Source organism: Rosa rugosa, chromosome 2 (assembly GCF_958449725.1).
Source record: "Rosa rugosa chromosome 2, drRosRugo1.1, whole genome shotgun sequence".
Taxonomy (NCBI): Eukaryota; Viridiplantae; Streptophyta; class Magnoliopsida; order Rosales; family Rosaceae; genus Rosa; species Rosa rugosa.
In genome coordinates this window covers 63,304,778-63,374,365 of record NC_084821.1, presented here as the reverse complement: position 1 = coordinate 63,374,365, position 69,588 = coordinate 63,304,778, and the positions used below count along the sequence as shown (strand labels likewise).

Below are 69,588 nucleotides of genomic sequence, written 5' to 3'. Positions count from 1 at the left end.
CCTGCACAACATTCTGGGCTTCCAAAAGAGACGCTACATCATCATATATTCTGCCCAGTAGAGACAAATTAGCAGAATCATGCAATGAGAGTTGACGATGAACCTCCATAGCGTCAGTTTCCAGTATAACTGGACCAAAGTCGTGCTCCCCCGCAAACTCTAGCGCAGCTTTTCATGCCAAGATTTTAGCATGTTCTGGAGAAACCAAACCACTCAAGGGCCAAGCACCTCCACCTAACATCATCCCAGACTTGTTTCTAGTAGCATGATTGAAGGCACCATCCACATTGATCTTGACCAACCCCACTGGAGGAGCCCTCCACACTGCTCTGCGTGTAGTTTTGGGTTGGGAGAGCTTCAGGTTATGAAACCTAAACTCCTGCAGCCTAGAAACAATCCCCAAACTAACATCCCGGGCCTCACACTTCTTTTGGTTCCAACTCGATCATTTCTTTCCTTCCAAACTCCCCATAGAGAGAGCAAAAGTTCTCCAAATTGAGTTAACGACAATTCTTTAGCACACGGATTCAACCAGCTAATGACATCCCCAAGCATATTACTAGGGCTATAACATACTTGATGAAGCAAGGCATTCTTTTGCAACACCAACCTTGTATAGGGATAGTCCCTGCATAAATGAAGAGTTGTTTCATTATGAACTTCACATAACACATACACATGCGAGTCCAATACCACTCACTTCGATGCCAAGCTACCTAGTGAAGGAAGTATATCCAGGCACGCCCTCCAAACATGGATTTTAGCTTTGTTGGGAATGACCATTTTCCACAGTTTTTTCCAAAAACTCAAGCCAACTGGGAGCTGCAATGGATGATAGCTGGAAGAATTCAAGAAAGCAAACTTGTAGGCCTTCTTCACTGAGAAGTTTCCATCTTTCGATAGTTTCCAACAAAGCCGGTCGTTCACTGCTCTCCTACTCAAGGGAATTGCAGCAATCACAGCTGCTTCTTCTTCTGTGAATACCTCATGTAACAAGGGTAGGTTCCACCTACTAGTTTCACTTATCAATTCATTCACCTTTTGAAGCTCATCTTCAGCCAACCCCGAGGAGATAGGTAGCCCAAAAGGTAATGCCACCACCCAATTATAAGAAAAAATACCAATGTTCTCTCCGGTACCTACCTGCCAATAACAACTTCCTTTAAGCATTTCCCGAGTTGAAAAAATGCTTCTCCATGAATATGAGGGAGATGCATGAGGTATGGCCTCCCAAAAAGAAGTATCTGGAAAATATCTCGCTTTGTAAATCCTAGCAACAACAGAAGAAGGATGATTCAAGATCCTCCAAGCTTGTTTGGCTAGCATGGCAGAGTTAAAATTGGATAGAGTGCGAAAGCCTAACCCTCCATCTTCTTTCGGATTGCAAAGAGCATTCCAATTCTTCTAGTGTATTTTCCTTTTATCTAATGTGCTCACCCACCAAAACATTGCACACTACTGTTCCAGGTCCTCACAAAAACTTTTAGTAAGTTGAAAGACACTCATCGCATAATTAGGTAACGCTTGAGCCACCACCCTGATCAGAATATCTTTTCCTGCACCACTCAATAATTTGCCTTGCCATGAAGTTAATTTTTTTGACAATCTCTCCTTGATATACTAAAAGGTAGCTGTTTTCTTTCGACCTACGTAAGTGGGAAGACCTAAACATTTTGCATGTGAATCCACAACCTCCACTCCAAAAAATCTAGAGATGTCATCTTGTACCTCAACCGATACATTTCTGCTAAACACCACCGAACTCTTAGCAAAATTAACAACCTAACCGGAAGCTCTCCTATAAATATCATGTATAACACAACAAGACTACAAAGAAGCTTGTGCATAGAGCATAATATCATCTGCAAACAATAAATGATTTACCGAAGGTGCATTAGCACAGACCGCAATACCTGGTAGAGCGCCTGCTACCAACCTTTGCTGTAGTAAAGCTGAAAAACCTTCAGCTTCAGAAGAAAAAGATAGGGTGACAATGGATCACCTTGTCGTAATCCTCTAATAGGAGTCACATGCCCCCGTGGTCTCCCTCTGATCAAGAAAGAATACCGCACCATGCTCACACATGGCATAACCATAGAAATCCAGCTTCTTGCAAAACCAAAACGGACCATCACCTTCTCTAGGAAAATCCATTCCATCCTGTCATAAGCCTTGCTCAAATCCAGTTTCAAGGCTATATAACCATCATCCCCATCTCGCTTATTATGCTCGAAATGTGCAATCTCATTTACCACTAATATATTATCAATAATTAGCCTACCTAGGACAAAAGCACTTTGGAAAGGGGAAATCACCACTGGTAAAATTAGCTTCAACTTGTTAGCAATACTTCGAACATATCTTGTATATCACATTACAAAGCGAAATTGGTCTCAAATCTAACATAGGTTTTGGATTGCTCACTTTCGGAATAAGGTAAATATGAGTGAAATTAACTTGCTTCAACAATTGGCCTGTTTGAAGAAAGCTATGAACTGCTGCAAAAAATTCATCTCCAGTGTGCTCTTAATAGTGTTGGAAAAAAAGAGGAGGCATCCCATCAGGACCTAAGGATTTAGTAGGATACATCTGAAAAAGAGCAAAATGTACCTCCTCCTTGGTATACGTCGCACAAAGCTGAGCATTCATCTCTTGAGTAACACAAGGAGCAATAGCCTCCAGAGTTAAATTCATAGCATCAACATCAATTTCAGAGGCTTTAAACATTTTACTGATTTTAGAAAAATAAGTAGTGATCACATTTTGGACTAAATTCAGTTTAGTCCCTTGAACTTTAGGGCTAAAAAATTAGTTTGGTCCATCTTTTTTTTTTTAATCATGTTGGTCCCTGCACTTCTAATTTCCATCATCCGGGTCCAAAATTTGAATTTGGCTCGAAAGATGACGTCATGTGCTGAGTTGGAGCCGACATAGGAGCCCACTTTTCAGATTTTAAACACCCCAAGAAGGGGAAAATATTCATTTCTAATTTAATCTAATTTCTAATTTATTTATTTATTTTTTCTCTACATTTTCTCTCTCTTGCTTGTTAGCCAAATAGTCACCCTCAAGTATAAAGGGTATAAGTAATAGTATAGGGATTTAAGAAATGTTGTCTAACCCACGAGGATTGGATTTCTTTCACTAGTTAGGGTGTGAACCTAAGGAGAGTTAGAATATGCAAATGTACAATCACAAACCTAAATTCACAAGGAAATCTAGGCTCATGGTGAGTATGTGCAAGATGGAGTAGTGATTTGATTTTGGTTTTTGAAGATAGTTTTGAATTGAAAACAACTAGATGCTCAAATGTAAACTAAATTACTCTAAACTAAACTAGTGATCAAATGGATGAAAGTTAGGATTTAGATTGTCTACCACTAACCTCCCTTGCAAGTATTGATGCATTTCAATATGAATGATGCTAAATTAATTAACCAATTTCTCTCTTTATATCTCTCTCGGGTATGACAAGAGACATGCTCCTTTTGTGATACCAAGCAATCCTTCTCGGGTGTAGTACTTAACTACTTAAGTCATGCATTTAAATCTGGCTAGGTATCTAGTGCATTACCCTAAGTGCATAAAGTTTGGAGATGAAGAAATCATGCAAACCAACCAAGCTTATCTCTAAGTGATTGTAATTCACAACCCCTACATATACACCTAGTGTGCTTTCATGTTTTAACATTCAAATGTTACCAATCTCTAAACATTATATCATGACATAGCAAACACACATACTTAAAGTGGTAAAATCTAAGCATATGCATTAAACTCTTGAACTAGCATGTAGGCATGTTAAAGAAAATTACATAACATCATATTATAGCATCAATCCATACAAGATTGGCTATGGCTTTCAATCCTAGTCCAAACAAAGTAACTACTTACTCATATTCATACAAATTAACACCAAATCTAAAATACATCAATTTCATGGCGTTTTAAAACGCTTTCTCTAGTAGCCATAATAACTGATTGCCATCTTTTCCTATATATACAAATTCATGGCATTTCAGAAACTCTGTTAAAAAAAATTTCAGTGGCGTTTCGAACAACTTGGTGATAAAAGCCAAGCCCCTGTAGAATGTAGACAATTAATTAATTATATCAATGGTATGATCAACATGAGATATACCATGACAAGTCTGCCTTGAGTAGTTAGAGCCGCGGAACAACTCTCCAATTCAACAGCCAAATCAAGCCTCCGACAATTCTTTATCTTTTAATCTTTAAGAGCAAGTCCACCCGTAGTCAAGAAAAGGCAAAGTCGAGAAGTCAACAATTCGACCAGTCAAGCTACTATTCACTGCCACTGGACATGGGTTTGCACCCGTTGTTTTTCTTACCCGGTCAACACTGTTCACCTTTTCCTCTCCTACAGCATATATTAATTTCATGACCGTCGGATCTCAACATTAATTGAAACCAACGGCCCAGATTAAAGGACCGTTGGTTTCAAATTTTCCTCTCCTACAACAGCTGCATGCCACGTGTCCCACTCAGCACCACTCAGACATGGTTTGCCAGCTGCCTCTCCCTCATTCGTCCGTGTGCTCCACAAGCCCTCCTTCACGCATCTGCCGCTATTTCTTCTTTCTTGACGTCAGCCACGTTCTTCTCTGCTCTGATGTGGCAACTGGGCAAGGCGGGTCATGGTTTTAGTCACAGGCTTGACTAATTCTTTGGCCTCGGTCATGCAAAGCCATCTTTTGGCTGGTCATAATTGGGCCGGTGCAAGTTGAAAAAGACTGAAGCTGGGCAACAAAGGAATAAAGCTGAGCTGGTGCCCGGTCAAATAGAGACCGGTGGACTTGCTCTAAAAGAGTAAATGTATACTTTCTGAGCACTGCCGGATTCTTTTGTTTGTCGGAGAAGAAACAAATGCGTCGAACCCTATTACAACATTAATTAATCCCAACTCGTAGGATTTTTATTTGCAGGAATCTTTCCTGATATATGACTGACAGATCGAGGTCTCGAGGAGAGCTACTTGGGCTGGAATCTTCCAAAGCTATTGCTTAGCTACCTCGAATAGAGTTGACTAGTAGTGGATGCGAAATTCGAAATACATATAATACATACAAATACTAATTCATGCAGCCATGCACCAACCCTTATAGATGACATATATAAGTACGGGATTAATTAAAAGAGCAAGTGAATGCCTGATGTGGCCCTAGCTATCAGTGAGGGACGCTTCACGAATAGGGATGGCAATGGGGTGGGTTGGGGATGGGGATCACAATACCATCCCCATCCCCATGGTCATTCTCTATCCCCATCCCCGCTCCAATCCCTAATAAAAATATATTGGGGATTCCCCGACCCCATCCCCACTGGGGACTAAGCCTCCAAACCCGCCCCAAATCCTCAATAAGAATTTAATAACTAAAATAATTTTATCTCATATTGCCTTTTTTAAAATCAAAATCTACAACAAATAAATTTAAAAAATGATTAATTTCATAAATCATAATTCAGTGAGTGCAAAAGTCAAAACACCATTAAAGTAAAAGTGTAGCCATTAAAGTAAAATAGTAAATATATATATTTGTGATTTATATTACAAAAAATAAATTTAAACTTTAAAATATATATAAGTTAAATATATGTATGTTTAAGGAAAACTGAAATTGGGAGAGAATTGAGTCGTGCTTTCATTGATAATAGGGGCCTCTTTATATAGAGGATTACAAGCATAGAGATAGAGTTGTACATTGATACATTATCGTACATTGATTGAATATCTCCTAAGATTCTCTGAGAATATCTCTAATATAAACCCTATTTCAACTAGAGCAAGTAATCTCGAGTTTGGACCAGACACATATTTTGGATTTACTTGAACACTCCCCCTTGTGTCGCCCAAACGTGGTGCTCATCTCGTTGCCTCATTAAAAACCTTGCCGAGTAACAAAAACCCTGTGGGACAAAAATAACCTTGGTCGAAGGGGAAAAAAAGCACAACACACCCTTCACGTTTCGAGACCATACATGTAGACACCTCCTCTGATGTCTGCATCTCCCCCTGAGGACAATGGTCATGGGAGTTCGGATAACTTCCGCAAACGATGCTACCAACATGTTTCCCGAAAGTGGAATTTAGGCAATGACTTAGTGAGCAAGCCTGCCGCACTGTCCTCAAATTGAACCTAGTTCACTTTAATCTTGAGGAGAGTCTGTTGTTGCTGATTATACTTGGTGTGGTCGCTTTTGATGTAGCCTTGCTTCAAAACAAGAAGCATTATCCTATATGCTCGTAGGCTCATCTGTGGTAGACTTCAAACCACAATTATTCGAACATGCGTAACTATGGATCCAATCCATATGCATTCACGAATCACTTCATGAAGAGCAATAATCTCTGCATTGTTCTAAGATATAGCGACTAGGGTCTGTTCTGTAGACCTCCAAGATATCACGGTCTTTACCCATGGTGAACACTTAACTAGTTTGGGAATGACCTTTGTGTGGGTCAGAGAGATACCCAATATCAGCAAAACCTTCCAAAAACACATGTCGTTTCGGGATAGGGATAGAGGACGCAGGCCAGTGTTGGCGGCGTTCCTGGTGTGTGATGGGTCCGAATCCATCATCTCTCTGTAGGGATAGAACAAGTCCATATCAATCGTACATCTCAAGTACCGAAAAATATCCTTTACACCAATCCAATGGTATCGCGTTGGCGCAGAGCTATACCTTAGCTAACAAGTTCATGGCAAATGAGATGTCTGGTCTTGTGCATTGAGCTAAGTACAATAATGCGCCTACTGTACTTAACTAGGGCATTTCTGCCCCTAGCGCATCTTCGTCATCATCCTTCGAACGAAGAGGATCATTTTCAGGATCAAGACTACGGACGATCATGGGGGTGCTTGAAGGCTTGACCTTGTCAAAATGCCTAAGCATCTATCAACACGATGCTCAAGTTCCAAACCGAGACATAATCATGTTCTCCCAAAATCCTTCATCTCAAAATCGGATTTCAAGTGTTCAACGGTTTCCCTTAACTCTTTAAGGGCTTCAAGTTATGTGGCGGAGGCAGAAAATGGTTCAAGGTTTTGTATTCGGATTTAAGGTTTTAGCTTCTTGAATCAGGGTTTGACTATTTGTTTCAGGGTTAGGGCTTCGTGCTGATAACGTGTTTAAGGAAAACTGAAATTGGGAGAGAATTGAGTCGTGCTTTCATTGATAATAGGGGTCTCTTTATATAGAGGATTACAAGCATAGAGATAGAGTTGTACATAGAAACATAATCGTACATTGATTGGATATCTCCTAAGATTCTCCGAGAATATCTCTAATATAAACCCTATTTCAACTAGAGCAAGTAATCTTGAGTTTGGGTCAGACACATATTCTGGATTTACTTGAACAATGTATATATTATTGGGGCGGGTTTGGGGATGGGGATCACAATACCATCCCCGCCCCATCCCCAATCTTAGACAGCGGAGATTAGGGATCCCCATTCCCCATTTGTCCCCGAATTCTCCCCCCATTAGGGACGGGTATCCAATGAAACTCCGCCCCGCTGGGGATTTTTGCCATCCCTATTCACGAATCCTTTTACCGGGATTTCCAGCGAAGACATACAAATAGTAAATGGATTCACGGATTTCATAGATCAAATACTTATCTTATTTTGGTAGTACAACATAGACGTTAACTTCCGACCACCAAAAATGATCGGAAATAGGGTCTTTTCGTCGGAAATATGTTTTTTTCGATGAAAAAGTCATCGTTGGAAGTCGTTGAAAATGCCTTGATGGGAAATAAATTTCTTTCGACCAACCGTCGGAAATTCTTAGTCATTAATAATCTCTTGGTAGTAAAAGTTTGCTAGTATCTTAGTCCAAAACCAAACTTAATTTGTTTATGCTAAATCTAAAAAGAATTATAGATTAGGTAATTTTTTCCTAATTTTCTCTTTTCTATTTCCTTAAGAGTGTGTTTGGATGAGGGAAAAAATGATGGAATTTAATTGAAAGTGAGGATTTCATAATTCCTAAAAGCCAATTCTCTCGTTTGGCATTATCAGATTGGAAATTTTAAATTTCTCTGTGGAAAAAAATGAAGGAATTCGTTATTTAAATTTCTCACTTCAATTTCCACCAAAATAGGTGTCATTTACGAATTCATTTGCATTATTTAATTTTTATTTCCAAAACAAGACTTTTTTCTATTTTATCTTTTTATTTGTTTTAAACTTTCTTAATTTATTACACATTTCAAATCCTAAATAGATGCAACCAAACAATAGAAATTGCAATTAATGGAATTTTAGATTGATGGAGTTAAAGATTCCATCATTTATAAATTCCTACGGATTTTAAAATTTTCTCATCCAAACACACCGTAAGTTAATTTTAGAGTAACATCGATTTTTATTTTTCTGTTAATTTTAACAGAAAGGGTATACATTCTCAAAAAAAAAAAAAAACAGAAAGGAGATCGAGTTAGCTGAACTTTTTTTTTAGTTGTTGTTCCGCTCGAATTTCGTAAAGCTACCCATGAAAAATCAACTATGGGCAATGGGATATTCCAAAAATATGTATTATCATAACATTTCATTGGTCTGGACGTCTGGTATATATTTTTGATCTCGCATACTCATGATCATTTCAAATACAACATATTCCGTATATAAGTAGTTCAGTTTCAGATTATTATTATTTTTGCACAACTAGCACCAGCTAGCTTGCTGTTTTATTTAACCACATTATAGTTTAGAAAGTTTTTTTTTATTTTTAAAGTTTATGAATAGTCAAATTAAGGAGTTTTTTGGATAATTAAAAAAAAAAAAAAACACAATGCCTCCCCACGAGGGTGACATAGATGGACTAGATAAACAGGAATCAAGAAAGTCAATTCATGACAAGGTGGTTGGGCTTATATATGGTTAGGCATTGAACCCCTGTATCACAAAGCCAAATTAAGATTAGCTAGAACAACCAGAGAAGAAAAATAACATGGAAAGTCATGGAAGTTTAGAAAATCATACTTCAGCTTGGGGTTTGGCAAATTCCATCACCATTCAAATGACTCTGAGAGCTGCAGTTGAGCTCAATGTGTTCAACATCATTGCCAAATCAGGTCCCGGAGCTCATCTGACATCAAAAGAAATTGTTTCACAAATCCCCAACCCAAATCCAACTTTAGCAGGAGAGAATCTGGAGCGAATGCTCAAACTTTTGAGTGTTCATTCTCTTTTATCCACATCTGTAAGACCAAACCCTACTGATAAGACAAAGCAAGAAACAAGTTATGGGCTAACAAAGGAAGCACTTTGCCTAGTCCTGAATGAAGATGGAGTTTCTTTTGCTCCGGTCGTTGTGTTGGGCTCCGAAATGCTCGTTGCAAAGAGCTTCTCTATGCTCAAGTACAAGGTGCTTGAACCGGAGAGTTCTCCATTTCTCAAAGCCCATGGAGAGAGTTTTTATGACTACATGTCTAATAAGCCTGAGCTGTGCCAATTGTTTGACAAGGTGATGGAAGTAAATTCTTACCTATATTTTGATCATAAGGTGTTTGAGGTTTACAAAGGTTTCGAAGAGGTGAAGGAGCTGATGGATGTAGGAGGTGGTGATGGAACTGCGATTGCCAAGATAGTGTCTATGTATCCTCACATCCAGGGAATCAACTTCAATTTGCCAAGTGTTGTATCTAAAGCTCCTAAATTGCAAGGTCAGTATGTCAACATATTTAAGTGATTACATCGATCATCAACTCATATGCATCTCCACGTACTTTTCATTTACCGATTTCAGAAAGTTATATGTATATAATTACATTTACGATTATGCACGCGATATCTGTAGAATATTCTTTTATACATACTTATGAAGTTAAAAAATTTTAATCGTCAACCATATTATATGCTAAAACCATTAATTATGTGTATTTTTATATATAGGTGTGGAGCATGTAAGTGGAGATATGTTTGAGTTCATACCAAAGACGCAGTCAATCATGTTGATGGTTAGCTAGCTTGTTCATCCTTTTTATATAATGGAAAACTGATCATATTTCAAATTCTGGATCGAAAATTATTTAATATATCCAAAGTACTACCTGATAATTAGCGTATGCATGTTTATGTTTGTAGTTGGTACTCCATAATTGGGATGATGAACACTGTAAGAAGATATTGAGAAACTGTTGGGAGGCAATACCGGATTATGGGAAGGTAATAGTTGTTGAGCCATTTGTAATGCCTGAACTAGTTGAGGAGACCCCAGAAATGAAGCGCATACTTTACTATGACGTAATCATGATGACCTTGTTTCCTGGTGGTAAGGAGCGAACAACCGCTGAATTGGATATCCTGGCCAAATCCGTAGGTTTCGTTGAAACAAAGATCTTCCCCCTTCCTCGTGGGAGTCATGTTATTGAGTTTCTTAAGGGCGGGAGCGTGGGATTGTTGGATAAGTAATCCATCTCATTCCTTAACGTCCTCTTAGGGGGGTGTATTGTATTTGGATTTGTGCAGACTTTTTTTAAAGGACTAAAGTCTGTTTAGTCCCTGTACTATGCCTCTCTCATCGTTTCAGTCCCTGACATTCCAATTTAATCTGAAAAGTCCCTGATGTCTCAATTTCCGTCTAATAGGTCCTTTCCGCGGGAAATTAGGAATTGGCATTGGGTGAAATGTCCAATATACCCTCAGTTATTTCTTTTTTCTTTTTTTTCCTTTTTAGTTTATTTTTTAGGGAAATGATATAAAAGGTTATATTAGAGTGTGAAATGATAAAAAGATCACCTAGTTTCCCACTTGATAAAATGGTCTATTATAAATTGTTAATAATATTAATTTAGTCCTTATGAATAATGAGGTAATGTTAAGAAAGGTTAGTTTTCCATTTTTTTGATACCGATTCTACCCTTAAAGCTTTTTTTTTTTTTTTTTTTTTTGAGAGCCCTTAAAGCCTGATACACGTTTATAACTTTATATTGAAGAATCACATAGCTCAAATCTTCTTCGTTTTGATCAGAAATCTCAAATAGAGCTCCGATTAGAAATCCAAAAGATAGAAGACGATTATCTGATCAAAACCTAAAACCTTGGTTCGATTTTGATCGGAACTATTTTTTATCCCAACTCTCTCTGTCTCTCTCTCTCTCCAATGGCATGCTTCTTCTTCTTCTCTGTTTCTCTGCCCTCGCTTCGCATCCAGAGCAAGACGATGTTGTTTGGATTTGAAATCGATTTCGAACTTGGAAAATGTTGAAAATGGAGCACGCGGTCGTTCCCCTGAGGAGGTGCTGGAGCACGTGTTCTCGTTCCTGCAGTCGGACGGCGACCGAAGCTCGACCTCGCTGGTGTGCAAGTGGGGGTAGATTATCGAGCGGTGATCTGAAAATTCAGAGCTTTGGTTTTTGCATTATCGGTAATTTGTGAGTGCTTCTTATCCTTTCTTCAATCGCATCGAAAATTTTTGTTTTCGTTTTTACTATTCTCGTTGTTCCTTCGTGTTTTGTATGATTATTGGTAACTTCTCTGTGAAAGAGGAAAATGAAGCAACATGTTTGATCTGGAAGAATTTGTCTAGATGATTTAGCGTCATGCGATTTTCTTTGGTTTGAGTAGTTTTGAATCATGAACACTTCGATGAAGCAATCCGATGAAGAATATGGCCGGAGGTTGTAGGAGTTTCAGGCCGAATTAATTAATTAGGCATAGATTTTTGTGCAGATAAGGTGTTTGATGAGATGCTTGTGAGAAAAAGTAGTGACCGCGATTGTAGATTGACTCTGTTTTTCAGTTTCTGATTGTGTTTGTTTTGGTTTGGTGAAGGTTAGTTACCTTCAGTATGATTATACTATGCTGGAGAACAAGCAAAAAGAGCTGAAGGGATACATAGCTTACTTCAGTCTGTGGAAACTTCCGTGAATGCTTATGAGGTTTGTGTTTGTGTTTGGGTGCCGATTATTAATGCCTGTCAGTTTATGTATGTAGTTCAGGAACTTAATGTGTGAAGTGTATGTAAACCCTAGGCTACTTTTGGAAGGAATAAAGTTCAAACAAATGCTCAATGGCCATGAATGTGGGAGCCAATCACAAAGCTGTTCATCATGAAGATGGCAAAAAGATAACCAGGTTTGGATATGATATTATACGTTGAGATCTCTCTTTTGCATTCCTAACAAACCCAGTCTTTCACATTTATTTGTAATGCTTCTAACTGATGCGCTATTTTAAAAGAAGGAATCGAATGACTTGGAGAGTATGACCATAGTTCAATGTGATGCTTTACTGGTTTTCTGAAACCTGTGGTTTGTGTTTTTGTACACTGTCTTCTAATTGTTGAGTTATTTAAGCAACTTGAAGCCTCCTATATGAATTTCAAAACTTGGTCTGCAGATGGGCATGAAGGAAGATAACAATGAAGTCACTTTGAAGACGAGGATTTTATCTCTTGAGCTTCTGCAGGTTATATTAAAGATTATTTGTGATTTTAAGTGCATGCTTTTATGGATAGATGCTTACATACAAAGTAGCTAATACTGTTAAATAACTTGAAAGTTTTATTTAAAAGTAATTTCTTGAACTTATTAAGTATGAGCTTCCTCTTTCTAAGACTATGGATGCAGAAAGGAAGATATGTATAATCCATGAAGAGACTTCCTATTCATTGACTTATATAAGGAGCTTTCCTTTCACTTATTTTCAGTGTTTTTTGAATAATATGATTTATTACTTGGTCTTTCAGGGTTTGTTGGAAGGAGTTGGTCATCCATTTACTAGGAACTTCCATTTTATTGATTCACTGAAAGCATACCTATCAATCTATCATATGCTTTGTTGCTAGCTTCAATTTCGCCGTCCCCTATCATATTACAGGTTTACATATATTCTTTATCGGATTTAGGTAGAATATTCTATGAGATTTTTGCCTCTGATCATTAGTTTCCTTCCTGCAGTATGCAACTAGAATTTTGTTGCGGTTCAGAGAAAGTCTCAAGGTGAGTCTATGATCTATACAAATAGTTACAAAAATTACCTTGACATACTATGTTCTTTACGCCAACAATTTTTATTCAAGGTGAAATATGCATCTTCTTTCCTTTGATAGTTTTCCGGTCCCTGGATGGCTTGGATTTACCCATGAACCAAAAAAATGAGTGTCCTTAGGTATTGCCTTTTCTGGTTATCACATTGCTAGTATCTTGAACATGTCACTCTCAGTTTTCACATGGCTAATGTGATCACTATGATTTTGAATTTCTTTTTCTGGTCGTCTAATGAGGTGCGGGATTGCAGGATGGTTGAAAAGGTTTGCAAGGATCATCAGATGCTTGTTGACATATTTGTGAACTATGACTGCGATCTTGAGGCACTGAACTTGTTTGAGCGGATGGTATAATTTACCTACTGTTTCCCAATGATGTTCTTCATACTTTCCAAATATGGTATTCTTGTACATCTAATACTGCAAGGTATTCTGACTCTTCATTTGGTTACAACTCTATCCAGAATATCTCAAGGGATGCAAAATGCAGATCCAATATGGCTGTTGTGTCCCAGACTACTTCAATAAAGGGTTCGTCTCTTCTGGTAAGTTTAACGATTTACTCCTTCTCAGTATTGGCTAGTTCATCATATACTTTCTTGTTGCTATATATTCATTGATGGTAGCACAGGTTGCTGGATGACCTCTTTTTCCTTGACCTTGCCAGTGTCTTGTGAATGTGCTTAAATCACTCGTAGATTGGGAAAAGTCATGTGGAGAATCAGATAGAATAAAAACATTCAGTCTTTGGAAGGAGATGCTTCAACTAAAGAGTGTTGATGTGAAAAGCAGGCAAGATGCAACCATTAACTTTGAGAAGGCAAAAGCTCATAAGTCTACAGTGGAATCTGCCATATTTGAGGTGGAATAAAGTGATGTTGTATTACTAATACTTTTGTATCTCAAGTGCATTTTTATAAATGGAATAAAGAGAGAAAACACCATAATTTTGTTGGTGGTTATATACTTTTTTGTTTGACGTACAATGAATGTAATGCAGTTGTTAGAACATATGTCTTACAGTATTTGTCCAACTTTATGTGAGAAATTCTTAGAAGAGGTTCATAGTCTGATGGTTAGACAATACAACAAGTTATTAGTCTGATGACTAATAACTTCACTGGCCAGTGAATTGGTCAGTGACATGTGTATAACAGTGACATGGTAAGTGACGCATTTCACACAACTAATGTGACATAGATATAACAGTGACATGGTAAGTGACAGTGATTTTGAGAGTTACATGATTACTGACATGGTCAGTAACTTGGCCAGTGGCATGACCAGTAACTTGGTCAGGAATTGACAGTTACATGGTCAGTGACGTATATAACAATGACATGGTAAGTGACATGTCAGTGACTTTGTCAGTAACTTGACCAATGACATAGTCATTGACATGGCCAGTAACCTGACCAAGAATTAACAGCGACATGGTCAATGACTTTGCCCGTGACTTGAGGTTAACAATGACTTTGCCAAGGGTTTACAGTGACATAGTAAGTGACATGCAACTTTGCAAATGACTTGAGGTTAACAGTGACTTGACCATGTAATTGATCATGTAACTGACTATGTAACTGATTATGTAACTGATCATGTAACTGACCATGTAACTGATCATGTAACTTTCCATATAACTTACCATGTATGTAACTGATCATGTAACTTTCCATGTAACTGAACATGTAACTGACCATGTCACTTACAATGTATGTAACTGACCAAGTAATTGAACATGTAACTGATCATGTCACTGACTTTGTCATTGACATGGGCAGTGACTTCGCCGGTGACTTGAGCTTAACAGTGACTTAGACAACGATTGACAGTGACATGGCCAATGACATAGCCAATAACTTGGGCAGTGACCTCACTAACAGTGACTTGGTAAGTGACAGTGATTTTGAGAGTTACATGATTACTGACATGGTCAGTGACATGACCAGTAACTTGGTCAGGAATCGATAGTGACATGGTCAGTGACGTGTATAACAATGACATGGTAAGTGACATGTCAGTGACTTTGTCAGTAACTTGACCAATGACATAGCCATTGACATGACCAGTAACTTGACCAAGAATTAACAGCGACATGGTCAATGACTTTGTCCGTGACTTAAGGTTAACAATGACTTTGCCAAGAGTTTACAGTGACATGCAACTTGGCCAGTGACTTTATCAGTGACTTGGCCGGGGATTGCCATTCACATAATTAGTGACATGTTCATGACTATGACATGGCCAGTGACATAACTTGGCCAATGACTTGAGATTAACAGTGACTTGACCATGTAACTGATCATGTAACTGACCATGTAACTTACCATGTATGTAACTGATCATGTAACTGACCATGTCACTTACAATGTATGTAATTGCCCAAGTAATTGAAATGTAACTGATCATGTCACTGACTTTGTCATTGGTTCAATTCTTGCTCCTCACCCAGATTCCTCTCGAGGAGATTTCTACTCACCTAGATTCACCTCGAGAGGATTATTCCTCACCCATATTAGTTTTGAGGTGATTTCTCCTCACACCCATAGTAGCCTTGAGAGGATTTCTTCTCACACATATTCGTCTTTAGGGAATTACTTTACTCCTTACCCAAATTTTCTTTAAGAGGATATCTCCTCACCCATATTAGCTTTGAGAGGATTTATTCTCACACATATTAGCCTTTAGGGAATTACTTTACTCTTCACCCAAATTTTCTTTAAGGGGATATCTCCTCACCCAGATTTCCCTTGAGAAGATTACTCCTCACCCATATTAGCCTTGAGAGGATTTCTTCTCACACAAATTAGCATTTAGGGAATTATTTTACTCCTCACCCAAATTTTCCTTGAGGGGATATCTCATCATTTAGATTTTCCTTAAGGAGATTACTCCTCACTCATATTGGTCTTGAGGGGATATCTCCTCATCAAGATTTCCCTTGAGGAGATTACTATGAATAAATGCAACATGACTTGGCTAGTAACTTGGTCAGTGACAAGTGTATAACAGTGACATGGTCAATGATGCAATGTGACTTGGCCAGTGACTTGTATTGCAGTGAAATGCAATGTGACCTGACCAGTGACATGAATATAACAATAACTTGGCAAGTGATATGCAATTGCCAATGACATGTTTAGTGACTTGTCTACTAACTTGTGATCAAACTTGGACACGGTCAGTGACATTGACTTGTTGAATTCAAAAGATGCCAAAAATTAGAATGTGCTGTAAAACATCTATAAAAGTAATGTTTTATTAAGGAAAACTAAACATAACAGTGACATCATAAAAAGATACAAAAAGCTAATTTATTTAATAAACTGGAGTTTACAATTCACCAATGACTTGCATCCTAAGCCCTAGGCAAATTTCTAAAACTCTAAATCTGCAGAGATCCAATTGTGCCTATGTTCCACAAATATCTTGATTATATGAGCTTTATATTGCAAAATATCCTTGCTGAGTTTCTTCTGAATCCCCTCATCTTTTGAAAGTTTCTCCATGTAGTTCACCTCTGTCTTGAAAAAATCAAGTGCCGGTTGTGATATTTCAAGCCCTTCCTTTCGAACAATGGACACATACCTAGAAGTGTTGTAGAAGAAGAACAATTTAGAGCTTGAGCAACAGACTTTTACAGTAGTTCAAATGCAAGCAAGCATCCTAACTTTGCTAAAAGGAAATGCAGCTACAGTACCGTTGAGGATTGAAATTGTCAACTCCAAGGTCCTCATCCCGTAGAAGAATGCGACTATATTGATCAACTATATCACGATGTAAGAAACGCTTTGCGAACCACCTAGGCATCAAGAAAGCTATCACTAAGAAACGCATCTAAAATAAGCCAACTTCTAATACAAATGAAATGAATGAAGGCATAAAGATAAGTCCTGTGTACCATTTTGTTTGATTGACTGCAGACACATAAATGACAAGATCATTCCATTGAAATTGCATCCACTCCTCAACGTTACCATCATAATGAAAAAGCATCACAACAAAACCACTTGACAAAAACTGCATTACGGTGTATAAGATCAAACACAAAGCCAATTCAATAGAATGTCAATGCAATATAATCTATTAAATATCACATTCCAACTATGAAAAAGGCATGAAACATCAAATAACATAATTATAAAAATTTCAAATCAGCAACAGTAGTTCATTAGTTCAAGAACCTGGAAACTTTGAAACGTTATTTATGAGTTTTCATGCCAAAGCCAATGAGTCTAGAAGAAAAAAAAGCTTAGAAATGGATCGAGTTTGGATTAATATTTTGAAGAGATTGAGAGAGTCGGAGCCTTTACTAAATTTGGGATATTGGAGGGATTGGAATCGAAGAGCCAATGGATCTGCATGAGGCATTTTTTGTGAGAGAGGAGTTGGTTTCTTTATCTTCATATTACTTAAATATCTGCTAGCCTAGATGATCCTACTTGGTGATCAATAGCTAATGTAAGTCCAAAAGGCAAACATTGAAAAAGCTTTTGGAACAATATTCTTATAGATAGAAAAAGGCAACAAACCAATCGTTCACACGGTTTGAAAGAACCACATACATATTTTAACATTTTTGAATTCAAGCTTCAAACTCGGATTCATAGAAAAAGGCAACAAACCAATCAACTTCAAATTCCAAGCATATTTAATGAAGTTCATAGAATTCAATCTCGGATTCAAAACAAAACAGATATTCAACTCCAAAATGATCAAATTCAAAGCTCGATTATAAGGAGAGATTCAACTTCGATTTCATTTAGAGAAATCGAGCAAGTAAGAATCGAAAATCAAAATCGCTTAAGCTATACGAGATTGAAATTTACCAATCGACAAGGCCGACTTGATCTTCGTAAAGCGAAAGAGTGAGATTTTTGAGAAATATCACATAAACAATAACAATCAAGCAAGGATAGTGCCGAAGGGGCTTTCATCAAATTTCAACAATCAAAGCACCACAGATAGTCAAATTCATTGCTAAATTACCATCAAAATTGAGAGAGCCAAAATCAGAAAGAGCCTTACATGTGCTTCGAGCATGGTTGCGAATCGAACCGATGGACGATCAGCTGGATTATCACCTCAGCAAAGTACCAGATTCGACACAATGAGCAAAATGGTCTCCGGCGAGTACTTGCGAGCGGAGGTATGATCTTGTGGAAGAGAGAGACATTCCTCTGTGGCAAGTTGAGCCTGGACTCGTCGTGGCCCCAGCGGTGACAATGCAGAGGTCGGAGACGTACTGGACGCCATTGGAGAGAGAAAGAGAGCGATTTTGGTTCAGATAAGGGCTCAGATGGGCTTGGATAACCAGAGGGGATAGAGAGAGAGCTGACAATGGCAGTTTTTGTAATTAAATTTAACTCTAGTGGTAGGTTGTAAAGAGCTGACCTTAATTATCATAGGGATATTTATGTATTCTGAATTATAATAAGACACTTTAAAATGACCTATTTTATCATTAGCCCTTATTTTTTTCCTTTTTTCCTTTTTAATTTCTTTTTTTTCTTTTTTCTTTTTGCATTTTAATTTCATTTTTCCTTTTTTTATTTTTATTTTTTTCCTTTTTCCATTTTAATTTCTTTTTTTTTTCTTTTTTCTTTTTCCTTTTTAATTTCTTTTTTCCCTTTTTTTCTTTTTCCTTTTTAATTTCTTTTTTCCTTTTTTTCATTTTTCCTTTTTAATTTCTTTTTTTTTTTCATTTTTTTCCTTTTTAATTTCTTTTTTTCCTTTTATTTTTCCTTTTTAATTTCTTTTTTTCCTTTTTTATTTTTCCTTTTTCATTTCTTTTTTGCTATTTCTTCTTTTTTTCTTGTTCCTTTTTAAGTTCTTTTTTCTTTTTCGTTTTGCCTACTTTCTACTTCCTCAACCCACCAATCCCATTCCGATCAAACTCCACAATCCATCTGTTTCCCAATCAGCTCGGAAATTCGCCGCTAAACCACTCCCCTCTTGTTTTCACAGCCTACTTCTCTCTCTCCCACTCAAATCCCACTTTCTCTCTCCACATCAAGCCTCAATTTGGAAAATTTTCACTGAAAATTACCATTTTTTAACTTTTCACTGAAAACTACCATTTTTTCAAACTTTGAGGTTTTTGGGTCTTGCTCAAAATGGTGATTTGGATTTTGGGTTTGGTTGAAATGGTGGTTTTTGATGGCCAAGTTGACAAAAACCAGAAGTGAAGAAGAAGAATAGTGATGGAAAAGAAAAATGGCCGCTGGCATGGAGAACAAGAATTGGGGTTTCGGGTCGATCTAGATTGGTTCGCCGACGTGGCGCTATTGATGCAGCAGAATACGATGGTCATTAAAAAGGAAAAAGAAAAAAGAAAAAAAAAAGGAAAAAAGAAATTAAAAAGGAAAAAAGAAAAAAAAAGGAAAAAGGAAAAAAGAAATTAAAATAGAAAAAGGAAAAAAAGAAAAATAAAAGGGAAAAGAAAAAAAAGAAATTAAAAAGGAAAAAGAAAAAAGAAACAAGAAAAAAAAAAAATTAAAAAGGAAAAAGAAAAAGAAAAAGAAAATGGAAAAAGGAAAAAAAGAAAAATAAAAGGAAAAAGAAAAAAAAAAGAAATTAAAAAGGAAAAAGAAAAAAAGAAATTAAAATGGAAAAAGAAAAAAAGAAATTAAAATGGAAAAAGGAAAAAAAAAAAAAAAAAAAATGAAAAATGAAATTAAAAAGGAAAAAGAAAAAAGAAAAAAAAGAAATTAAAAAGGAAAAAGAAAAAAAGGAAAAAAATAAATTAAAAAGAAAAAAAAAAAATAACTGAGGGGTATATTGGACATTTCACCCAAGACCAATTCCTAATTTCCCGCGGAAATGACCTATTAGACGGAAATTGAGACCTCAGGGACTTTTCAGATTAAATTGGAATGTCAGGGACTGAAACGATGAGAGAGGCATAGTACAGGGACTAAACAGACTTTAGCCCTTTTTTAAATGATAGACTTTTTGAAAAGTCCACAGACTCTTTAAAAAATTGATAAACTGTTATTGATTTCTTAAAATCATTGATTTTAGCAACAAACTTTTATTGATTCATGAAAATCTATATATTTTATTATGAATGACTTCTACAGATTTTCTAACATGTACAAAATATAAAAACAAAAAACAAAACCAATGCAGCCCAAACACAAAACAAGATAATATATAACTCGTTGCTTTTTCAATGCTCAAGTATCTTATAATAGAAATTGACTCAAATGAATGATTGTTACTATGTCCAGCTAGTTTGTTCTCATTCTTAATCTCTCAACAACATAAAAATACAATATAGATCACTTGATGTTTATGGTTAATTATTCTCATCAATTTTGTTTTCGCCGATTAACATATATCATAACAATATTGGTCAATGTCTTGATCTATAATCAATCAATTGAAATTCAATTGTTCAACCTTTCTTTGAACCATTATATAAATTCAAATCGATGAGAATAATTAATAAGATAAAATTTAGTAAGTCATAGTAGGGCTGGGCTCGGGTCGGGCCGGGCCCGAAAATTAGTGAGACCGAGACCGAACCTGAACCCGAAACTGTCGGATCGGGCCGGTTCGGTCTTTTTGTAAACTGAAAACCGACAGAAACCGAACCCATTCGGGCCGGTTCGGTTTTCGGGCCCAAAATGCTAGTTCATCATTCAGCTATTCAGCTTGGCCTGTTTTGCCTGTTTTGGTACCTGGAAGACTGGAATGCATATCAAATTATAATGCTGTGAAATAAACTCATTAACATAACTGTAATCAATTTGCAATAATCAAGTTTAGCCACAGTTTACAGTTTACAACACAAACTCAAGAGTCTAGAAATTCAGAATACATTGTCCAACAGAAAACAATCCAAAATTTTCAATCATTTCAACTTAATGCTCAATGAACTTAAATTCAAATTACGAACGGTACAACTGCAAGTGAAACATAAACACAATTTGCAGTTTTGCACAAATAGTCAAACTGCTCCACAAGTCCAGATCTCCATGACAACTCGACAAGTGCACAAATCTGCAAGTCTGCAACTCTGTGCATTCACATTTCAAACTTGATCAGTTTACAAATACAAAGTTAAAAAGTAAAGCAATAACATGTATAATGATCTAAAATATGCAAGTTCCCATACAAACATCAACACAATACCAAATCACAAAGATACACAATTAACAACATAGATACCAAATCACAAAGATACCGACACAGGAACACAACATTAAAGCAGTAACCAATAATCCAATATCTTTAAAGCAACAAGATGTGAATAACCTGCAGATATGCTAGCAGAGCTTTTTCATATTTTCATTGACCCAAAGCAGGAAGTGAGATTAATGCCTATCTTATATTGACCTCTTTACGGTCAAGCTAAGACCAACTTCATTGAAAATAACTAACTAGTGACCACATACTAGAAAAAAAGGGAAAGAAAGAAGGAAAAAAAAAAAACATGCAAGACATGCAAGAACAAATAAGGACAAGAGATGGAAACAAGTCAATAACCAATAAAATGCAGAAATTAATATCATTAAGGCCAAATAGTAATGAATTTAACCAATAAAATGCAGAAATTAATGAATTCTGAGGAGAAGCCATGAAATGCTATGACTCTGACAACTTTAAATACACATTCAATGGCCTGCACAAATAGTAAACAAGGAATTGTTAATTGCAAAAACTATATGAAGCTGCACAAATAGCATTACAGTTAACTCTTTCTAATTACATAGCAAATTTGGTTTCATTGCAGAAACTATATGAAGCTGCTGTAAATCATTGTATCCCATTGGCTCAGAATGAAAAGGGATGTATATACTGGGGAAGTAATAAGTATAACATGAATGGGCAAAATCCCACAATAAGCAACTAAGGAACTTCACCAAAGCAAATACAATGCAACTTCGAACACCCAACTCATTTGAACAACTTAGGTGGTAAATACAAAACCCAACAATCCCTTCAACCATGAGACATTAAAGTACAATAAGCTCAAGCAACAAGTAATGGGAAAACTTAATCAAAACGAGATTCAAGGAAAGCAGTATTACCCCAGTCGTCCATATTGAAATTGTCTTCTGTTTTCTCAAATTAACGAACAAACAGCTATCTGCATGCATATCAACACATCCATCATCAGAAATCGGAAAACCCACAATTTCAATAATTAATCATTATCACTAGTCTTCTTTAAGACTCAGAAATGCAACCAGGTTGTATTCGAAAGAAAAGCAACAGAATGAGTACAAGAGATCCATGCTTAGTTGGTACATACTACATAGTAACCTTTAGCCCTAAGGTTAAGATCCCTATCTGAACTTTGAAACCTTTTTCCAAAAGTTGAATGTGATATGCAGTTAAAATTAAGTATTACAGATCCTACTGCAACCTTTATCACCAAAAAACGTAAAAAACCCAGAAAGATCATAACTTTATAAGAAAAAAAGAAAAAAAAACCCAAGAGGATTACTCACCGAAATTAATCCCAGCTAAGATTTGTGCCAGAGTATTGCCTTTAACTGATATTGATGCCGCCACAGATGGCTTCAACCGCAGAAGAATCATCGGTGAGGGCCGTTTGGGAACTGTGTATGCTGCAATATTCGAAAAGGGGGAGATAGCGGCCGTGAAGAGAATTCATCTGAGGCTTGTGTTGGGAAATATTGGTTTTGGGTCATCTAGGCTGCGAGGAGCGAAGTGTAGACTGCAGAGTGCAGACATCAAGGCTCAGGGAGATCGAGACTGGAGAGAGAGGTTGAGACTGGAGATCGAGACTGGAGAGAGAGGTTGAGACTGAGATTTGGGGCTGAGATTGAGATGGTATCGATACTATCGACAAGCAAAGAGAGGGAGGCTGAGGGTTAGTCGACTGGAGACTAGCCTTTACTAAAGGCCCTTTAGGGTTGTTTTTTTTTTTAATTTTTTTTTATAATATTTAACTTATTATTATCACACCCAATCATGGACTGACATGTGGCAACTGCTACAGTATTCGGGTCGGTTCGGGCTTTCGGGCCCTGAAAATATGAAACCCGAGACTAAACCGATTACATGAATTCGGGTCGGGCTTTAGACCGAACCGAAAATTTCTATTCTAAAACCGAACCGAATCGGGCTTTTTTCCTCAGTTCGGGTCGGGTCCTCGGTCTTTCGGGTCCGGACACCCAGCCCTATGTCATAGCAACACTGTTCAAGGTTTTAGGGGTAGAGACCACAATATTTGGGTTTTAGGGTTTCATAAATCATTTCTATTGCTATCAAGGTCGTTCGAAGTATCACAATTGAAAAAACAAAAAAAAATCACATTCAACAGCTACAATGAATATGTTGGGTATCAAAAAAACGTTGATATCATAAAAGATCAGAGAAAAGACAAAAAAATCAAGAAAGAGAAATGATGAAGGACCAACCTCTTCACGCAGAGAGAAGAACTTTGATAGATTTTTTTTTTTTTTTTTTTTAAGAGAAAACTTTGATAGATTTTTTCAAATATTTGGTCTGGAGGCTGGAAAATTATTGGAGTTTGGTATGTATAGTTAACACTAAAAAGTTCATGATTTTCTAATTCCATAAGTATGAATGATATTTTGAATACCTCTGTACTTTTATTCATTTTTAAAAGTCCTAATTGAATACCCCTAGATTTTGGTGGAATTCATGAAGTCTTTAAAAATACCTAGAATTCATGAAGTCTAATTAAATACCTCAAGACTTTCATGGACTGCTAAAAGTCTATATTGAATACACCTAGACTTTAAATTCCATAGATTTCTTTAAAAGTTCCACTAATTCCATATACAATACACCCCCCTTAATTTGTGGTTAATTTTCGTATTCTGTATTCAGTTTGCTCTTTGATTTGGCTCTTCAATTTTTATCCCTTTGTTTTGTGTGGAAACAACCTATGTCCACAGATTTTTGGCCGCAAGTGAAGGTCCTTCTATGGTTATTATTTTTTGTTGTTGTTGAATCTATACTATTATTAAGAAAAGAGGGTTTGTTAGCCAAAAGAGAATTTTTTTACTAAAATAACCCTCAAATATTAAAAAAGTTTAAGAAAGTTTAAATGCGCAAGGATAAAGTTGTAAATTACAAAAGGAAAAAAGATAAATAAAAAAATAAAAATAAGCATTATCCATCTGCTCTCCCAAATTGTCACCCACTAACTTCAACTGTTCCCCATATTCAACTGCTAAAAAATGGTTTCATTATTTTAAAATGTTTTTTTTTAAAAAAATTTAAATGCGCACATAGTGTTTGGCTCCAGTTTTTCTTGAGCTGGTCAACAGTCTCTTTTCTTGCGTGGGCGTGCCACCACCGTTCGGGTGTGGTTGTCGGGGGTGTCCCTTGACCTGACTTCTTTCAAGCGATTGTGGACGAGGAGAGCACCAATCTCGTCGTGGGATTCTTTGTGCCTCGTGGCGAGGACTTTTGCTGAGCTTCTTCAAAATCACAATCGATACTCGATGTTGTAGATCGAGCAGAGCGAGAACCATTGGGAAGTGAGGAGAACTTGCTAAAGCGTGACTTTAGCTTGGCTGGAGGGTTTGGTGGCACTGACAGTTGGCTCCTGAGAAGACTAGGACTGGAGTGTGACTACCGGTAAGAGAAGGAGAGGGGTTGCTCTAGAGAGGCTTGGATAATCTTAGAGATTGTTGTTGATGAATTGTGTGTTGTGTTGTGTTGTTTCATTGTAACCTCTATTTATAGGCTACCATGCCAAAGTGGTTGACCTTAAACAAATGATAGTGAAGCACTAATTGGAGATAGTGGAGCACTAAGTGAGATAGTGGAGCACTTATTGGACATAGTGGAGTACTAATTGGAGATAGTGGAGCACTAAGAGCAACTCCAACAGCTTCCCCATATTTTAATTTTTCTCAACTTTAGGGAAAAAAAAGTCTCTTTTGCTCCAACAGATTCCCTATAACTTTCCCAATTTAAGGAAAGTGAGGAAAGAGAAAACCAAATTCCCTATATTTACAGCAATCTCTAAAATTTTAAGGAAGAATAAGGAAATTTTGGAGATTGTTGTAAAATAGGGAATCTGTTGGAGTTGGAGAAGAAAAAGATGCTAAAGTTTTAACTTTTGCTTCCTTATTATACAGAAATGATAGAGAAGCTGTTGGAGTTGCTCTAAGTGAAGATAGTGGAGCACTAAGTGAGATAGTGGAGCACTAAGTGAAGATAGTGGAAATGATGAGTTTTGGAGTGATTTTGAGTCACTTTCTGCTCTTTTATTCCTTCAATTATATCTCCACCAAGAAATCAGAATGGGCCTTCGACTTCTTCATATAAAATGATCCACAATGAGTGTAGATCATTGTGGAGAAATTTCAGAGCTTAATTCCATGTGGTTGGGCCGGAAACGCTGCTGGGCTCCTTACAGGTCTAGTTTTCCAGTTTTGCTTCTGTAGAAAATTGGACTGATTGTTTGGAGGCTTTCCACTCAAAACTAGCTCTAGCATTCTTCATAAGAAATGATCTTTGGGATGTCTAGAATTAATCTGGACAGTTTTAGCTCATTTGGATTTCATTTGGTTAGTCTGCCGCCCCTCCTTCCTTGTTTAGCTCGGTTTCTCCTAGTCGAAGTAGGAAAATGTGCTAAAGTTGACTTTTCATTTCCATGCTTCCATCATTTCCTTTTCTTGCAGCTCGCATAATCTTCCATAGTGTTGCAGGTAGACTTTATTTTGCCTCTAAATAATATATCTTGAACTTGTCGACAATATATAGCTTGAGCCACTGATATTGGCTCAATGGCTCAATTTCTCCAAGACACGCATTGTCAGGTCAAAATGCTCATTTTGGGTTCAAACACATAGTGTGTGTTTTCCTTCTAGTATTCAGTAAAATGGATCCAGATCCTCTCCTTGGCTCTTGCCAGCCTTGTTTCTCCTTGACTTCTAATCACAACCGTCCACTCAAGATCCAAAGGCCATAAATAATCCACATCAGCACATGTATTATTAATTGCCCAAAAGTTGGCTAACGACGTTTCTTTCGGTTGGTGATTAGAAGATATGGGCTAATATGAAGAATAGGTCAATACACTGATCAATTCATTTACTTCATATTAATTAACTTACATTCGATTTTTGTTTAGGATTTTGCCCATTCGTTTGGTGCACAACTTCAATTTCTCCTCTTTGAATTTGGATGCAGAAGGGGATTTGGGGATTTTGGGATCTGGGTTTAAAGGAACACAAAGGTTTTATTCAAGGGTCCTTGACTCAAAGCACCAAAATGAGCAAAAATTATCCCACTTACCCCAACAACAGATTTTTGTTCCCACTTACACAATTTAACAGAAAATGACCATTTTGCCCTAAGCCTAATTATGAAACTACAACATTGCCACTCAACATCTCTCTCTCTCTCTCTCTCTCTCTCTCTCTCTCTCTCTCTCTCTCTCTCTCTCCTCCCTCTCTTTATGCAAAATCACTTCTTCTTATCTCTCTCGCCGTCCCTATTAGCTCCGGCGACACTAATGGATTGTGCAGTTTCTGAGATCGAGCTGTTTGCTTCTCGGACTCGGGTCTCAAACCGGAACGAAATCATATCCAGACCATCACAGACGACTTCGACGCCGACGGAGGCTTTTCCTCGCTTGATTGAACGGACATTTCTGACTTTGATGCTCCGTCAAGACTCTCTCTCTCGCCCCTCATCGGAGTCGAGCGTCGCCCAACCGGAGGCCCGTCCGACTTCTATGCTCCGTCAAGAACTCCGATTGGAGCATTCTCGACCACAAATCCAAGGTCTCAAGGCTGCCCTACGCTGAGTTCTGGATCATGACTCATGAATCTGGGCGGTCGTACGCCGTCCATGACTTCGCCTTCCGCCCATTATACTGCCGCTGGACTCTCACGGTCCAGGTCTGCAACTGGCGAAGAAGACGTGCACCAGCGAAGAAAGATATGGGTGCCCAAGCATTTTCTGGATGCCCAAAACTTTTTTTTTTGTTTTTTTAAGTAATGGGGCAGAAGGAAAGAAAACAAAAAAAAAGTTTTGAATGTCTATTGGGGGGCAATAGACGTTTTGAATTGATATAATCTCTTCGTTTTTTTTCTTTAATCAAAGTTTTATTTGTCTAATTTTAGGAAGATTAGTTCTCATTCCGGCAACCGAAAGTTCTATTGGAGGGCAATAGACGTCTATTGGGGGGCAATAGAGGTTTATTGCCCCTCTATTGGGGGGGCAATAGACGTCTATTGGGAGGCAATAGACATCTATTGGGGGCAATAAACATTTTCGGCGACCTATGAAATCTCCGACGACCTCTTTGGGGACCTCTGGCGAGGTTTTCAGAAAAGTCGGTGGGCGGCGGCCGTTGACCGAATTCCGGCGAAGTTGGTTGGAATCCGCCGGCCGGTGATGGGGCTTCGGCGAAGTCTCCTATGGTTTCTCTCTCTTCCATTTTCTCTCTCTCTCTTTAAGTAACAAAGGGGTGAGGGTAATCCCCTAAAAAAAAAAAAAAAAAAACAAAAGTGAGGGTAAAATAGTCTAAACAAAAATAAATAAATTAATGGGGTATTAGGGAAGACTTTCTTAGAGTGTTTTGGGTAAGGAGGAATTAAAAAAATTTAATGGGGTAAGTAGGAAAAAAAACTCAAAAAATGGGGTAAATGGACAAAAACCCTTTATTCAAAGTGTTGGATTGGGTATTTGGATCTGATATGGGTTGTGAAGAAATCCATATGGATTTGCCATGGACTTTTGTAATGATTTGATTGAAAATTGTAATGGTTTGATTGAAAATTGTAATCCTGCAAGATTGAAACTTTGCAAGAGAAGGGGAAGAAAGAAGTGAGATAACGGAGAGAAGAGTCGTTAGCTAACCCTTGGGCAATTAATAACACATGCGCTGATGTGGACTATTTATGTCCTTTTGATCTTGAGTAGATGGTTGTGATTAGAAGTCAAGGAGAAACAAAGGTGGAAAGAGTCAAGGAGAGAATCCGGATCCCAGTAAAATGCTCTTATGGGGCTCTTGTGGTCGATGAACCGATATTGATGTCAGTTATTGTACCAACGCTGAATATTCAGTAAGCAACCCGCAATCCGGCTGGACTTTTCATTTGCAAAGTTGCCAATAAACAAAATAATACCGTCCCAGATAACATCGTCTCTTTTAAAGTTTAAATTTAGTGGGCTCAAGAATCAAAATGTCGAGATCCATTTTTGAATGCATGCCGATGCCAATCCGGCCCATCTCAGACCCAAATTGACTAATACCGCGTTAATTTCCCGGACAATTCCGACCTGCCCATCTCGCCGCTGATTTTGTTCCTAGCTGCCCTCTGCCCATTGGTATTGTCCCGTCACCGACTCCATTGTCCATCACATTAAGCAAAACCATCAAACAAAACTACGCCTACAGAGCCATAATTACCTCTCTCAGACCCCCAATTCAAAACTCAAAGTCACCTCCTTTATATTATAAATACCCCATGCCATCTTCTTCTTACTAGCACCAAAACAAACCCAGAAAAGATTTACCATTTTTCATTTTCGTGGGTTCCAATCAGACAGATAAAGGGTTTTCGGAGATATGATGGTGGGGGAGAAGAGTAAAGGAAAGCGATGGGGTTGGGTGGTGGGAGCTGTGATCGCTCTGTTGGTTGCTGTGGCTTTGAGCTCTGCACCCAAAATTGCTCTCTTTGGTTCCTCCAATAAGCCCTGTAATTGTACTCAGGTATGGTCTTGTCACATTGTTGAATTGGGTTTTGTTTCAGAATTGGCCTTGTTTAGACAGATGCGAGAGGTTCTTAATTTATGACAAGAGATGGTGGAATGTGTAATATGGGAGTTGGGGTTGATAAAGTTTTGATCTTTTTTGTGTTCTGTGTGTGTAGGGTGCCAATAAGTATAGTGGGATAGTGGAGGATTGTTGTTGTGATTATGAGACCGTGGACCGGCTTAACAAGGAAGTTCTGCACCCCTCGCTACAAGAGCTTGTTAAAACTCCCTTTTTTCGGTATTTCAAGGTGAGATGATCCATATGAATTTCGCTAGATTTGAAAGCTTAGGTTCAGGAGATGAATCTATTTTGGATAAGTAGTGATATTTTTTTTATGTTATGTGCGAGTGCTGAATGGTGTGAAACTGATCTTTCGAAATGGTTGTATTAGGTTAAGTTATGGTGTGACTGCCCTTTCTGGCCTGATGATGGTATGTGCCGGCTGAGAGATTGCAGTGTATGTGAATGTCCAGATAGTGAATTCCCCGAATCGTTTAAGAAACCCAACCACGGCCTTCCTGGGGATAATCCTATCTGTCAAGAAGGAAAGCCTGAGGCTGCTGTTGACCGTACGCTAGATAGAAAAGCTTTCAGAGGCTGGACAGAAATAGACAATCCCTGGACAAATGATGATGAGACTGACAACGGTGTGTGTCCTTGCTTTTCCTGCTCAACTCAACTGTTCTATTTGTAATTTAGTTATTATGTTAGCAATTCCGTGCCTTTGCTTCCAGTTACTTGTATCTCCTTTGAAAGGTTTAGTCTGTCATATGCAAGCATGAGTGCTGATACTATAGTGTGAGCATCATTTTAAAAATTTAAAATAGTTTGTTCAACTTGCATAAATTAATAGCGGATTTAAATGCAGCTGAGATGACGTATGTGAATCTTCAACTAAATCCTGAGCGATACACTGGCTACACTGGTCCATCTGCTAGAAGGATATGGGATGCTGTCTATGCAGAGAACTGCCCCAAGTGTAAGCTTTCTCCCTCCCCCTCTCTCTGAGGTAGTGACAATGTATGGTTGTGTAGGTTACACGTTTAAGGTAGTGAGACTTGGAATACCTGGTTATGTTAATATTATATATATACTTTATCTTTTCCAGTAGGAAGCAGAATCATTCGTCAAGTTCCGAGTTTCATAGTTCCTAGTCAAAATGCTTTCATGTTCTTACTAAATCATCTAGTGGGCTAAAACTGAATTTAAAAAGTAAACAATTCATCCTTTGAGAAATATTTCAGTTTTGTAGATATCATTCACGGTTGGGGCAGTTACAGTTACATTTCACTATATGCATTGCAAGATGCCAGTAAACTGGTAGTATTTATTGCAAGAATATTTTGTTCATTTCTCATGTCTTCTCCAGATCCATCTGAAGAGTTATGCTATGAGGAAAGAATTCTGTACAAGTTGATATCTGGTCTTCATTCATCAATTTCAGTCCACATAGCGTCAGATTATTTACTTGATGAAACTACACAGACGGTACAAATTCTGATTCATCATTCTGTTTTTATACTTCTCTTTTACTTTGAGTACAGTTTGCAGGGTTGGAAAGTTATGTGCTTCATACATGCTCCATGATAATTTATTTTATAGCCACAGATCTTGGTAGGAAATATCAATGGCTCAACCTTCTTTGTGATGCCTAATATTTTGTTAGCACATGCGACTTCCTATTGTAAACATGGCTTAAAAAACAAAAGGGGGCTGCTATAACGAGGGCCAAGGACATTGCTAAGATTTTGTTCCTACTATAAAGAGATCAGGATCCTAACCATCACCGCCCTAATCTTAGAAATGAGTTACTTTAACAAATTGACAATAATTTTTTTCATCATGCACCACTATTATCTTTCTCAAGACTTACAATTATGTGCATATTGATGTAATTAAAGATCTAATACATTTTTTCTTTTATATTTCAATTTCAGTGGGGCCAAAATCTCTCATTGATGTATGATCGGGTCCTAAGATACCCTGATCGTGTCAGAAACTTGTACTTCACATATCTCTTCGTTCTTCGAGCTGTGACAAAGGTGAGTCTAGGCATGGGTTACATTATGTTTATTAGGTGGCATACTGAAACTTACTGACAATAGTTTACACTTTAGGGAATAAGTATTACTTCATGATATTGCTTATCTTGCTGGGATATTAATTGGAGCTTGCTCAAATGTATTTAGGCAGCAGATTACTTGGAACATGCTGAATATGACACCGGTAATCATACTGAAGATCTGAAGACACAATCCCTAACAAAACAGCTACTCTATAATCCCAAATTACAAGCTGCATGCCCAATCCCATTTGATGAAGCTAAATTGTGGAAAGGCCAGAGTGGTCCTGAACTGAAGCAGAAAATACAGAAACAGTTCAGAAACATTAGGTATTTCTGGAAACCCCAGTTTTGGCTAGTTTGTATCTAGGAATTTTTATAAGCTTTATAGGGTAATGTCTTATAATATATTGGTATAATTCTTAAAGTTAATTCTGAGCTTCAGTCTTAGTTTCCTTTCACATTAGATTGCAGACTACTCATTTCTGCAGATGCTGCTAAACAATGACTTTCACTCATAGTTTCTTTCTGTGAAATTTATTTAACCATTTGTATTGTCATTGCAGTGCATTGATGGATTGTGTAGGATGTGAGAAATGTCGGCTGTGGGGGAAGCTTCAGGTCCTTGGTCTTGGCACTGCACTTAAAATCCTCTTCTCTGTTGATGGTCAACCAAACTCCCATCAGAATGTAAGCATTTTATTTAAAGCTATTTCACACTTACACAGCAATTATTCTAAGAAACATGCTTTCTGCTAATGAGCCACCTAGAGACTTTGACCATCTACATAACCTAAAAAAAGCAAAAAATAGTTGCCCCAAATTTGAAACAATTTTTAGACATTGCATATGGTTCCCATTGTGAAACTACATTTGTTTCCTTTTGATTTATCGTATATGGCTCTAAACTACACTAGTGATGGAACAAGCCAAGTAGTCATCATTTCCTACTTCAATAAAATGCTTTGGCCTGTACAAACTTCTCATCAATAGTAACGGAATTTTATCCGAGTAATTCATGCTTCCATGGATCAATGCTCCAAGGAAATTCTCATGAGTCATGACATAAGGAATGTTGTTGTGCTTACCTTTTTTTTGCTAACTAAAGCATCACCCATCCATGTGCTGCTAGTCATATGCGATTACTCGAGGGTCCAACATACTTTCTATTTCAAGTTTTTAATTGAAGTTTATTTGTATTGGCCTTCAGCTGCAGTTGCAACGGAATGAAGTGATTGCCTTGATAAACCTGCTCAATCGACTCTCACAATCCGTCAAGTTTGTTCATGAAATGGGACCTTCAGCTGAAATAGAAGCGCAGGGGTCTGCACCCACTTCCCCAAATTGCCCGTTGCAAAGGATGTGGGCATCATTGTTCAATAGACCTCCTCCAAATTGCCCGCTGCAGCGGATGTGGAAATCGATATCTGACAAGCCTCCTCCAAATTGCCCGCTGCAGCGGATGTGGAAATCAATATCTGACAAGCCTCCTCCAAGTTGCCCATTGCAGAGGATATGGGCATCAATAAACGGATAACCTTATTTGCAGGTAAGGAGGAACTATGGGTGGTGAACTGGTGATACCTCAAAACATCACCAAATAGACATAGACATGGCCCCCATGAAGAGACATAGACATGTAACAAGTAGAATGAAAAGATACAAGTGTACAACACCTCAAATATGTGAACAGTGTGCAAGACCTCACTCATGTGAAGTGTAAATTTCATCTTTTGAAATTTTGAAATGTAACCAACATTGAGCTTTTTCCGTTTCATTTACATTAAAACTTTTTAACCTGTCATGGGTGTTGCTGAAAATGATAGTCAAAGTTGGTGGCTGAGGAATTCAAACATGTCAGATTCAATGTTGATTCTTATGGTTCATTGTAAGCCTTGTGATAAAGTTTTCAGGGTGATCAAGAAGCCAAGCACCAGCTGAATTTGGTTTCACTGGTTTGGATGTGTTCAAAATTTTTTGTTTTGCACCTGCAAACTCACTTTTCAGTCGGAAAAGTTGAGCCGACAGCACGCAAGTAAGAAACAATAATTTGAATCCCAGGTGCTTTACTATAGGTCATCAAACTGCTATGTGCTAATACAAAATCATCAACAATCGAAGGGCATCACAACATCTGCACAGAACATATAATATGAATCCCATAAGCGAAGCAAACCTACATGGCTACATGACTAGGCAAAAAGCAAGCTCCCTTGTGGTTTACCAAATTTTTACACATAGCTAGTTGTGCATCCATAACAGGGCACTTGCATCATTCTAAAATTTACTTAAAATACATTCACATAGTTAACAAGATGAAGGTATTTCTGTCCCAAAGGAAAGTTGCTATGCAGATTTGAGAGAGTAAGCTGCAAAGGAATGATATCAAACTATTAGTGTCTAGCGTTCTTCTTTAGGCGCTTGGGGGGCCGCATTGCATCCTTCTTCAAATCCTCTGGAGGTTTCAGGTCAATAAGTGGCTGCAAGCATGTTTGAAATTCAAGAACAGTGAGAACCATCAAAGGCAAATCATCATTCTGTACAGCCTAAAATCAGGAATCAAGATATACAGCAGCAGAATCCTTGATGACAACGTAAACCAATGAAAATTTCAAGTGACAATAAGCTAAATAGGTGGCCATTCAATTTAATTTTAACTCTAGTACCCACAACTGAATAGAACCATCTGACCGCTTTGTTGTATAACCATGAAACCATAACACAAATAATCAGCCAGAAAGAATGATCAACAGTCCAAAATTAGCTCAGAGCAAAAACATCTGAGGGAAAAAACCTGTATTTCTAGGGTCAAGTACTACTAGCAAGCTTCCAAAATATAGAAAAATGTGCATACAACACAATGACACATGTAAGATTTAGAAACACTGTAAACTTCTCCCTCTTTATATCTAATTCTCAGCTCTTAGACTGTGCCCTAGTGTTGGGACTATGTTTCATAAACAAGGTGGGAAATCACTATCATGCCCACCCAACAGTCCAGAATGGAAATAAACTGACAGTAAAACCAGCTCTACTTTGCTTTATTACCTTACTGTAGAAACCAAACTTAATGGACGATACAGATTGCTTGATCAGGAGTTAAAGCATGTATAATGTGTGATCATACATACATCTTTATCAAATGAGTAATATTAAGCAAAGGAAACGTAGAACAAGTATGAGAGCATGGCATCTGACCTCATCCCCTTTCCGTTGAAGCTCCAAAAGCTCTTGACAGTATGAAAGGCACTCAGCATGGTACATAGCAGCTAACTCTTTGATCAAGGACTTCCTTCTAATAATGCCAATCACTTCAAAAAATACAGACAAAGGTTAGAGTCATAAAAGGTCACTATATGTCGCCCACAGAGAAAAAACTAAGAAGTCCTGCTTCTGCCATGAAAAATGAAACAAAATCTTCTCTGAAGTTGTTACTGGGAAAGATCATTACTTGGGTATGAAGATTAAAGTTTCAAGTCAGTTTGGATAACCACTCTACGCATGTTTCATCCTTAATCAAACCCAATTTATCTGAGAGTCAAATTACAGTGATATAGATCTAGCCATAAAGTTAACATCAATTATGAAAAAAAAGAAAGTTCATCTTCTGTTTCCCATCTCACAAATACTCCAATACACCTTTAGCCATAACACAATTTTGATTACTGACCACAACAATGAACACGGACTGGAGCCTAAGAAAAAAATTGAAAGAGAACCACAACATACAGGGTTAGCATTTGCAATTTGGAATCCCTTGCAAGCTTACAATTATTCACCTATCCCAAGTCTCCTTTTATCGTTTTAACCATTAGATTTTCACAATGTGATAAATTTCCTATTTAAAAAGTCATGTACTTGATAACCCTATAATATATCTGACCCCAAATCATTACAAATCAATCTCAATTGTGAAAAAATTTCACATCTTTCGACAAACCCAGAACCGAAAACATCATGTCAAACATAATCACAGTCCTGAATTCAATAAAAAAGAAGAAGAGAGAGAGAGAGAGAGAGAGTTACTTCGGCTGGGATCGAATGGGGGAGCAGGAACAGGAGGATCATCGATTTGAGTGGAGGGTGGTTGCTCATCAGAAGGAGGAGCTGCTTCTTCTACTTCTGGTTCTGGTTCTGGTTCTTCTTGTTGGGATGGCTCTTCTTCTTTTTCTTCTTCTTCTTCTTCTTCTTGACCCAAGTTTTGTTCTTGTTGGGTTTTTTCCATGGTGGGCAAACAATGGGGTTTGGGAATAAGAGAGTGTTACTACTAGTACCTTATTAAGGTTTCACAAGTTAGGAGGAATAAAAGGACAAGATTGTACGGCAACGGCACAACCCTACCGCAGGAGCAGCAGCAGTAGGGTATTGGGATTTCTTGGGTATTCTTGTTGTTCTGCTCATCTCTTTTATGGACCATGCTTGCTTGGTTTTAGCTATGCTAATACTTTTCTGCTCCACGACTCAGACTCGTACACCCACAAATTTTAAGTGGAGATATGAAATTTTCTGTTTTTTTTTTTTTTTTTAATTATTATTTGTTTTTTTTTTTTTTTATAAATAATAGTTTCTGAATCCAATATTACCCCTGAGCTAAAAATAAAATATACACTTTTTAAATAAATAAATATCACAATTTACCAACCCAATTTTTTTTTTTTTTTTTGAGAATAAGATACCTTTATTGATAATCAAAATTACAGAACATGGGAATGACCGGTGGTGGACAAGAACTCCCCACTCTCCTCCCTAAAACCTAAACCAGTTACGGGTCCGTCATCCAGAATGACCTCCTTGAGCCGAAAGGGCCCAACCCCTAACCACCTATATCGCCCAACCCCTCGGGCTACACAGAATCTCGAGAATCTCGATACCACCTCATAGACAACCACCATAAAAACCAACGCCCTCTTCCACACCGTGTCCCAATGATACCAGACCACGTGCAAGGATCGTTTGTCAGCACATTGACCATAAGATAAAACCGAAACTAAACCAACTCGTCCCCAGGAATGACACCAAATCCATGGCACCTCAATTTGACCCAACCCTAGCTCAAAAGAGTAGGGACACACTAATGACCAGAAAAAACTAACCAAAAGCCTAACCAAAAATAAAACTCTAAACAATACCAGACCAAAGTTATTATAATCAACTTCCCTCTCTCCAATTTCCCCGCCGGCAGACTGCCTCCACAAATCTTGCCCTTCGAGCTCACCTCCCCAGAGATACCCAATCAATACAGCAAGCCACACTGATACACCTGCTTGTCGTCGGCCGGATCCAGATCTGGAAAATCCACTCCAATCCAAACCACCGAGAAACAAGAAGGGAATCACCGTGCCCTTCCACCTCGGAAAGAAATCGCTCCACCCATCTGTGCCCATCCGCCTTGGAGCCCGAACCCACCTCTACAAACATCGCCGAGCGACCAACCTCCGAACAGAGACCAGCGCCATACGATCCATGGCATGCCGCCGCCATGATCTGGTCTCTGGCCCTTTGCTCCAAGCCTGCGTCGCCGCCAAATTCCCCCTCCACGCCTGTGCCTCTACCTGAGAGTAGAGAAGAAGCATGCAAAGCCCTGACCAACGAAGAGAAGGCAAAACCTCCATCTCCCGTCCGGCAACACCTGCCCTACGTCGTTGAGGCGGGAGGCGCCGCTGGACGAGCGGCAAACTCTCCTTCGCTCTTTCCAAACCCTAGTTTTCTCTCCTGTTTTCTCGGTCCTCGCAGTTTTAATTTAACCCAAAATTTACAATTTGACAATTTTATTGATACAAATTTAAACTCAAATCCAATATGCTTATCAAACATGTGACCCGTAACAACGTACCTAATTGCTGTATGAAGTACGAACAATGGAACAAGTCGTGTAAGGTAATATTTGATGGTCGATTTAAACGATATAAGATGCATGAATACAACCTACTTGACATAAGAATAGAGGCGTTACATGAATTTATTGCGTATCGGAAAAGTTGATTCGCAAATCATAGAATATTAAACGAGTCTTTTATGCATTCACATGTAAATGACATGCTTTTTAATCATGCATGTTCAACCCGTTTTATTTTATGCACATTTCGAGTAATATTATTGGATAATATAGAAATTGACAATCCTAAACAAGTAAACAATATCAAAGTTTTTTTTTTTTTTTTTCGATTGAGTCTAAAAGAAGGAATTAAGTTGCGTATCGAATAGGGTTAGACTTGAGTCAGCCAATGGGCCATATAGTGATGAAAGCCCATAACATTAAGATTAATAATAGACAAGACGGGTGAGGCTCTAATGAGGACAATTAAAATGAGAACTTTATAAAGACTTTCTAATCAACTGTTGTGAGACCTGCTTTCGATCACATCTCAAGAAAATCAACCGTTACATGTTTAGATAAGCATGAGTAGATAATTTCTGCAAAATTTCAACCAAAATGAAAATCTTAAGGCATTCATAATCATGATTTATCATTTATGAACATGTAAGGCTCATGTTTGACAAATTTGGTTGGTCCATTGATTTGATCCAGTTCGGTACCTTAATGATTAACAATTTGGAAAAAAAATTCAAAAGTGATAAGCTCATACATTTACCTAAACATCTAACAGTTGATTTGCCGAAATGTAATCGAAAAGTGGGTCTCATAACCATTGATTAGAAAGTTATAGTCTTGATTAGAGCCTCTCCCTAGATGGGTATATTCAATTTCTGGATTTTATATTTAGCAAATAACCATGGGCTTTTTGGTCATTTAAAAATTTAAATTTCTTAGTAAAACCCTTGTCTTCAACCTTTTGACCATAAACCCTGAGAAACACAGCAGCAACCAAATCAAATCTCCCCGCCACCACCACCACCATGAGTCTAATCGCCGGCTCCTACGAGAAATTCCTATGGGGCTTCAAGCTCAAACCCCAAAACACCGACCCTAATTCCAAAACCCTAACCCTAATCCCCCTCTTCTCCTACCCCTCCCACCTCTCCGCCATCACCTCCGTCGCCACCGCCGGCCCCGCCGCCGCCTCCGGAGGCTCCGACGACACCATCCAGCTCTACGACCTCTCCCACGCCACCTCCGTCGGCTCCCTCAACGACCACGCCGCCACCGTCACCTCCCTCTCCTTCTTCGCCCCTCCCAACCTCCCCGTCCCCCTCAACCTCGTCTCCGGCGACGCCGACGGCACCTTCTGCATCTACGAGGCCGACCCCTTCGTCCTCCTCAAGAGCCTCAAGCCGCACCGCAAGGCCATAAACGACTTGTCGTTGCACCCCTCCGGGAAGCTGGCTTTGACTGTGGGGAAAGATGAGTGCTTGGCGATGATTAACTTGGTGAGGGGGAGGAGGAGCTTTTATTGCAGGTTGGGGAAGGAGGCTAGCTTGGTGGACTTCAATGGGTCCGGGGATAAGTTCTATTTGGCTACTGAGGAGAAAGTGACTGTTCATGAGGCTGAGGATGCCAAATTGGTTTGCGAAATGGAGAATCCGAAAAGGGTTCTTTGTGCTGAGCCCGGCGAGGTTAGTGTTCGATTATTTGGTTTCGGTTTTTCAGAGTTATAGTTTGCACTTATGCTTATTGAGTGTTTGATATCTGTAATTGAACCAAGTGTGTATAGTATAGTTTGGTTGCAGGAATTGCTTCATTTGCAAGTTTGTGTTTTCGGTGTAGTAGCATTTCACGTTTTGTTGTAGACAAGAACTTACATTTGATAGAAGGGATTGCACCATTTGCATTTTCTGTTTTAACTCTACTAGCAATTCACGGTTCTCTTTGTGCTATGATATTTTTCGACAGTGCAATTTAGAATCTTTTTGGTTCAGCTTCCCTGAATTTTGAAGTTTTATTTTTGACAGAATGGACTTCTATTTACTGGTGGTGAGGATCGGGGTATTACAGCTTGGGACACAAACACTGGGAAGGTTGCATATCGCATTGAGGATGCACATTCGACCCGCGTTAAGGGGATTGTGGTGTTGAAAAGCAGTTCCGGTGATGTGGACAATGAGGATCCGTATCTTGTAGCATCTGGGTCGTCGGATGGGGTTATACGAGTTTGGGATGTTCGCATGGCTGTTAAGGATAATAAGCCAAATCCCTTAGCTGAGGCTAATACAAAATCAAGGCTTACTTGTCTGGCCGGATCATCTCTTAAATGTAAGATTTGTGCTTGTGTTTCATATGCTTGTTGTCCATCAACTGCTCTTCTTTTCACCAAGTAACATATTGTTTGTTTCTAGATTATCTCTTTGGTTATATTGTGTGGTAGCTTGCATTTTTAATTGTTAGATGGTATTTTTACCTCTTGTGATGATTTGTGCATCTCTTGTGCTAGAGTTTCATTTTCTCCCATCACTCCCTTGGTTGTTGCTACAACTACAGGATTTGAATGGCATGATTCTTCTAGCATGACTGAATTACTATGGAAATTGATAGTAAATATGGTCTTGAACTACATGTGGGTTCTGGATGAAACTGTTGTGCCTTTGAATTTGTTATCACTGTAAACCTAATATGGTCTCTCATAAACACATCATTTAGCCATAGTATCAGCATTAACCCATCTATTGTAAGGACAGTAGGCAAGCAAGTAAATACAGGGTAAAAGTTCAAAACTGAACCAAAGATTGGTGTTATTTCTAAGCAATCTCTAAATCAGCAATATCTAGTGTTGTGTTAAGATGTGCCGATGTGGTGAGTTTAGTATATTCCAATATACATATCTTGATGCTGCAATGAGATTTACGGATATAGGACTTTTTATGATTCTTTCTGTTTTCGTATTTCTTCTTTATGATACTTAATTGCCCTCTTTTTTTTTTCTCCCCATGCAGCTTTCAAACAGCCACAGGTTGGAAAAAGAGTTCAGAAAGAAAAGCATGATGCAGCAAAAGATGGCAAATAAGTTTATAACCATATCGTATGGCTAACCCTTGAAAATGGCTTGAGGATTTGTAGAGGCTTTATTTGTGTGTGCCTATGTGGTTGTTGGCATTGCCAATAAACCTTAAACTGATATTTGTTACCCGAAGGGGCTGTGTTGTTCCAACATATCAATTTTGTCTTAGAACTTGTTTGTAGCAGTATCAGTATCAATGTCAAAAGTATTTATTTGCCAGTTTCCGTCTTTCTCAAGTTTCTTTTTAGAATGTCTGGTATGAGGTTCGGTTCTGTAAACGTGATCACCCTCCACCCTCAAAGATATACATGAGTTTAGACTATTAAAGTACGAAGTTCTCTTTATGTAAACAAGCTAGACGGACAAAATACTGTATGTGCTTTGGAAAATCCCATTTACAGTGGAGAACAGAATTCAGAATCTTTTGTTTGAAAATTGATATCCAAAAATGCTCCTCCAATGAACAAAATGAGCATTTATGGAGGTATTTCTATACATATATCTGTATATTTGCTTCCTTGCTTTCCAACTCCAGGTTTCTTAACATGGCATATATTCCTTCTGATCTTGGATGAGATCGATCCGCTACTCGGAACTCATGTCGACGTCCATTTATCTCTACCCAGCTACAGCCTGGGGTTTTCTTCAGTCCCATATCCCTAAGTGATCTCCTGATCTTAGCAACTTCATCCCACTTCCCAGTTGCAGCCTTTATATTGGCAAGCAATATAAGATTTCCAGCATTATTTGGTTCAATAGTTATAAGCTTCTCAGCAGCAAAATCTGCAACTCCTGTGTCTGAATGCAGCTTACAAGCACTTAACAAAGGGCCCCAAACCCGAGCATCGGGTTTGAAAGGCATAGATTTTATGAGTTCACTTGCTTCATTGACTTGCCCGGCACGCCCTAGTAGATCCGCCATACAAGCATAGTGTTCCTGGCTTGGTTTGTAACCATATATATCAATCATCTCCTTGAAACACTTCTTCCCTTCTTGAACAAGACCAGCATTTACACAGGCCGTCAGTAGTCCTAGAAAGGTTACTTGATCTGGTTTGATACTCAATTCCTTCATTTGGTTGTACAGTTCGAAAGATCCATACCAGTCCCCATGTTTCGCATATGCACCAATCATAGAATTCCATGTGATTACATCTTTTTCATTGATGTTCTCTTCATCAAAAAGCTTCCGGGCCATCTCTATGCATCCACATTTTGCATAGCTGACTAGAAATGCTGTATTAACAGATGAAAGCGAGTTAAGGCTAAGTTTCATCGAGTAGCCATGAAAGTATTTTACATTCTCCAGTGCTCCTAGACTCACACAAGCAGGCAAAATGTTGATGACTGTAATAAAATCAACTCCGACTCCATCACATTTCATCTCCGAAAAGAGAGTAAGAGCCTCAAGAGACTGATCATGAGTCACATATCCTTTAATCATAGCACTCCACGAAACCACAGTCTTGTCTGTCACCAGGTCAAAAATCTTTCTTGCATAACTGAGACGATTGCATTCACAGTACATGTCAATAAGAGAATTATGAACCGACACTTGATAATCCGAACCATTTCTTATCACATGAGCATGCATTTGTCTCCCCAACTCGGTAGCTCTTAACCTTGCAATCGAAGAAATTGCAGGAATTGCCGTAAACAAATCAGCTCCAACCCCTGATCTTCCCATGAACCTCAACAGCTCCAGTGATTCCTTAGGTTTCCCATTTCGCGAATACGCCGATATCATTATATTCCAAACAACACAATCCCTCTCAGGCATTTCATCAAACACCAACTCCGCACTGTCCAACTCACCCAACTTGGCATACATAGACAACAATGCAGTATTCACAGACAAATCCCCACACAAATTGGTCACAACAGCCACACAATGCACAGCCCTTCCCGCCTTCAACGAGTTCAAATCCACACTCAACCTCAACCAGTTAACCACAGTAACCGAATCAAATCTACGCACAGGCATTTCATCAAACACCTTACCTTCATTTTCAAAATCACCATAGTTTCTATACATATCAACCAAAGCATAACCCAATAGATGACACGAATCAAAACCCAGTTTCACCACATGCCCATGAACCCTTGCTCCAATTCGCGCATCCGAAAAGCGAGAACACGACCTCAGCACAGAAGGGTATGTATCCCCATCTGGGTACATACCCTTCATCACCATTTCATCGTAAACCAAAAGGGTGCTCTCGAATTCACCTGAACTTGACAAGGTTCTCAAGATTGGGGTGTAATGGAGCGGAGTCGGGTCGGCGATGGAGTTGAGGACTTGGCGGGAGAGAGAGGGGAGGCCGAGGTCGGCATAGCGGTGGATGAGTTGGGAGGAGAGATGTGGGTCTTGGTGGAGGCCGTGAAGGATGTACCTTGCGTGGAGTTGGTGGAGGGTTTTGGGTTGTGTGCAGAGGTTTAAGAGAGATGGGAGTGTGCTGAAGGCTCGTCTGGTTTTGGTGGCGGGAAAGTGTAGGGATTTGAGAAGCATAGTTAGGCAGAAATGTGGTGAGGCTGAATCAACATTTTTGGTCAGGAAACTGTGACTCACGTATTACACCGTCATTTACAAAAGTCACCATTTTTTCTCACATTTGTGAATGACAGTGTAATACTTGAGTGACTAAAGTGATATATTTGAAACTTGAGTGACAAAGTGTCGAATGAGTCATAGTTGAGTGACCATTTATGGAATTCTTCTGATTGGTTGTTGGAAAAAAAAAAAAGAAAAAAAAAGAATAATAATAATGACGAAAGGAGGGAATGTGATACTAAACGGAGTTCCTCCGTCAAGTGTGGAGTTGCTCTATCCCTCTCGGAAGAGCTAAGAATAATAAGAAAGATGAGACAGATTGGAGTTTGTCTCAGCCCCAAGTAATCTCTCTATTTCTCTCCATTCCCACTCCCACAATCTTCACTTCCCATTTCATTTCCCAGGTAATTCCAGATCTCCCTTCTCCCAATTTCCATCCTTTCTTCTTTTCTGCAACAATCCTTCTCGTCTTTCCTGTATTTTTAGTTTCCAATTTGATTTCTTCACAGAACCCATCAGGGCTTTGGTCTCTGATAATGTAGGAACGTTAAAGATCAAATCTTTTTATCTTTTGGTTGTGTGGGTAACAGAGAAAAAACTAAAACCCTTTAGCTAATTCAGCTCCATGGAGCACTTTAGATTACTCAGCAACCCAATTGCTTTGGTTGGTATGGTTTAGGTTTTCACAATGTTTTCATTTCTGTAATTGATTTGAAAGTTTGAACTATCAAACACTATCCAATTGATAATTTTCAACCTTTACTGGTAACCAAGCCAACTACAAGTGATGAATTTGAAGGGTTGTCTACTTGGCATTAGAAAATTGGATACTTGAACATATATCAACATAGAACAAAAGACGATAATTTGCAGCACATTATTTCCTGAGGTTTTCTGAGAGTTAAACTTGGTACAGTAAGGTGTACGTTTTTGCAATGTATATTGTTTATTATGAATTATAAAGATTTTCATATGGTTTTGAATGTCTACAGGGTAAGTTTATGGTTTGAGAATTTGAGCTCATTAAAGTTGTGGCGCTTTTGGGGTTGAATTGCTGAAGATTGAATTTGATGGAAGTGGATGGAGGAAGAATCTTAAAAGTATCTAGTGGTGCTCAATCTATACCACGACATTCCAGAAAACATAAAGGTATGATTTCAATCTTTCCAGTATGTAACGTTGACTCGGTTGCATTCGGTTTTCTCCTCCAAATTTTTAATCTTGATTTTTCTATTGTTGATGTATACTACATTATGGTGGTTTTGTAGCTTTCTATCAATTTACTCAGCAGAGTCTCCCTGCTTGTAAACCTGTCCTCACACCAGCATGGGTGAGTTATTAGAACTGTAACCAACTTTTTTATGGTACATGATTCACAATCGACGTGAATTTTGTGATATTAATTTATTAACTATCTCTTCTGCAGGTGATTACTACATTTTTATTGATGGGTGTCATTTTCATACCTATTGGGCTTATTACTCTTCATGCCTCTGAGAATGTAATATCTCCTCTCTGCTAAGCTATATTCATAATAGTTCTTGTTTGCCACCCATATGTTTAGTGAAGCATAAATCTCTGGTTAATTATTTGTTCAATATTTGATTTGTAGGTTGTTGAAATAGTGGACCGATATGATACTGAATGTGTCCCAGAAGCATTCAGAAGCAATAAGGTGGCATATATCAAAGATAACTCGATTCCCAAAAACTGTTCTCGGTACTTGAAGGTAACATTCTCTCTGTAGTTATCCAGATCTCTGTATGACATTACTTGCAACTGGTTGGATTTGTTGTCAGATTCACTTAGAGTTGTCACCATAAACTACATTCATCAATCCACTATCTAGATAATGACAATCACCCTATTTATGGATTAATTATACAGAACCTGAATGTTACGGTACTAGAGGCAAGAACATAAATTTACACTTTGTCTGTAGTAAAACTGTGGAAGGGGACCTGGTTGGTAGGCATTATGAGAAAATCAAATCTAGGAAGGATGCATGCTGTAATTCCATACATCCTAGTGATTGCTTTGACTTTTGCTAGTGCTTATTATCCAATATGAGTCCGATGTCCTCTGATGCAAGGAACTGATGATATATTTCTTGTAAGCTGTTGTTTCCATTAGTCTTCAAGTTTTAGTCCTATTAGGTGATCCATGGATTTGAAAGTTATTGATGGGAGGGGAAGGTAATATGCTACCAAAACTTTAAGTTACTTATTCAACTTGTTAAAATTGAAATCTTCCTTATTGCATGAATTCTATAAGCTTTTTCTTGTGGTCTGGTATGTGACTTGATTTAGAGGTTTTGATGTAGTTTGTGTGCTTTCCTATAACCCAAAAATTTCAATAGTGTGGTTTGTTTCTGTATGCATTTTGTGAACATTGCTTTGCTTAATTACTTTTCAACTGAAACTTACCATACTAGTTCTTTTCCCCTGATCTTACTCAAGTTGACTCTAAATTTTACACATTTGTCTCTCTTTGAAGGTCTACAAGCATATGAAAGCTCCAATAAATATCTACTATCAGCTTGATAACTACTTTCAGAACCACAGACGGTGAGTCTTCTTTTGTATTCATGTTTACATACTGATGAGCCATCACTGACTCTGACTTACCCTCTACCTTTATGGGAGAAAGTCAATAATGTACCTGGTGTAAGAGTTTGGAGATAACAAGACTTATAACTGAAAGTCCTTTCTCTTCTTTTCTTATCCTTTTCAGTTCTCAGGAAAGTTTGGTTGCACCAAATGTTTAATAAGAATTGGTCCATTTTCTGTTAAACTTATGCAAGAAAAGTTAACTTGGATGTTACTGAGTTCAATCTCAAACTAAGATGATTCCAAATTTTCAGGTATGTCAAAAGTAAAAATGATCGACAGCTTTTACATGGATTGGGGTACAATGACACAGGCTCCTGTAAACCTGAGGAGTCCAACAATGGTCTTCCAATTGTTCCTTGTGGTTTAATAGCATGGAGTTTGTTTAATGATACATATACTCTTATTCGTGGAAGATCAGAGTTAAAGGTCAACAGGAAGAACATAGCATGGAAGAGTGACCGTGATCACAAGTTTGGGAAGAGTGTATATCCCTTCAATTTTCAGAACGGCACCTTGATGGGTGGTGGAAAGCTACACCCAAGAATCCCTGTAAGTATTACAACTGTACAGAAATCTATTGAACTTTTGCTTTCTGCTCCTATACCCTTGAATATGATACCACCACATTTGTGCAAGTATAGTTCTTAATCTCTGAAATTTTCATGAACTGTTGGTGACTGCTACTTTGTTTTATTAGCTAAGTGATCAAGAAGATCTTATTGTATGGATGCGGACAGCTGCACTCCCCAGTTTCCGTAAGTTGTATGGTAGAATTGAAGAGGATTTGAATGCAGATGATGTTGTGGTAGTCAATGTAACGAACAACTACAATACTTATAGTTTTGGAGGGAAAAAGAAGCTTATTCTTTCAACAACAGGCTGGTTAGGAGGAAAGAACAACTTCCTTGGGCTTGCCTGCACTTCTGTTGGTTCAAGTTCCATATTCATCTCTATTGTCTTCTTGCTGCTCCACATGAAAAATCCCAGGTACCACTTGCACATATATAGTTCAGTTTCACTCTCAATTGCATGCTTACTTTCATGATTTTTCATTTTTTCCCCATGAAGCATCGTCGTGAAACATATGTCTTACCTCTGAATATTAAGAACTTTATTTTTCTGGTTCAAACCTCTTAATATTACCAACTTCCTTTTTTTGGTCAGTTCCTGCAATTTTGCAAGTAGTTCTAACTTTATTACCGGAATCCACTGATAAGTGTTGTGTTTTGTAGGATTCTATAATTGCTGAAATGGGTTACCTTCTCAAGTTTGCCCTGCTGGCTGTCAGACTCATTCGGTTAGTCTCATATTCATCTCTTTTTGCAAGTCACTTGCCTTGGTTCTTTTCTTTGTATTAACATTTTGTTGATGCCTTGTACTGTGCACTTCTGCATATAGTTAATATTTATGTCACTTGTTGTTTTTGTTGATGCCTTTTCATCAATCTTCCGCCATATTCTTAATTTCAAATCTGGGTAAATTCTATTCATGAACTTCAGTACTTCACTGTTGTCTCCTTCTATTGCATTATTTGATTTAGTTATCTTTTCAGGCGCTGTAGGGAAACAACTTTTTTGTACATCTTGGAACAACAAAAGCATGTCCAGTTGAAGAGGCGATGGTACTATATGCGTAGTTTGGATTGAGTGGACTAATGAAGTCATGTAACCTCCAGGTACATGTACTGTAAAACGTCTGGGTAAATTGCAAAATGTACATGGAAAGAGTGAAAGGGGATCATTTTTTGTGAAATATGAAGAAAACAACATCCGAGCCCCAAGGTAGTTAGGTACGTGTTATACATGCGATATAGCATTTCTTTGGTCACTAATGACTGATGTTTCGCTGTATTCTTGTACTATATATATCATGAAAAGTTATTTTAGGTGCAAAGTTTGTAGTCAAGTGAGGTGAATGCTAAGCTTCTCCAGTATCCATTTTGACAGATTCAAGTTTTACATATTTTCATGTACTGAGTTAAAATTAATGAAATGTTCTTTAGACATCAAATTATAACAAGAACTAATGCAAGTATCAAAAACTAATTGTCTAGTCAATGTATCGACAGTTGAATCAAGAAATCACATACACTGAAATCAATAGTAGGTTTATGGATATATAGGAAACTGTACAACGCTGTTGTGAAAGGTAAATGAATTGGTTTTCTTACTGATTTACTGATTTATTCTTAACAAGTAATTGATTCCCGCCCGCCTAAATAAGTTCCATAAACTAGGAATTACTGTGTTAGCATTAAAGCACCCTCAAGTGCAAAAGGTATAAGTTATAGAATAGGGGATTAAGTAAGGATCGAACCCACGAGGATTGGTAAATCATTTCCTAACTAGGAAAAACTTAAAGGAAAGCTAGAAGAAGTATGCAAATGTACAATCACAAACAAAGGCTCACAAGTGAACCCAAGTTCATGGTGAGTGTGCAAAATGGTGTGTAGTGATTTGATTTGATGTTGGGAATAGTTTCGATTCAAATTGAAACAACTAGACAAAGTAAAGTAAACTAAGTTAAGCCAAACAAGTTAATATCAAATGGATGAGAGTTAGAGCTTAGGTTGTTCACCATAGCCTCCCTTGCATGCATTGATGATCAAACTACAAATGATGCAATCCCAAATACCCATTTACCCTCTGCATCCGAGTAAAAGTACTAAGGCCTAAACTCCTTTGATTTTATCAATTCCAACCAGGTAAGTTTAGAATTAACTACCTAAGAACAAATCCTATTACCGGGTAAGTTTCAATTCATTGTTCCTAGATGCATAAAGATTAGAGTTTAAATAACCAAGCAAGCAAACCAATCCTAGGTCTAGGTGATTTTAACTCACTACCGTCACATGCACACTTGGTGTGCTTTCATGCTCTTAATGTCTAGAGCTGACTAATCTCAAAACACTAATCATGAGATGACAAATGCGTTATACTTAAACTAGTCAAATTCAAAGCATTTACTTTTTGATTTAGCATGTGAAGGTGGTAATGGAAAATTGCATCAACATAGGATTCACATCAATATCATACAAGATTGGCTAGGGCTTTCAACCCTAACCCCAACAAATTCACTACTCACTTATACTAGATAAACAAACTTCAACATTCTAAGATACATCAAGAATAAAGAGTTAGGGAGCGTGACAATTGGTGATGCCAAAAGTGGTGGTGGAGATGGATCTCCAAGCTCATGAGGTGGTGGATGTCTCATTTTCCTTGCTCCAAGCTCTTGATGGTGTGGGAATGGTGAAACTAAGAGTAGCTAGTTATGATTTGTGGTGATGGAGGGTTATGGAATTGGTGGGAAGATGAGTGTGGTGGTGGAAATGGTGGTTGTGGATGTGGAAATGGTGGTGTGGTGGTGTAGAGAGAAAATGGGATGTCTTGGTGAGATTAAGATGATGAATGGAGTCAAGAATGATGAAGATAATTAAGGTCTTTGGACTCTCTTTGATCAGCTATGTATGTTCCATTGGTTCCAAGATGTGCAAGAGATGCTCTTATACCATTGTCCCCCAAATGGTCCCAAATTTGCAAGGTGACAAAATGACAAGGTGTAAGGAGATGTTTGAATTTCAAGTGGTAAGAGATTCTCACAACCATGGTCCTCCTTTGCTGGAGAAAGGATCCTCCATGAGTGGCGGCTCGCCAGAAAAGTCAATTTATAATTTTCTTCCAATCTCCATGTCTTCTTCTTCTAGCTTCTAATCTCCGCATTTCAAGCCTCAAATGGTCATTTTATCCTCAATGCATGGTTTCCTACAAATAAAAGAAAATGGATTAAAAAGGGTAAAATAGCATGGAAGACAAATCAATTTTCATAATTTTAGGGCACAATTGCATAAGTAATTTGTGACTCAACATACTGTCTTAAGTATCTTACTAAGTGTAGAATCCAATTTACCATGTAATGTCTCCCATTTCACCACCAAGGCATCTTGATTCATAATGTATTAGTATCATTATCAGGTGAACCCCCGAGACAAAATGTGAAATAACCAACAACAACAACAACAACAATTAGAAACAAAGGGCAAGAAACACCTATGGCTAAAAATAACTTCCATGCAAAATATAGTTCCAAGACATGTTCAAACATTTGCATTATTGATTGGTCTGCATTGCCAACATTTTTCCTCCTTTCCCTATTTTTGGGACCAAACCATCTTTGACCTCCCTATATATTCTATTCACTGTAGCCCATTGCTGTCCTTCCCCAACACACATTACCCACACCATTGATCCTTGCTTTGCTAGTTCCTTCCAAAACTTTATGTCCCTCCCAAACTATTTCTCAAAATAAACCCATTTCCGAAGAAGGGGGGAACTAGCAAGTAATTATTAAATCCAAGCAATATATATTCTTCTTAAAGAAAAATGGTGAAGGAGTTCAAAGGCATGCAAAACTGGGGAGAGGTTGCACCAGGAGCCCTGGTAACAACTCACAAAAAAGTTTCTAGTTTGCCTACACTAGAAACTATTATTGAAGAAGGATCAGAAGGCTTTGAAGTTTTGCCAAAGGGGGTCTTGGTATCTATTCTTCCTTTCCTCCTCTCCGGGGTTATGTACCTCATGATATGCAGAGATTTGGCATGACATGTATGTATGGTGCATGAGGAATGCAGTACATGAAAGAGCTTGAAGATTGGACATGCATGGTGAACAATCTCAGGAGCTCAAGGTAACATAATGTGTATAGGTTTTTAGCTTCACTAAAATCATAGCAACGTGAGTTGAGTGGAGTGTTTAAGTTTTTCTCTATTATTTCATTTTTGGTGAAGGTGGAACGGGTATTATCCTTCCATGAATTGATTTAATCAATTGGCTTCCCAAAATGTATCACCATCTTTCTCTCTACATCTGTACACACATAAATGCTCAAAGAAAAGTAATTTAGTTTTTACATCTCCGACTCAAAATCTAGATCTAATAACTAAACTCCAGTTAATGTATCTTCAAAACCACCTAAACGTGAAATAAAGGATATATCAAAAATCTTAATTGTATGAGAAATATGCTGCATCATTTGTATGGTAAAACATACAACACTGTTTGAACAACCCAATTCAAATTAAAACTTTCCGTAATCTCTAGCGACGGACAATCGTAGGAAAAGTTTTTAATATTTAATTCAAATAAAAACTTTCTTCGATCTCCCTCGACAACTAATTTCATGAGTACTTCATCTGCAAAGTTCTCTTTTCAATTAATTCAAACAAAAGCTTTATGTGACCTTTGATGACGAACAGGTTGTCACTTGTCAGTATAACATAAAATCCCTGAAACTTTTCAGCCCACATATGTATCGACTTTCATTTGTTTCACTTTAGGAGTATTTGGCTGAATAGAAGTCTCTTCTAGCCAAAGAAAAGAAAAGAAAAAAAAAAAAATCCTCTTGGCATGGACAGAAACAATGAAGCCAGGATTTCATATGTGGAGGGGACGAAACCTATATGAAGCCAAATAGTAATTACAAGCAATAACTTGAATTGCAATATTTTTGACGGTAACAATAATTTTGGGTGGGGAGCCAAAGCTTGCATTAATTGCAATAGTTTGGGTTCTTGTATAGTGATCATACAGTTCATACTACACCCGTAGGAGCATGAAAGTCACTTGTGCTCATTTCTAACTTCTTATTAATTTCGCGTATGAACACCCGTAAAGAGGCTAGTAGTTATAAATAAAAGCTAAATCATATAATTAATTGTCCTTGCGCTAGAAACAAGATCCAAAAACCGACAAATCTTATCACAGGTCCAGACCTACCTTCAATAAATTGGAAAGGAATGAAATCAAGAATGCATGTACTTCAGTTCATTTGTCGATGGGAGCCATCATAAACATACTGTAATCCATCAATAAAATCAATTTGGCAGCTAAACGCTCTAAAACATTTTGCGGTCGATACATACAAACTAGCTAGCTGTCGCTATCTTCATGTACAGTTTTCTAATCATTCAAACAGAAGATGTATACAACAGGAAATAATAAGAAGCAAAAGAAACGAAGACTGGAAGGAGAAACAAGACCCTCTTCGTTGCTGGAATTTCAAAGTTGATATTGTGAGATGATGTTGATCCTTCTTCGTCAATGGTCTCCAGCGTCGGGCATTTCGAAGTTCTCTGATATTGGGAGATGAGCATGGTTGGTGCAACTTCACCAAAGTCGTGGATGTAGCTCATCTCTTTCACCATCATATCTATGATGAATTGATGATCGAAATTTCGAAATCAAACGAGACAGCCTTATTATGAGAAATATAGGAGGAGCTAGCAAGAGAGATACCTTTCATGGATTATGGAGACAGAATGACTAAGGGGTCCTATATATACTGTTTTGGCACACACAATTTTAGGAGGTGGGAGCTGTCAAATGGCCATGTTGTGTTAATTATAGTTTGAACAAGTCTTAAGATGGTTCTAAAATTGGCAAATTCAATCTGTAAATTTGACAAAACCACATGTTGAAAACCGCTGATCTACAATGTCGAGGAAATGAGCAACCTCTTCTAGAAACTCCTAAAATGATGTAAACATATATAGCTCTAAAATCTTTTGGATATGTACTATATGTATTTCAACCTAGTACAAAGCCTGACCGAAAGCCTAAACCGAAGGTTGAAGTCCAAAATTTGTTCCATAAGCCTATTTTTCTTTTACTTTTGCCATTTTTATGAAAATGATTTAAATGAATGTATAGTTAGTGTTCTTAATAATCGGTAACTAAGCAGGAAAATAATATTTACAGTCTATTAGACCTGACCCAATACATAGAGAGAGGCTCAAGGTGAAGTAAATTCACAACGCTCTAGACATTGCAGTAACATTTTTTTTTCAACTACCAAATATAAAAAATATCTATATAATACCCATGGTATATTAATATGAGAGTTTCTATTGAGATCTCCAAATTTGCTCATTTGACCTCTCATACTCTCCGCACCTCCTTTTTGTTTTTAAATACAAATATTTGCTCACTAAACCTCCGTTTGAATTCCTCAAATAACCTTAATTGTACTATTCACATACAAGACAATAAAATACTCATTATACCTCTAATTCACTCACTACACTTCCATTCCTTGTTTTTTTTTGCATGCAACCCTAATAAATGCCCAAAATAGATTTCTAGAACTTTAAATCATGAATCAAACGGTCATAACACAAAAATTGATCAAAAGGTCATAAATCAAATGATTAGACTATGATTCCTATGTTTCTAACCCTTCTAAAAAATGAAACGTTATAGAAATTGATATAAATAAAATAAATCCCGGAACACAAAAGAAAAGAAGCAAAGAAAGAAACACGCAGCTCATGATTGCAGAAAAAAAAAAAAAAAAAAAAAATCATCGTCTCCCACCCAAAACTCTCATCCTCCAACCAAACCTTGAACGAAGTCTAGACTAGGAACTCAATAAAAGTTTTGGAACAATTTCTTAGTCTTTAATTTGTGTTAAAACTGTTAACGAAGAAACAGTCATCTCCATTAGTACGTTTCTCGTTACTTCTTAGCTTAATTAGACTTAATTAGGGTTAATTAGTTATCTGCATGTTTAGTTTATAATGTTGTCTAGCTGTGCTACACGTGGCATGCTCTCATACAAAGTGGAAATGTATATAAATAGCTCACCACCTACTGTAACAGTTTAAGACGATTTTTCCCAAAGTTGGTTAGTGAAAATATCTCATTCTCTCTCTCTCTCTCTCTCTTCTCTCTCGCTTTCTCTAAGCTCAGCTAACATGGTATCAGCCGCTCAGGTTCCGATCTAGGGTTTGGTCATCGTTCTCCTCCGAGCTTCCTCAGCTTTGCTTCGCTTTAGTTCCTCGTCTTTTTGCGCTTGATTTGATTCTGCTATCAAAGATAAGTGCTCTACTTTCTTGAAGATGTTCATCTTTATCTTTCCTGTAAGATACTGAAAAATTGAAATTGATTTGCTTCGAAGCTTCAGATTCTATGCCGATTATGCTTGAGCTGATTTGATTGTTGTTACAAGTGTTAAAGTGAAAGAAAATCTGAGAAATTTGTGATATTGTTGAGGTTTCAAAACCCTAGATCTTGAATATTTGTGAAGATGATTTGGTACTGAGGTTTCGAAACCTTGTTGCGTAGTGTGTGTGATAATTCTTAAAGAAATTCCTGAGGATTGTGTTATCTTCTTTGAGATTTGGTACCGGAGGTTTCAAAACCTTCTTGCAAGTATAGCTGGTTGATTGTGAAGTGATAATCTGAAGAGTGTGGTGTTTGTGTGGTTTCAAAACCCTAGCATGTACTGATTTACGAAATAGATTAGTATCTGAGAAAGATCGATTGTTCTTGTGGTTTTTAAGCCTGAAGAATTACAACTGTTACTCAGTCTTTGTTTCCTTTTTCATATATTCACATCATGGCTAGTTCTACATCTCAAGCTCGAACTATCACTACTCATACTACTGTGTATCTACCAAATATCCTACTTGATGAATCAAACTATCCTACATGGCTATTTCGAATGGTTTCTTTTCTCAAAGGCCAAAATTTGTACGGATATGTTGATGGCTCAACTTCATGTCCTGCTCAGTATGCATCTGTGTCTGATCGTGTTGCTGGCATTGCATCTACTGAGTATGTTGAGTGGAAGATTCAAGATCAGAGTATAGTTAATATGATTGGTCAAACTCTAAGCCCTGTGGCTATGTCTTGTGCTGTTGGGAGCAAATCTGCTCAAGATATGTGGTCAAGGCAAGTTTGTTGCACCAAACAGACAAAATATCTTGCAACTTAAGTCAAATTTGCAGAATCTGAAGAAAGGCAGTGATGACATTGAAGGATATATGAACAAGATTAAGGCTGCAAGAGATGCTTTGGAAACAGTTGGAGTGTTCATTGATGATGAAGATGTTGTTGTCACAGTGCTCAGAGGTTTACCATCTGAATATGCTGCAATCAAAACAGTTATCAGGGCTCAATTTGTGAGCTGCTCTATTGGTGAACTAAAAACACTACTCAAAGCAGCTGAGATTGATATTGAAGCTGAAAATCAACCTGAAACAGGTGTATCCCTCACTGCAATGGTTGCTAAGGGAAAGTCTGAAGCTTCTACTTCAAGCAACAATTCAAGCATTACTAGTGCTGAATCAATCTCTCAAGTTCTTACACCACTGTCTCCACCTGGTTTTGCACCTGTGCCTACTGCTCAAGGAGTATCTCAAGTTCAAATATCAGCTCAGGCTCCCTATGTTCCAATTCCAGCTATTCCCTATGGCTACAATCCTTTCAACACTGTCAATGTGCAAGATCCTAGTACTATTATGATAGGATTTTATGCAGGAAGACCAACTGGTCATTATGGTAATCAAAATGCAAGGTTCAATAACAACACTGGGAATTTCAGGAACAACAATCAGTTTGGCAATGGTGGAAACAGAAATGGGGCTTTCAAAAATAAATTCCATGCTGGTCCAATGACTAATTCTTTCTTCAGGCCAAATGGCAATGCAAGCAACAACTTTGTCTGTCAACTTTGTGGCAAGAATGGCCATGGTGCCAAGACATGCAGAACCTTGTCAAATTTTCAAGGTGCTCAAGGCAACACAAATGTTAATTGTTGTCAATACTGCAACAAGCCTAATCATACTGCAGACAGGTGTTATTATCTGATTAGGTTTCCTGGACAACAACAATCTAATCAGCAACAAGCTCAAGTGAATCAGAATACTACACAACAAGGCACTGCATTGCTTGCTACAACAAACACAACTCCTCAGTTTTGGCTAGCTGACACAGGAGCTACCAATCACATGACCAATGAAGTTCAACTGCTCAACAATGTTGCCTCATACAATGCATCTGACACTGTGCAAGTTGGTAATGGTAAACACTTAAATATAACTCACATAGGTAACACAATGCTGGGAATGTTGAAACTTGACAATGTGTTACTTATACCTGAACTTGTTGCACATCTACTATCCATATATCAGTTGTGTAAACAGAATAACTGCTCTGTGTCGTTTGATGAGTTTATGTGTGTGATACAGGACAAAGTGCTGGGTCAGGTGCTATACAAGGGACTGAGTAAGCAAGGATTGTATCCAATACCTTTTGATTTGCCACTGTACCTTCATCAACATCAGAATGCTTCAACTAGTAATGGAATCTGTCCTCCAAAATAGTCTACATATCTTGGAAGAATGGTTAAGCAATCTTTGTGGCATCAAAGGTTTGGACATCCTTCAAATGAAATTGTTCAAAACATGCTGAATAAGTGCAACATTTCACGCACACCAGAAAAAGACTCTCAGTTTGTGAAACTTGTTTACTAGGGAAGTTTCATAGATTGCCTTTTCCTCATTCAGTTACTATAAGTCTATAAGTGAAGCTCCATTTGAAATTATGCATTATGATGTATGGGGGCCATCACCTTATGTTTCTATAGATGGATTCAGATATTTTGTACTTTTCATTGATGATTGTACCAGGAATACCTAGATTTTTCCATTGAGAAATAAAACTAAAGTGTTCAGCTATTTTCAGTCTTTGTGTGCCTTTGTTAGTACTCAATTTTCTACTCAGATTAAATGTCTCAGGAGTGATGGTGGGGGTGAATATACAGGAAATAATTTCAAACAATTTATGAGCAGGAAGGGTATTATACATCAGGTTTCTTGTCCTTACACACCACAGCAAAATGGCATCTCTGAAAGGAAAAACAGACATATTAGAGAGACTGTTGTTACTTTACTTCAAGCTTCTCATTTGCCTTCTATTTTTTGGTATCACGCGTGTGCAATTGCTACTTATCTCATCAACAGAATGCCAACCCCAGCCTTGAAGATGAAGTCTCCCTTTGAACAGTTATACAAGAGTACTCCCTCTCTAGAAATACTCAGAGTCTTTGGATGTGCATGCTATCCACTGTTGAGTTCTTATAACAACAATAAGCTTCAACCCAAGACAGTGGAATGCATTTTTATTGGGTTTGCAGCAGGTTACAAAGGCTATATTTGTTACAATCCAACTAGCAAGAAGTGCATCATCTCTAGACATGTGTTCTTTGAAGAAAATAATTTCCCATATGCAGCCAAGATCTCAACAGGCCAATCTGCTTCATCAACACCTCCAATCAGCTCATGCTCAACACCTACTCAGTCTCTTCATCATCAGCACCAGCATGCACTTGTCCAAAACATCATCACAACAACTCAGGTATCTTCTGCTACTGAGAATTCTTCTGCAAATACTGATACTTCATTACCTGAGACTACACCTAATATACATGTTGATTCTATATCTGCTCCATTAATACAATATGTATCACCTAGTTCATCAAATCATTCTTCACATAACCTGCCATCGTCTGTTCAAACTTTGCATTCCCCTTTTAGTCATGATCGTCATACTGTCATTAACTTTGGAGAGGCCTCTGGGACTGTCACACTTGACACACACCCAGGAAATGGTACCATCTCAGTTGTCTTAGATTGTGATCAAACTAGACCAACAACTCAAGTTTCAGAAACTAACATCCTGCATCCAGTTCAAGGACTTACTAACACAACAATTAATGATCACACAATGCTCACAAGAAGCAAAAGAGGAATACTGAAGAAGAAATGTTTTCTTTCTGTGCTTCAAGACAAGTCTACTGATCTATCTACTGTTGAACCACACAATTATAAGATTGCTCTTACAAATCCTATCTGGAAGAATGCCATGAAAGAAGAGTATGATGCTCTTATGAAGCAGCCTTGGAGTCTTGTCCCATTACCCTCTGATAAGAATTTAGTCTATTGCAAATGGATTTTTAAGATAAAAAAGAATGTTGATGGTTCAGTGGCTCGACATAAAGCCAGGCTAGTTGCTCGGGAATTCTCACAAGAGTATGGAGTAGACTATGATGAAACCATCTCACCTGTTGTGAGGCACACTACTGTGAGACTTGTACTTAGTTTAGCTGCCTACTCCGGAAGGAAACAATTCACCAAATGGATGTCAAAAATGCCTTTCTTCATGGCATTCTCAACGAAGACCTATATGGTTCAGCCTAGCGGTTTTGAAGATGCAGCTTATCCTCATCATGTTTGTAAACTTCACAAATCACTTTATGGTCTCAAGCAAGCTCCAAGAGCCTGGAATGAACGTTTCACTCAATTTTTGCCTTCTCTAGGTTTTGTCTGCTCTTATGCTGATCCGTCTCTTTTTGTTAAAATCACTGGCAGCTCCATGGTATATCTTCTGCTCTATGTTGATGATATTATTATAACAGGTAACAATGAAGTACTTATCTCAGAGATTAAGCAAAACCTTCAAGTAGAGTTTGATATGAAAGACCTTGGTGATCTGCATTATTTTATGGGGTTGGAAATTGAGTACAAGGATGGTGGCTTATTTGTCTCTCAGCAAAAGTATGCAAATGAAAACTCATACACAAAGCAGGTCTTGATGATTGTCATACTCACTTAACTCCTTGTCAGTCTGGTGTCAAGTTATACAAAGATGGTGGCACTCCTTTAAGTGCATCTGATTCCTCATTTTTGAAGTCTTGTTGGCTGCTTGCAATACCTTACATTTACAAGGCCTGATATTGCTTATAGTGTCAATTCAGTGTGTCAATTTCTTCATTCTCCCACAGACTCTCATCTTCATGCTGTAAAAAGAATCCTCAGATATATCAAAGGCACTGTTGATCATGGCATTTATCTCAGGAGGGGTGATTCTTCAAATCCTACATTTCAGCTTCATGCTTTCTGTGATGCAGATTGGGCCGGTGATCCCAATGACAGAAAATCCACTACAGGCTTTGTCATCCTTCTTAATCTGTCTCCTATCTCATGGTGTAGTAAGAAACAAACTGCTGTTTCAAGGTCTTCCACAGAAGCGGAATACAGAAGCATGGCAGACACATCTTCTGAGCTACTTTGGTTGCAACATTTGTTCACGGATCTTCACTTACGGCTAGATAGTGCTCCCACGCTTCATTGTGATAATATCTCTGCCTTAGCTCTTGCTACCAATCCATTTTATCACTCCAAGCTTAAACACATTGAGGTTGATGTTCATTTCACCAGAGAACAGGTCAAGGCTGGTACTATTCGATTACAGTTTGTTACATCTCATGAGCAGTTGGCTGATTTGTTCACTAAGGGTCTCTGCTCTCCTCAACATCTTTATCTCTGCTCTAGCTTGATGTTAGCATCCTCCCATCAAGCTGAGGAGGGGTGTTAACGAAGAAACAGTCATCTCCATTAGTTTCTCGTTACTTCTTAGCTTAATTAGAGTTAATTAGGGTTAATTAGTTATCTGCATGTTTAGTTTATAATGATGTCCAGCTGTGCTACACGTGGCATGCTCTCATACAAACTGGAAATGTATATAAATAGCTCACCACCTAATTAGGTTAATTAGTTATCTGCATGTATTCGTCGGTTTCATTTATGAAGGCTTGAGGGCAGCCGCACCGGCCATTGTTCAAAAAAAAAAAAAAAAAAAAAATTAGTTATCTGCATGTTTAGTTTAAGACGATTTTTCCCAAAGTTGGTTAGTGAAAATATCTCACTCTCTCTCTCTCTCTTCTCTCTCGCTTTCTCTAAGCTCAACTAACAAAAACTAGGCAAAAAGGTTGTAAAGAAAATACTAGTTGATTATAATTCATTGTCTATAATTGTCATTTTGTAAGAAGATATATATGTAATTCAATAATTCTAAAGATATAGAAGTCAAATAAACAAATTTGGAGGTCCTAATAGAAATATGTAGAAGAAAAGAATTTTATCAAAAGATGATAAAACGGATAAAACTGTCATTTACCACAAAACAAGGAAAAAAACCACTTTTTTATTCCTTTTATTAGAAAATCTTTTCTTTTTCTATTTGTTATATAATTCATTGTTTATTTACTATTACACATTAATTTCCGTATCAAGAAGAGAAAAATCAAATGAATTATCGAGTCAAGAATCTAGTATATATTACTTCTTAAAAAAAAGAGTCTAGTATATATTAAATGAACCTAGGATCAATTAGATGAAAATGTTCCAATCAAAAGTTCTTTTTAATTTTTGTAATTGAAAATCAAAATCAAATTATCAAAAAAACCCAATAATATTAGATTCATAAGAATAAAAGAAGGAAAAAAAAAACATATATATAATTATAGAATTACCTACGGAAAACTTCAAACTTCAATATCAACTAATAAAGCAAAGATGAGGATTGAAAAAATTGGAGTTGAAATTATGCCTTCTAATATTTCTCTTATGTTTAGTGGCTAGCAAAATGGTAACAGATGATATAAGCGTCATGCTACAAAGCGATGAAAAGTTGCACTGAAGATGGTGAGGGGCTAGCAAAATGATAATAAATGATATAAACGTCATGCTACGAAGCGATGAAATGTTGCACTTAAAATGGCGAGAGTCCGTCTTTTGACTCTTTTCTAATTCTTTTTATCGGAGGAGATTCTTATTTTAGTTTTTTAATTAGAGGCTTTCCATGCCGAATATTTTGTCGGCAGCTAGCGGTGCATTCGATCATTTTTAATTTTGTTTTTAATAAGAGGCTTTTACTGATGAATGTTGGATAGAAAAGGTCACCCTTCTAACCATCCCCAGTTACCATAGCATATCGATCAGTCCTGTCCCGGAAGGGAAAAAAGAAATAATGAGAGGTTACAATGAAGTAAATTAGGGTTTATGCAAAATGTAGCATCACAAATTGAGAGATAGTCATCAACTCATTAAGGCACATGCACCTCGATCTATTGATATATCAATCTAGCCCCTGCCAATCTATTTCACAATACAATTTGCCTCCCTCTTAATCGTGATCATCTGCATGTCATCAGAAATTTCAGGAAATCCTAATATTAATTCCCACACACATATCGATCGAGTTTAAGCAATGTGCCTATACAATATGTAGTAAGAAACAAAAGAGAAAAACACCGGAAGAAGAAACACCACTCGCTTTGGCACAATCTGAAAGCTATGATAATCAGAAAATAGCCCTTCATCTTCAACGATGGTCTCCATTTTCGAAATGTTATTCGAAGGCTTCTCGTGGGGAATCATAAGTGCTGGTGCAACTTCGCCTAAGTCCTGCATGATCCTCATTTCCCTTCCCATCAGACCCATGATCACTGATATATTTTCTCCGTGTATCTATTTTCAAAGAACTATTAAGAAGGTAATGGTTCTTGAACATATATGAATGATGTATGGGTTTGGAGAGAAGCCCAACCTATATATACATGAAGAGAGTGAAGGTTCCATGCAAATTTTGGAGGGTGGTGGGCTGGACTTGCTTAACTAATCAGTGGTGGACATGAGGCCAGGGGCAAGTAATTAACGTTGATCTTCAGTGATTTTAGGAACAGATAGATTCTGTACGTAAAACCGTGAGGAACCAGAAAAGGCATAAGTGTGTAATCAAAGCCGCGTGTTATATATGTTATGTGACAAGTGGGTGGTTCAGGAGCAAGAGCATGGTATCCGTAGATTTTTGTTCAAGGAATATAGGGGGATGAGAGCACCATCAGATTGATTCTCCTTAATTAAGCAACGTTTTTAGCAATTTAATAGTATCCGTTAAGTGGATAAGTGCATGAACATGTCTAATCTACTAATTATGTCATCAGATAGTATTGAGAGAGTGAGGGCCGTTACTTTATGTATTTTGAGTAATGCTGACCAGTGAACTTTTTTTTCAGATACCATTACATATAGACGAAGATTTCATCCAATAATGTAGCATGCCACATAAGGTGGGTTGTAAATGGTATTCAAAAATATGATTCACCTAGGATTATTCGTGCATTTCATTGCAATTAATTCAACACAAACAAAATATTTTTGGTTTAGCATTTAGATGCTAGGTGAATGTCAGGAGGAGATTCAAATTTAAGACTATATATTGAATTTTCCAGTAAAGGTTAAACATATTAAAGAATTGTATCAAAAAAAAAAACATATTAAAAAATGACCCAAGTATAAAACCGGCCAAGAAATAATTTGTCACTTGAAAATATTCAAAAGACAAGTATGCGCAGTAGGGATCAAACTGAAAACCCTAAAAGTACGTCGACATCAGAAAGATATACTCGAGTCATAGAATAGGAAAGTAGCCAAACAGTGAAAGCATGGCTCTCTCTCTCTCTCTCTCTCTCTCTCTCGCTATTACGAAGTGGCAAACATGCATTGAAATTACTAGTACATGGCTCTTCATGTTACTAAATATTGGCCAAGGTGCATCAATCTATCATCTTGCATGCATGTTATATATTCATAGTTAGAGATTACGTAAACAAGAACTACAAATTGCAATACTAACATTAACACATACATACATACATACATACATACATATATGTATGTATGTTGCATGCATGCATGTATAGGTATTTTACGTATTTAGCGAGAGAGAGTAACATGCTCACAACTTCAGTTTTGTTTAATGTATATTGAAACACACACTTCAATTTTATTGAACATGCATGTCTTGCTCAAAACGAGTACCAATCCCTTCAAGTGTCTTATATTGCTACTTTGTTCTACATGCGATGCCTTTTGGAGTTCTGTACAGTGTAATTATATGGGACAAAACTGTTTCAGTGAGTTGGCATTTGCAGCCAATTGAGTTTTTGAATCCAACTTGCATCGCTTACTGATACATCGAAGTGATTCGGCTTTTACAATAATATATTTGAAAGTCTCGCGGAGGGTAACTCATGTGGACAAGAAAATCTTGATGATATTGTATTTGAGATATCACAATGTTGGAATAACATCTCCAATGAACAGTGATTGAAAGCTGTATCGATTATCGAATAAATCTCGCATGTAGCTAGAGTAGAACAAATTGTAGTACCTTGATTAGTTATATTGATGAATTTGCAGAAAAGAGCACGAGAAAGATTAAATAGTCCATACAAATTATATACTCGCTCGTACACAAATGACACATCATGCGTCTCTCGGCAAGCACTATATATCAAGCATATAAATTTCATAGGCTAAACATGAGGAAAATGATGGCGATAACGGCCACCATTGAATTCTCATGTAATTTATTAGTTTGTAGCTTATAACATGCACGAGTTTCAATTTCAAAATTGCATCCTTTTAACGTGATAACAAACTATAAGTACAAGTTGTGAAAATATTTACTGTTGTATCGAGTCTAAAATAAGATGTATCATTCAAAAACATTGACTATTATATCAAATTTAAAATAAGAACTTAGAGGAAATTAGAGATGATACTGTAATAGTAGGAACTAAAAGATGCGGTGAAGATAGTCAAGATACTATATGCATAAATAGAGTACGTGAATCGCTATCATTAAGCCTCTTAGAGCATGAAATTAATTAACTACATTCAGTTTGCAACATAATTTGTCATATGAAATAAAAATAATAAGCATGATGTTGTAAATATTATAAATATGTGACTATCCACGTAAATTCTCATCTTTTATGTCCTTAAAATGTAATCTCAACTCCTATATAAAAGGATCCATGAGAATGAATAATATATACTTTTACCTCCTCTTATATTCTGTGTCTGTATTCTATCTTCCTTATTCTCTAATTTATAACACATGACTTATTTCATTATGAAGGGATCAGATTATGCATGACTCTTAGTTTCAGTGATCACTATTTAGTAAAAATATACAATTTCAATTTCAGTGATCATATTTTGCTGAAGATGACCATTATCTGCTTTGATGTGTTGTATCATATTCTTACGAAGCAAATAAATTAAGGATTACTTTCTCAAATGATGAAGCAATTATCTCCTAGTTACAAGCTAGCTAGCTCTTTCTTTTTTCCTTATTTGCTCAAAAAATAGATCTATTTTTTAGAAGCTGGAAATTTGACTCACCCTCAATTATATGGAGCATATCTAACTGTTTTTAGTTTTTACATGCATCACGCTATAATTTGTACTTTGCGTCGCATGGAGTTTTGAGTCTAATTAACTTGAATAGTTTACTTGGAGCTATAGCATCCATGATATTATTAAACTAGTTTACATTATATAATGGTAGAAAAGGCTTCCAATAATAAGAGATCGCACAAAAGACTAACAATGTAATTGATGCCTACTTGAGTACGTAGTCATAAATATTAATATCTTAATTTCCTAAGTACAGTACTGGGAGTTACTGTAAGATGTCAAAAGCCTCTGTGCTTCCAGGAAGCACGTTGACAAGACTAATGATGAAGCAGCTGGTGAATCGGCTAGCTGACACATTTGATCTTGAACAAAATCGGCTTCAGGATCGAGATCTTCCTCCTCATATATTGTTTCTAAATGAGATATTTGATGAACTTGGACCCTTGAAACTGAAACTGCTGCAAGAAAGCGAGAGGGTGCTACTGCAGAGAATGGGGTTAATGAGGAAGCTGCTCTTTCAATACTAGTGCTCTTTGAGATTGGGAAAAGAGTAGCATTGGGTTGGACAATGATAATTGGGAGGGTTGCGAAAGATGTTTCAGTAGTATTCGCTGCCATTTTGATCTTGTTGTAATTAAGGAGCATCGGTCGACCTTGGATTCAGGATATGTAGGTATATATATATACACGATATTGATACAAATAGTCTAGAGATATACAGCAGGGAGAGGCTAGAAAAGGTAGTTGGTGATCAATTTGGTATGCTGTGGTCGATTTATATAGAGGTTTCTGAGGTTGTACGTCTTAACTGAAATAATTTTAGGTTATCTTATATTTCATTACAATAATGCCATTTGCTTAACAGTACTGATTAGTTTGACTATCCTCTAAAGCTAAACGATTGTACTAATGTTAAAGTCATTTTTCAGCTTGATTATTCTTGTACTTAATTATTGAACTATTTGTTAATGACTTGATGCAATATAAAATTTGAGAGAGAAAAATATGATTTAGCCAGTAGCAAATTCATAAGGTAATAATTATATATATTTTAGTGCCTGGAAAAATCGAGGCCAGCTTGGTTAGTGGTTAGGACCTATCATTAGTTTAAGTTTGATATACTCTCTAACTATAAGCTAACTAGCTCATAAGAATCAAAATTTTGTTCTAGTAACAAAATTGGCCAAGTTTTTCTCTAATAAGGTACGCAATTAATCTAGTATCATTTAATAAAGAGGGTAGGGCGAATTATCTCAACGAATGGAAGAGAAATATTAATCGACTTGGGTTAGTTGGAATTTGAATCCGCGTTGGTATAATGAATATGAAGTATGAACATATGTGATTTAACCATGAAGGAGATGGGCACATGAGTAGTACTTTATGAATTAATGGCACATCTTGGAGCTACTCCACTGGGTCTCTATCTGAATGAATTGGCTGCTAGGGCTTTTATCCAATTAGGTCTTGGCCATTCCTCAATTTGGGTAAGGCAGCATGAAAATGTGGAGTATCTTTTTTGTGCTGAATATATATATATATATATATATATATATATATGGCTGTCAAACAGATCGACTCGAAGACCAATTAAGCTTTACCATCTTCTTCAACTTTATTATGGCTTTTTGCTTTTATTGGTGCCCTAGCCTACTTGGCACGGCACTTACATACACTGAGCTGCGTGATGGGAATACAGTAATGGTCGACATCCAGACCGTGCAGGTTGCATTCAAAATGGATTAGATTTGCTCATGACAATGTATCGGTGACGATATATATGCAGTAGCCAATCAAGGAACTTTATCACAGTCCTGGAGATGGGTATGTAAGCATATTTTGAAAGAGAATGGGGCAATAGGACTGCCCTTGCATCATCCATTTGAATCTTAATATTCGTAAATCAAAATGCATACTAATTTAACTACATACTGGTTAGACTGTTAGCTACCCTAGTAATAATGGTAACAACTATTCCATAACACTAGATGTTTGAGTTATTCTTCCATTTTGGGAATGAAATCAATCATATGGGATCAAGGCTAAGGCTACTACAGCAAGCTTAAAATCTTGGCGATTTCAAATGAGTTACTGCTAGCATTAACCGCAGGATCAGATCATCAGCTACTAGTCGATCAACTATTTTCGCTCTATGGAGATGAGGATAGCTATGCTGAAGATACTCTATGAAAGCTTAAGTGAATCACTCTATAAGTCTACAGTCCTATATTAACGCCGGCTTGACCAGGTCATTATTTATTTGTTTTATCACTATATCTCTTACTTCATTTGGCAAAATGAGGTCAGTCGAGATGGAGGGCGAGTGGAAATAGCCTGAACAGGGCTTGAATGTCTGCTTCAGGAAAAGAAGGCAAAAGGCAGCCAGGAAATAATGGAGGGCGCGTGGCCCTTTATTAATTCACTGCTCTTTCTGGAAGTGCGACTGTTCAATGTTCATGCCTCGGATAAGAAGTAAAGCCTGCAGGCTGCAGGAAGAATGCATGTACAAAAAAATGTACGTACGTGTTTGAGTAAGATCCAAAACTCATTTATGGACCGACTCATTATTAAGACGATATTGGGACCAGATGCTCGAGCAGCCCATCAGCCATGCCAAGTGATTTGTATTCATGTGACAGCATCCATATCCATATTGAGCTATCAAACCCATATGTAACACACACACTTTCTACTTTCTAGCATGTGGATTGTAGGACCTTGTACGACGGTGAAAATTGATATGTTTATCTTTTTCTTTTTTCTCTATGCTAGCATTTGGATGAGAAATTTTCTACTATAAGGTGGCTAGTTCTTCACCTTCAGTTTCAAGCTCAAATCATCAGTGTTGTGATCGATTAATTCAGAAATGCTCACTTGCACTTTCTTATTAATTCATTTAGAAAAACTCTGATATTCCATGAAATGATATAGACCAACATACAAAACCCAAAAACTACCAAAATGATAGGAAGCATATCCTCCACCTTCTCTCCTCTCATTGTTAGTGATAAGTGGCTAGGATTTTTATTTTATTTTATTTTGGTCGAATGAGAGAACTAGATATAAGAGCCTTTTAAATCTATTACCTTCCTCTCTGCTATCTTCTTATTGTTCTTCTTTCATGATCTTTGATTAAAAATAAAAGCTAATTAATTATGAATATATAGTCAAATACTTCAGTTCGTGTTCTCTTTGTTTTCAATAAGGAAAATTGTCACAGACTCATCTATCAAATCGATCTTAATTGCGACTGCAAAGGCTGGTTAGTCCTTAAAGGATATGTGCACCTTCTACGAAACTTACCAATAATCAGTGTTACCTCAACAATACGGTACCTTAGCGAACCTAGATTGAGATATTTGCCAACCACTTCACCCTGAATGAATTTGAGCCAACCAAATGGAGGACCATAATTTCTTGGTAAAATGAAAGCTTCTCAATCGTCAAAAAAAGCCTTTTGTCAGCATCATTGTGTTCAAATCAATCATACGAAATTGAAACGTGGCACTGCAACTGACTACCATTTTAGCTAAGAAAAGTGCAATCTGAGAACCTTTCATTACCGACAAAAATGAAATCTGCAGAGATATCTGAATTTCCACCCGATCTTTGACACCTTACCAAACTAAGCCGTCTCATATGGAGGACTTGGAAACTTCAAGCCACCGCAATTAATATAAAAAGCAAGAGGACGGCACTAGCCGTTAAAATTTGGATTTGACAGTGCTGAATAAGACTAGTGGCTCTCTATAAGCCTAAGCAAGCATGAAGGGTTCATGCATTCCCTTATAAATTTCGTAGGGTGTGTTCATTCTCATCAGCAAGCAAACCTCTCACTTGCGTTTCATCTCTTTGCTCTACTGTTCATTCTAAAGCTCTCTCCTTTTCCTTCTCAATCTTCAAATCAATCTCGCTTGCGAGCGAAGAAAATGGCAAATGCACGACTAGCTAGGTTCATTACAGAAGCTGCACCACCACAGATTGTTAGTGTCATGAGGCGCAGAACTTCAAAGGTGTTGGATACAATCACTGAGGAGGACAGAGAATATGCTAGCCCTAATGATTCTCTCAATTCCTCACCGAAGGGTTCATCCGCGTTGCCCTCCTCCTCGCCATCAGCACCAAGTTTTGGTTCTGCTGCTGCTGCTGGTACTGATGCCAAGTACTTTCTGAAAGGAGTTCACAGGTCTTTGTCGATGTTCCGTTGTCACTGAGAGCCATTGAAGGCTGAGAAAATAAATACCGAAAGCGGCCTTGAAGGCGTTATTTTAAGACATAATTAAGTTGCAGCCGTATTTTTTAGGCATATTTTTATCCTCCTTGGGTTTTTTCGGTTCAACTATTGTGGTCATGGAGAATATGACCAAACCAGCTGAGCTGAGACTGTAAGGGAACCATTTCTACTAGACGAATGGGGGATTGTGAATGAGCAATTATATATGTTGTACAGAGTCTCTACTTTCTATTAGTCAGTAGTTCAAATGTTGAGCAATGCTTTGGCAAATCTTTAGTGTGCTATGTTATTCTGTCATATTATGTAGATCACAAGTAAGGATCCTACAACACAGCCTTCTTCTCCGAAACACCTCTTATAAACGAAACGGCCAAAAAATGAAAAATTCTAGTTAAGCCTTTAGTGTAGAGAAATATGATTGAACTATGTATGAAATTTAATGATCTTAAGCCATGCCAATACCTGCATTAACAACAGTTAAGAAAAGAGGATATTGATTGAACAACAATTCCAGGAAGTTTGCTTCTGGATCTTGAACAGGGATACAAATTGAGTATACATAAGGCAGGTCAAAAATTCAGTTTACGTTGTCTTGGTACTATTATCGCCCTGAACATTTAAGTTTATAAAACATCTCCTTATATAGTATTCTGCAGTCAACTTGCACCAAATAGGAATGTCACTTGCTTCTCATACACCACAGTAGTTCAAATGTTGAGCAATGCTTTCTATTAATCACTGGTCACTTTCTTTCGCAGATTGGACTTCTTTTCCTTTCACAACTCAAGAAAACTTGGAACCGACTTGTCTCTTCTTCGATGATTCCATTTCAACCGTCTCCTTCAGTTTCTCCTTTGCTGCACATTGAGAAGTAAAGAAATTAATTTAAGTGCTGGTTAAACATCTAAAGGCACCCACAGTCATCAATATGAAGGGGAAAAAAAAAATTCTATATATGAGATAAGAATCTACCAGATTCGTAGACACCGTGGAGCGGTTCAATGTAATTGGAAGGAACAGAGTACTTAGAGCAGAAGTTATTCTCAGCTTTGCGTAACATCTTGTAGAATCGTTGAACCTGGTACAATAAAATAAAATTAGAGTATCCGAACAGTTGAAGTAGGTATGTAAGGTTATTATCCAAACAGAATTCCTTTTCTTTCATCTTTTCATCTGTTCTTTCATTTCCCCATTTGTACTGTTCGCAAAGGTTTAAAAGCAGATAGAGCACCAATTTTAGGTATAAGAGTTGAATGATGATCAACACTTACATAACACTCAACCCAACCATAAACTTATGTTAGATATTGATCAAACAATTCAATATAAACGGTTGCAAAGTCAGCCAAACAAGCCCATATTGTGAGCAAATTATCTCTGTTGATAAAAAGAATACTTAAAGAAGCAAAAAAAAGGCTGACATTTTCATGGCCTATATCAGGGTAAACAAAATCAGCTTATACATTAAGCTCAACTGAAGATTAAATAAAGTCATCACAAACTTAAACAAAAGGTCTACTTTACACAAAACCTCATAGCGATACACTACTCATTTGTGTGACTCATCCAAGTTGCACGCTTGAAAACAAGGTAAAATAAAGGAAACACCAAATTCAATAAAGGAAAAGGAAAAATTGGTTATTATTAGTAACAATTTTTTTTTATCCCATTGAGCCTTGACTTGAAACATGTGTTGGTGTAGAGATTAACAAGACCAAGCATACCTCTTTTTCACGCAATAATGAATAGCAACAGCCAGTTTGGCCAGCTCTTGCTGTTCGTCCCGCACGGTGAACATAAGTCTTTATGTAGGCAGGCATATCATAGTTGATCACATTTCTCACCCCTTCAACATCCATTCCACGAGTCATTGCATCAGTTGAAACAAGTACTTGAATCTTTCCTTTCCGAAATGCCTCCAGTGTCTTGCTGTGATAAAATAATAATAATAATAATAATAATAATAATAATAATAATAATAATAATAATAATAATAATAATAATAATAATAATAATAATAAAATTGAAAAAAATCAAAAAATTTAAAAATTAATAATTAAAAAAACAATGTCACTTTTACTTTCTTGCTCACAGGTTATGAATACCCTGATTTGTTAGACACAGATAAGAAGTGTGTTTATAGGAACAAAACTTATATATACTGTTATGCTGAGTCATATGCTCAAACATAGTCTTGGGGACTTGCAATTATCAGTGAACCAAAGGAAAGTCACCCTGAGAGAGCCTAAAGTCTTAGGCAAAACCACCATGAAACACAAAACATTATATCAATAAAGCAAATGTCTTTACGCTAGCAACCTTTCTTTTGGATTGAACTTTTCAAGAACAGTGATTAGTCTCAAGTAAATCTATCATGGAAGCTCATATGACTTCAGGACCATAGCCTGCGACAAACAAAATGTGGGTTGAACTGACCATAACTTTTTCTTTTATAAAAATCTAAGGCATATGCACACCCACATTCCAGAATTCAGTTTATCAGATTCAAACCAATTTAATGTTTGCCCACATATCCCATTCTGTTATCATACAATAAGTAATGTTATCATACAATAAGTAAATAAACCAAAAATCTACC

General features: G+C 37.5%; 9 protein-coding genes across 10 annotated transcripts in view; 5 read left to right on the top strand and 4 right to left on the bottom strand.

Annotated features, from left to right (window-relative positions):
- Window positions 1-8,908: 8,908 nt before the first annotated feature.
- Window positions 8,909-10,752, top strand: LOC133727992 ((S)-scoulerine 9-O-methyltransferase-like). The gene is made up of 3 exons (XM_062155415.1): window positions 8,909-9,693; window positions 9,923-9,987; window positions 10,115-10,752. Exons 1-3 carry the CDS (start codon window positions 8,979-8,981, stop codon window positions 10,439-10,441), a joined length of 1,107 nt encoding a protein of 368 aa, XP_062011399.1. The 5' UTR covers window positions 8,909-8,978; the 3' UTR covers window positions 10,442-10,752.
- Window positions 10,753-10,981: 229 nt separating this feature from the next.
- LOC133727850 (brefeldin A-inhibited guanine nucleotide-exchange protein 5-like) lies at window positions 10,982-14,042 on the top strand. Its single transcript, XM_062155247.1, has 8 exons — window positions 10,982-11,403; window positions 11,804-11,910; window positions 12,004-12,439; window positions 12,720-12,850; window positions 12,931-12,972; window positions 13,271-13,367; window positions 13,484-13,564; window positions 13,687-14,042. The coding sequence occupies exons 5-8, from the start codon at window positions 12,932-12,934 to the stop codon at window positions 13,888-13,890; spliced, it is 423 nt and encodes a 140-aa protein (XP_062011231.1). The 5' UTR covers window positions 10,982-11,403; window positions 11,804-11,910; window positions 12,004-12,439; window positions 12,720-12,850; window position 12,931; the 3' UTR covers window positions 13,891-14,042.
- A 2,217-nt stretch (window positions 14,043-16,259) lies between these two features.
- LOC133729012 (uncharacterized) lies at window positions 16,260-18,251 on the bottom strand. Of its 2 annotated transcripts, none has more exons than XM_062156481.1 (4): window positions 18,048-18,251; window positions 16,921-17,039; window positions 16,720-16,821; window positions 16,260-16,607 (listed from the first exon to the last, which is right to left on the bottom strand). In XM_062156481.1, exons 1-4 carry the CDS (start codon window positions 18,060-18,062, stop codon window positions 16,397-16,399), a joined length of 447 nt encoding a protein of 148 aa, XP_062012465.1. In that variant the 5' UTR covers window positions 18,063-18,251; the 3' UTR covers window positions 16,260-16,396. The 2 variants fall into 2 exon arrangements, with proteins under 2 accessions (XP_062012465.1, XP_062012466.1); XM_062156482.1 differs by lacking the exon at window positions 18,048-18,251 and adding an exon at window positions 17,204-17,536.
- Window positions 18,252-28,283: 10,032 nt separating this feature from the next.
- LOC133729226 (endoplasmic reticulum oxidoreductin-2-like) lies at window positions 28,284-32,588 on the top strand. The gene is made up of 9 exons (XM_062156716.1): window positions 28,284-28,704; window positions 28,865-28,996; window positions 29,141-29,396; window positions 29,618-29,728; window positions 30,119-30,237; window positions 30,687-30,791; window positions 30,939-31,141; window positions 31,378-31,501; window positions 32,022-32,588. The coding sequence occupies exons 1-9, from the start codon at window positions 28,561-28,563 to the stop codon at window positions 32,346-32,348; spliced, it is 1,521 nt and encodes a 506-aa protein (XP_062012700.1). The 5' UTR covers window positions 28,284-28,560; the 3' UTR covers window positions 32,349-32,588.
- A 358-nt stretch (window positions 32,589-32,946) lies between these two features.
- Window positions 32,947-35,261, bottom strand: LOC133729227 (uncharacterized). The gene is made up of 3 exons (XM_062156717.1): window positions 34,838-35,261; window positions 34,010-34,122; window positions 32,947-33,291 (listed from the first exon to the last, which is right to left on the bottom strand). Exons 1-3 carry the CDS (start codon window positions 35,034-35,036, stop codon window positions 33,205-33,207), a joined length of 399 nt encoding a protein of 132 aa, XP_062012701.1. The 5' UTR covers window positions 35,037-35,261; the 3' UTR covers window positions 32,947-33,204.
- Window positions 35,262-37,611: 2,350 nt separating this feature from the next.
- LOC133729225 (uncharacterized) lies at window positions 37,612-39,941 on the top strand. The gene is made up of 3 exons (XM_062156715.1): window positions 37,612-38,326; window positions 38,663-38,963; window positions 39,641-39,941. Exons 1-3 carry the CDS (start codon window positions 37,670-37,672, stop codon window positions 39,709-39,711), a joined length of 1,029 nt encoding a protein of 342 aa, XP_062012699.1. The 5' UTR covers window positions 37,612-37,669; the 3' UTR covers window positions 39,712-39,941.
- A 139-nt stretch (window positions 39,942-40,080) lies between these two features.
- On the bottom strand, window positions 40,081-42,278 carry LOC133729224 (pentatricopeptide repeat-containing protein At1g08070, chloroplastic-like). The gene has a single exon (XM_062156714.1). The coding sequence runs from the start codon at window positions 42,212-42,214 to the stop codon at window positions 40,196-40,198; it is 2,019 nt and encodes a 672-aa protein (XP_062012698.1). The 5' UTR covers window positions 42,215-42,278; the 3' UTR covers window positions 40,081-40,195.
- A 219-nt stretch (window positions 42,279-42,497) lies between these two features.
- On the top strand, window positions 42,498-46,862 carry LOC133732929 (putative ALA-interacting subunit 2). The gene is made up of 10 exons (XM_062160540.1): window positions 42,498-42,660; window positions 43,249-43,405; window positions 43,525-43,586; window positions 43,683-43,757; window positions 43,869-43,985; window positions 44,753-44,823; window positions 45,120-45,417; window positions 45,566-45,855; window positions 46,101-46,165; window positions 46,421-46,862. The coding sequence occupies exons 2-9, from the start codon at window positions 43,327-43,329 to the stop codon at window positions 46,108-46,110; spliced, it is 1,002 nt and encodes a 333-aa protein (XP_062016524.1). The 5' UTR covers window positions 42,498-42,660; window positions 43,249-43,326; the 3' UTR covers window positions 46,111-46,165; window positions 46,421-46,862.
- A 20,559-nt stretch (window positions 46,863-67,421) lies between these two features.
- LOC133729223 (DEAD-box ATP-dependent RNA helicase 1) overlaps window positions 67,422-69,588 on the bottom strand; it is a 4,651-nt gene continuing 2,484 nt past the window's right edge. The window contains exons 6-9 of the mRNA XM_062156712.1: window position 69,588; window positions 68,714-68,918; window positions 67,962-68,067; window positions 67,422-67,846 (exon numbers count right to left, since the gene is read on the bottom strand). The exon at window position 69,588 is cut by the window's right edge and continues 181 nt beyond it. Of these exons, the coding sequence (XP_062012696.1) occupies window positions 67,773-67,846; window positions 67,962-68,067; window positions 68,714-68,918; window position 69,588 (386 nt within the window). The 3' untranslated portion in view covers window positions 67,422-67,772. The remainder of the gene's footprint in view (window positions 67,847-67,961; window positions 68,068-68,713; window positions 68,919-69,587) is intronic.

Excerpts from the sequence above, each read along its gene's own strand:
- LOC133727992 (XM_062155415.1), top strand. The coding sequence starts at position 8,979 with ATGGAAAGTCATGGAAGTTTAGAAAATCATACTTCAGCTTGGGGTTTG. Across the intron at positions 9,694-9,922 it reads TAAAGCTCCTAAATTGCAAG|GTGTGGAGCATGTAAGTGGA; the intron begins GTCAGTATGTCA and ends TTTTATATATAG. Across the intron at positions 9,988-10,114 it reads CGCAGTCAATCATGTTGATG|TTGGTACTCCATAATTGGGA; the intron begins GTTAGCTAGCTT and ends TTATGTTTGTAG.
- LOC133727850 (XM_062155247.1), top strand. The coding sequence starts at position 12,932 with ATGCAACTAGAATTTTGTTGCGGTTCAGAGAAAGTCTCAAG. Across the intron at positions 13,368-13,483 it reads TGAACTTGTTTGAGCGGATG|AATATCTCAAGGGATGCAAA; the intron begins GTATAATTTACC and ends AACTCTATCCAG. Across the intron at positions 13,565-13,686 it reads TAAAGGGTTCGTCTCTTCTG|TGTCTTGTGAATGTGCTTAA; the intron begins GTAAGTTTAACG and ends TGACCTTGCCAG.
- LOC133729012 (XM_062156481.1), bottom strand. Across the intron at positions 16,822-16,920 it reads GCAGTCAATCAAACAAAATG|GTGGTTCGCAAAGCGTTTCT; the intron begins GTACACAGGACT and ends CTTGATGCCTAG. Across the intron at positions 16,608-16,719 it reads GACAATTTCAATCCTCAACG|GTATGTGTCCATTGTTCGAA; the intron begins GTACTGTAGCTG and ends CAACACTTCTAG.
- LOC133729226 (XM_062156716.1), top strand. The coding sequence starts at position 28,561 with ATGATGGTGGGGGAGAAGAGTAAAGGAAAGCGATGGGGTTGGGTGGTG. Across the intron at positions 30,792-30,938 it reads TTCTTCGAGCTGTGACAAAG|GCAGCAGATTACTTGGAACA; the intron begins GTGAGTCTAGGC and ends AAATGTATTTAG. Across the intron at positions 31,502-32,021 it reads AACCAAACTCCCATCAGAAT|CTGCAGTTGCAACGGAATGA; the intron begins GTAAGCATTTTA and ends ATTGGCCTTCAG.
- LOC133729227 (XM_062156717.1), bottom strand. The coding sequence starts at position 35,036 with ATGGAAAAAACCCAACAAGAACAAAACTTGGGTCAAGAAGAAGAAGAA. Across the intron at positions 34,123-34,837 it reads CCCATTCGATCCCAGCCGAA|TGATTGGCATTATTAGAAGG; the intron begins GTAACTCTCTCT and ends TATTTTTTGAAG. Across the intron at positions 33,292-34,009 it reads TTCAACGGAAAGGGGATGAG|CCACTTATTGACCTGAAACC; the intron begins GTCAGATGCCAT and ends ACATGCTTGCAG.
- LOC133729225 (XM_062156715.1), top strand. The coding sequence starts at position 37,670 with ATGAGTCTAATCGCCGGCTCCTACGAGAAATTCCTATGGGGCTTCAAG. Across the intron at positions 38,327-38,662 it reads TTTGTGCTGAGCCCGGCGAG|AATGGACTTCTATTTACTGG; the intron begins GTTAGTGTTCGA and ends TATTTTTGACAG. Across the intron at positions 38,964-39,640 it reads GGCCGGATCATCTCTTAAAT|CTTTCAAACAGCCACAGGTT; the intron begins GTAAGATTTGTG and ends CTCCCCATGCAG.
- LOC133729224 (XM_062156714.1), bottom strand. The coding sequence starts at position 42,214 with ATGCTTCTCAAATCCCTACACTTTCCCGCCACCAAAACCAGACGAGCC.
- LOC133732929 (XM_062160540.1), top strand. The coding sequence starts at position 43,327 with ATGGAAGTGGATGGAGGAAGAATCTTAAAAGTATCTAGTGGTGCTCAA. Across the intron at positions 43,587-43,682 it reads CTGTCCTCACACCAGCATGG|GTGATTACTACATTTTTATT; the intron begins GTGAGTTATTAG and ends TCTCTTCTGCAG. Across the intron at positions 43,986-44,752 it reads ACTGTTCTCGGTACTTGAAG|GTCTACAAGCATATGAAAGC; the intron begins GTAACATTCTCT and ends CTCTCTTTGAAG.